The sequence below is a fragment of the Saccopteryx bilineata genome, chromosome 6, assembly GCF_036850765.1.
Source record: "Saccopteryx bilineata isolate mSacBil1 chromosome 6, mSacBil1_pri_phased_curated, whole genome shotgun sequence".
Classification (NCBI taxonomy): Eukaryota; Metazoa; Chordata; class Mammalia; order Chiroptera; family Emballonuridae; genus Saccopteryx; species Saccopteryx bilineata.
In genome coordinates this window covers 204,106,122-204,158,982 of record NC_089495.1, presented here as the reverse complement: position 1 = coordinate 204,158,982, position 52,861 = coordinate 204,106,122, and the positions used below count along the sequence as shown (strand labels likewise).

The following is a 52,861-nucleotide window of genomic DNA, read 5'->3' as shown; positions in this document are numbered from 1 at the left end:
TGGCCCCCAAGTAGCGGTAAGCTGAGGATGGCCCTGTTCATAGGGAGCCTGTAGAAGCCCGGAGCGGACCCAGGAGTCCTGCTCACGTCACATTCTTTCACCCTCACAACAGGTGAGAGGGAGGAGGATGTCCTCACTTCACAGATGCAGAGACTAAGGCTCAGAGAAGTGGAACAACTAGCCCAGGGCCACTTGGCAAGTCAGGGGACAGAGCTTAGATTAGAATTCTGGCGCCAGTCTGCCTCGGTCCAAATCCTAGCTCTGCCTCCTCGCTACTGTGTGCCGTGTGCAAGTCACTTCCACTCTCTGAGCCTCAGTTTTCTCACCTGTAAAATGGGAATAGTGACAGTACCGACCTCAGCAGGGTTGTCATGAGGATTAAATGAATTAAATCATGGAAAAGTGCTTCGCACAGGGCCGGGCACAAAGTGAGGGCTCGGTAAATGGGAGCCACAGGGAAGTTTTGGAGGCTGAGAGAGATGTGAGCCGGCGTGTCTCTGCAGGTGTGGGGCGAGGGGGGCGGTAACTGTGCGGGACCATGGGCCAGCGTTTGCCTCTCTGAGCAGGTGACAGCATAAATGGCTCATGGATCGAGCAGCCTGGCCCGTCTGCAGATGCAGGGGTCCGATTGTGGGAGTTCGTGTGTGAGAAGACCTCTGGTGTCTGTCCAGGTCTGCGTGTGGCTGTGTGTCCCGTGTTCACTCGTACGTCAACTGTACTGAGGGTGTTTCCACGTCTCACAGACGACACTCACGTGAGGCTCATCCCCAGTATTTGTCACACGTGCCCCTCTCCTCTCTGGGATTGACCCTGGTACTGTTCTTTAAATCGACTCTTTGTACAAGTAAATGTTTGTTCACACATAATGCAGTTAAAAATACATTTTAAAATAAATGTGTTTTACATGGACCCTAAAAATCAGTGTCATTTGCTAGGACGTAAAAAAATAAAAATAAATACAATCCAAAACTTGGGTGCTTCAGTGCTGGAAACTGGGGCGGTGGGCATGCATCGGGGTGGATGTCTGTGCGCACCTGTCAGAATGCCTCCACGGGGGTGAGTCTTCGTAGGCGGGGAGTCTGGCCAGGCCTGGGAAGGGCAGGGGTCCACGTCCGGACACGCCCCGGTGTCCGGGGTGTGTGGCCAGCGGCCGGGTCTGGAGGCCCGTGCTCCTGGCGCTGACGGGACCCTGGCAGGCGGGCTCTGCCGCGGCCTGGCCCGGGGCCCATGCCACAGAGGAAGGCGGGCCCTCCCGCGCCTCTCTCCGGATGCCAGGGCCATCCCCTTGTCCCTCACCCTCAGCCCTAATCCCACCACCTGTCGTTTCCCTGATTCTGAGACAATGGCAGCCTTGAGGCAGATCCGACGCCTGGGTAACCCACGGTGGCTGCTGCCCAACCTGGGCACGTCAGGGGCACCCTCGCCACGCACCCATCCCAGCCTTGGGTGTTCACACAGCACACTCGGGGCCACCCAAAGCCTCCCCACCACCCTCCCCAGGCACAAAGCCGTGGGATTCAGGAACACACTGTGGCCTTGGGCAAACCGCAGTGCCTCTCTGAACCTCAGTTTTCCCATCCGTAAAGTGGGAGAGGAGTTCGATGCTCTGGCCTCTAATCTGATTTCAACATTCTCTGAGTGTCAGTTACCCTAGATTTACCCTGGGCAGAGCATGGGGCGAGGCTGGCAAGAGGAACCCTGCACTGTGGCGCCCCCGCTGGGGAGGCAAGGCTGGAAGTTCTGTGCCTGTGGGCACTGCTCACCTTCCAGGACTCCCCCAATGTTAGACGATAAAGTGGCAGTTTTGGGAAGTGAAATGACCGGTCCCCCCCGGGCACACACACGTGCGGAGCTGGGACTTGAACCGGTCTCCTCCCGGCCCTGCCATACCACACTCAGCAGTGGAATCCAACATCTCCTTTCAAAGAAACCAAGGTCCAGGCAGGGTGCGAGACTGACTGAGGTGTTTGACCTTGGGCCCCCAGCTATCGCCACCCAGGGGCCTGCCAGGCGGCCCATACGAGGGAAGACAAAGGCAGCACGAGGTTCCCGGCATCTGCATCCACACCGGTCCCGTCCCCTGCGCAGCCCATGTCCACACCGGTCCCGTCCCCTGCCCAGCCCGTGTCCACACCGGTCCCCTCCCCTGCCCAGCCCGTGTCCACACCGGTCCCCTCCCCTGCCCAGCCCGTGTCCACACCGGTCCCTTCCCCTGCCCAGCCCGTGTCCACACCGGTCCCCTCCCCTGCCCAGCCCGTGTCCACACCGGTCCCCTCCCCAGCCCAGCCCGTGTCCACACCGGGCCCCTCCCCTGCCCAGCCCGTGTCCACACCGGTCCCCTCCCCTGCCCAGCCCGTGTCCACACCGGTCCCCTCCCCTGCCCAGCCCGTGTCCACACCGGTCCCCTCCCCTGCCCAGCCCGTGTCCACACCGGTCCCCTCCCCTGCCCAGCCCGTGTCCACACCGGTCCCCTCCCCTGCCCAGCCCGTGTCCACACCGGTCCCTTCCCCTGCCCAGCCCGTGTCCACACCGGTCCCCTCCCCTGCCCAGCCCACGCTCAGCTCAGGTACCCAGGACGGCCTCCCAGGGCTCACTGGCGTCTCAGTGTCTCGGCACCCGCCCTCAGCACCCGCCCTCGGCGCTCTAAAGTCCATTTCCAGGATGCCTGCTCCCACAGCCAGGCCACCAGGTCAGGGTGGGCACCTTTACTGTCAGCCCATTTCGCAGACGGGGAAACTCCGGCTCTGTGAGGTTAGTCACTCTATAGTGAGAGACAGAGTCAGGATTCGAACCCCAGGGATTTTGTCTCCAGAGCCGTCACTCTAAGAGCTAATGCCCTGGAGTATTTCTCCGCATCGAGTCCTTCTCCTGCTCTAATCCCTTCCGTGGCTCCCCAGCACCCTCACTAGGACTCTGAGAAGGTCTGCACATCCGATTGCTCAAGAGGCTTGTTAAACACGTAGAGCCGTTCCCGGGCCCTCGAACCATGGCCTGTCGAGTCAGGGTTGCCAAGATGTGTACTTTATGAACTCCTTCCTATGGGCAGGCCCGCTCGCTGACTCGGCTTGGGTGCCGGGGTGGGGGTGGGGGGACTTGCAGGTGTCTGGGGAGCTGGCCGGGGCCAGAGCATCCTCCGGGGTGGGGTCCGGAAGGAACTGGGAGGACCAGGCACACCAGAAACTAAATAGCATCTCCCACCCTCCCAAGAGGCTGGGCTGCTGAGCGTGAGAGTCAGACGGCCTGGCCGGACTCCTGTGTGACCCGGGTGGGACCAGTGGCTTCCCCTGGCGGAGTATCAGCTCCCTAAGTGTGAGACAGGGACATAATGACTGTGCTGACTTCACAGGCCGCTGTGGAGACCACACGAATTCACACGTGTCAGCGCCTTGTAGACAGGAAGTGCTCCGTAAATGCTAGGCGCTAACTTTCCCTCCTCCTTAAAAATACTCAAGGTCCCCAGGGCTGGTGGGAGGTGGCGCGGGGCAGTGACTCCCGGGCTGCCAGTCCGGTCCGGGGGGGGGGGGGCAGAGACACTTTGGGGAGCCCGGGTAGTGCCTGGGAAAGCCGAACCTGTGCACACACGACTACCACCAAGCACCCTGCTCCTGGCTGGTTACCCCAGAGAAGAAAGAGAAAAAGAAAGATGCATGCTCACAGAGAGACTTGACAAGAACGCTCACAGCCGCCTCCTTCATCGAGGCCAACAACCGGAGAGCCTCCAGACGGGAGAGAGGCTAACACGCCGTGGAGAACTCACGCGGTGGAGGGGCGGACACGGCGAAGAACAGACCCTGGCCCCACACACGTGAGTGAAGTTCATAGACACCGCGTGTGAGGGAAGCCGTCCACGGAAGGGCACAGAATGCGTTATCCCGTTTCTGTGATGCTCCAGGGCATCCTGGGCTCAGCCCCTGTGTGAGCGGTCAGGACCGTGGTGGCCCTGGGTGGGCAGTGACTTGGGGGGAGACCAGGGGCCTCCTGGGGTACCAGGTTTGTGAGAGTGCATGGAACTGTGTATACACTTGTGATCAGGGCCCTGCTCTGTATGTGCTTTATCTTTTAATTCGAGGTGTATTATCTGGTAAGTATGGTGTGGATATTTATGGCTCGGTTTCTGAAGTCACTAGGACGAACATGGTGTGGTCAGGGGTTCCGAGGTTATGAGATGGACCGGGCCAATACCGCCGCTCCTCCCCGCCCCACCAGGCGGGAGACAGACCCACAAACACCCGGAAACACGGTTACCACCTGGCATGTCACAGACTCCGGAGAGAGAGAGGAAATCCCAGAGGGCTGTGGGATCGTAGCCAGCTTGGGGATCAGGAGGGCTTCCTGGAGGAGGGGAATACCTGAGCCAATAGCTGCAAACAAAAGCTGAAGTCTCTAAGTCTGTACAAGAACCTGCAGGGCCTGTCACTTCTTTGGCCCCGTGTCCCCCACGCCCCTCCACCACAGAGGGTCTCTCTGTGGTTCCCGGACACACCGCCGCCTCAGGGCCTTTGCACCTGCCCTTCCCTCTGCCTGTCTGGCTCTTCCCCAGTTATATGCCTGGCCCACTCCCTTTCCTCCTGCTCCAATCTGAGACACCCCCCCCCCAACACCATTTGAAAACTGCACCCCTCCCCTCCCCTTTCCCTGTCCCCAGCCTCTGATGCACTGTATCGTGTACCTGTCTGGTCCCTCTGGAGCTGTGTTGCCCAACACGATGGCCAATACCCACATGAGGGGCCTCAGTGCTTGAAATGGGGCAAGTCCAAGTTTGCTGTCCTGTCAGTAGATGTCACCGCCTTGGCATGAGAAAAAAAAATGTAGAGCACCTCATTAATAATTTTACATTGATCACATATCAAATATTAGTATTTTGGATATATGGGGTTCAAGAAACTACACCATTAAAATGAATTTCCTTCTTCTTTTTTTACCTTTTTAAAAAATGCAGCTGCCAGAAAAAATTTTATTTTCACTGTATTTTATGGTCATCTCCTTCCAGGCAAGGGATTTGTCTCTTGTTTACAAGTGTATCCCTAGCCTCTAGCACACAGTAGGCGCTCTACAAATGCTTGCAGAAGAATGAATGCATTTCTCTCCACCATCTGCCCCAGGCTCAGGAAGGGAACAAAACAGCAGGCTCTGGAACTTGGGGGACACTGGGCCTTGGGGTGGCGGGGGTTGGAGCAGAGCTCCTCTCTCCAGGCCCCCCAGGGCCACGTCCTTGCCAGGTGTGGGACCCGGGGGAAGAGGGTCAGAGAACCCAGCAGCCTTAAGCTCTTCCCTTCCCTCCCTGGTCCTTAGCTGGGAGGTGGGGAGGCCTGGCAGATTCTGTGCCATGAGGGTGGCCCTTGGGGAACCCTGGTGGGAGACCCTACAATGGGCTGGATGTTCAAGACCATCCCCCAGCTCCTGGGGGAGGAGGCTGCCTCCGCAGCCCCTGGGCACTGACCCCGGCTCCCCACTCCCCTTCCTCTCTCCTTCAGAAGGAAGGCTTAGCCAGGCCCGCAGGGAAAACCGCAATTTGCTTCTGACATGACACATTGACGGGTTCCTGGCGGCTGTGCCCCCTTTGTGTCCCCAGAGCCCTTGTGGGCATATAAGGGCCTCCCCGAGTCCTGAGAGAGTGGAGGACCCGACAAGAGGCTGGGAAGCTCCACCCACCCAGCGTGGAGCTGCAGGAGAGGGTAAGACAGCCCTGGCCTTAGCCAGGTCCCCAACCACTGACCCTGTGACCAGCCTGCTGGCCCATCTGAATAATAGGCACAGAAAAACCTCACCCTAGGAGGGCACTGGGGGTCCCTAGAGGGTGATAGGAGAGAAAACCCATTTTACAGATGTGAAAACTGGGGCTTAGGGAGGAACAAAGGCAAGGATGGGTGGGCTGGAGACAGAATTGTCCCATGGCCAGCGCCAGAGGGGTACCCATTCTTCTCTAAGCCAGCTGGTTTCCCATTGTGGGAATCTTTCCTTGTATGAGAGACGCTGAGGTTACGGGGACCCTCTCTGATACTAGCAGACACTGCTAAGACTGCTGCCGGTTCATGCGCAACCCTACGTACTGTAGTGAAAAATGCTCTCTGGGCAGAAACAGCCAGTGCCAGGGCAGACTGTGGGCAGGGGAGGGCTTTCACCCCCTCCTGCCCCTCAACAGGCACTCTCTCCAGCACACAACCTCGCGTGGAGACCCTAGACACAGTCCCTGCCCCCTAGGAGCTTTCAAGGCAAACAAGGACGTAAGCAACAAAGCCTAATTGAGAGCTGTGGTGAATGTCTAAAAAGAAAAATTCAGGGCGAGGTTCAGTGACAGACGGGCTTCTTTAGATAAGGCTAAGGAGGGATGGCTTTTTAAGGATTTGGACCTCGAAGGGTAAGGAGTCAATCATGAAAAGAACCAGAGGAAGAGCCTTCCTAACAGAAGGAACAGCCTGTGCAAAGGCCCTGAGGTGGAAAGGAGCTTGCCATGCTTAAGACCGAGAAGTTCAAAGAGGCAGGCAGAGTGGGTACTAGTAAGGAGCCTATGTTCTACCCCGAGAGCAGCCGGGGGTGGGGTTTAAGAAGGAGTGACGTGAGGGGATAGAAGGCGATGGGATTGAGCGGGCAAATATGGAACTCCATAAAGAAAAGTCATATTCTCTGACATTAGTAAGTTAGCCATGACCTCACCTCCCATCCTATTCCTTTCTTTAACATCATTTGGGATGGAGGTGGGAGCCCAGGAGAGAAATGAGACATTTTAAGTCAGACGGACTTGGGCTCAAATTCTGGCCCTGTCGCTGATTAGCCCTGTGACTCCGGTCAAGTCCGTTTCCCTCTCTTTGCCTCAGTTTTCCTGTCTCTGAAATGAGGTCCCCTGAGGGAGAGGATGGGAAAGTGCCCCGGAGACTGCAGAGTGAGCACAGAGCGGCTGTGCCCTGCGGGTCACCAGGTGGCTGCTGTTCGCATTTGGTGGAGAGGGCTTTTCTGGGAGTGGAGCTGAACTGGAACTGTGCCAGGCCAGCGGGAGCGCCACAGGCTGGCGATGGGGCGCAGGGAGAGGAAGGCCCCGGGCAGAGGAGGGGCTCAGAGCCTCAGAGGTCCTGCTTCCGCCCCGACAGGTGTGCCGCCGCCGCCAATCATGTTGGGCATGTGGACCCTGCTTCTCCTCTGGGGCCTGGCAACTCCGTGCCAGGGGCTGCTTGAGACGGTGGGCACACTCGCTCGGATCGACAAGGATGAACTCGGCAAAGGTGAGCCCGTGGGGGACAGTTAAGTGAGGGGTCCAGCTGCAGTGTGTGTGACGCATTGCCTCGCTTAGAGCCTCTGCTTTCGGTACCAGGTGAGAACAGGCTGCGATTCTCAACTGCTTCAAGAGCTCAGTTAACGGTGTGCTCGCAGACGCCAGTGAGCGAGTAGTAGTTCGCCTCCTTCTGAGATGTGGGGTGCGTGAGGGGCTGAGGCAAGGCGGGGCTGTGCTGCCTCAGGGGTGGGGGTGAGTATGGTTGAGGAGGTCAAGAGACGAGTGCTGGCCATCTCCTATTTCTGGGATGCGGGAACTCTACCAGGCATTTTGTGCTCCAGGGTCCAACCACACGGGGTAACGGTCTCACGGATAGTAGAGCAGTCATGAACATAAACCATTGACCCTGTGACCAGCCTGCTGGCCCATCCGGGAGGCTGTCCCCATCCGTCCCAACCTCCACAAGGTTGTCCGTCTGTCTGTCCTGCCCTTCTCACAATCTGCACACAGGTTAGGGGTGCCTAGGAGGAGCAGAGCTTGCCTACTCCCCCCCCTGGTGGCTGTGTGTTCCCGCCTTTGCTACTGTCCTCCTACTGGGTGGCCCAGAGCCAGGAGCCCTAGTTATACAATTGGCCTCAGTGGTTTGCTATGTGACTCTGGGCAAGTCTCTGCTCCTCTCTGGGCCTTAGTTTCCTCATCTGTAAAATAAACCTCTCTCTCCCCATCCTCTCCGCAGCCATCCAGAACTCGCTGGTCGGGGGGGCCGTTCTGCAGAACGTGCTGGGGACAGTCGCATCAGTGAACCAGGGCCTCTTGGGTTCCGGGGGGCTGCTGGGAGGCGGAGGCCTGCTGGGCCACGGCGGGGTTTTTGGTGTTGTCCAGAAGATCTCTGGGTAAGTCCCTGAAGTATGGTCTCTTGACCTACCGTGTGCCCTGCAGGAAGGCTGAGCGTTCCTTTAGTTCAGGGTATAGAGTGGAGGTAATTTCCTTTTAGTTTGTTGTCAGGCGGTAGGGGTGATGTGGGAAACCCTGAATAGGGAATCCTAGGACCCAAGTGAGAAACTAATGAGTCCGCTGCATGTCAGGCAAGATGGGAATGGCCTCAAGCCCCTCAAGTCAAGTGTTCCACTCCGGGGTCGATTCCAGATACTCACGGTGTGACCTGGGCCAGCTGCTCGGTCTCTCCGGGCTGATCCCGGTATCCCATGGTCCCCCCCCCTCCTCTTCTTCAGGGGTCTGCCCCACAGAGCCCTGCCCTGCCCAGCCCTTTGTGTCCCCTGCTTTCCGTCACGTTCTCCAGGGGCCATATCACTCCCCTGCCCCCCAGCTCCCCCGCTAGATTAGAAACCCCAGGAAGAGTGGAACTTCTGTCTGACTTGTTCACTGCTATGTCCCCTGTACCACAAATAGTGCTTCACGCATAAGAAAGGCTCAAAAAATATTTTTGAATGAATGAATGAAACCATCCAGTAACTCATACTTAGGACTTTATACCATCTAGCCAGGGTTTTCCGTGGACCTGTCACGGTGCTAAGCATTGTAACTGAATTATCCCGCTGGATCCAGGGGTAGGGCTGTTATCAGTCGCATTTAACAGGCGAGGAGACTGAGGCCCTGGGCAGTGAAAGGACGAGTCCGAGCTCACGCAGCTAGGGAGTGACGGCAGCGGGGGTTTAACCACAGGCTATATATACGGCCCGTCCCAAGCAGGTGGGAACCAGTGCACGGCCGGTGGTGAATCAGGGGACGGTCAAATGGCAGGTTCCGGACTGAAGGCAGAAGGCCAGGAGCCAGGGTATGGGGAAGAGTCACCGCACAGGAGGAAACGGGGGGGCTGGGAGGAGAAGAAGGAATGGATGTCCCCCTCCCAAAACAGCAAACTGGAAAGGGAGCTGGTAAGGGCTGGGACTGATGTTGCTCGAGGATCAGTGTGTGTCGCTGTGGCTGCTATTGTCGCTATCCCTGTTTTACAACGGGGGAAACGAGGCACACAACAGCAATGTGATTTGCCCGAGGTCGTGCAGTTTGTTAGGAGAGCTAGGATTTGAACTGCCGTCTTTTATTGGCTGTACTCTGAGCAGCTTTGCATTGGGGTTGCTGCCGGGAATGTGAATTAATCTGTGTCAAGCAGCTAAACTGGAAGGCTGCATACACTAAATGATCAATAAATATTAACTCTTGTTATTATTCATAAATCCAGTCCCCCTCCCCCTGCAGAATCCCCCTTGCTTCAGAGAGCCCCCAGTAGAAGGCAGATCCCAACAGTGACAATCCTGTCAGCTCAGGGTGGTGATGGAGGCGGCCCAGGCAGCAGGTGGAAGCTGGCTCAGAGGAGGGCAATTAATTACCTGAGTCAGAGATGCAGGGAGGAGGGCTTCCTGGAGGAGGGGATGCCCTAGCTAAAGTCAGGAGAGTTGAGAGGTGTCAGCTAGCTGAAGGCGGAGGCAGAATGGAAGGAGAGTCAAGAGAAGAATGTTTTAGACAGAGGGAATGGCCAGGAGGGAGACGTACAGGACAGAGAAAATAATGAACCTGGGAGTTTGGGAATCCATTTGGGTTGCCTGTTTATATAAGAGCCAGAGTTTGGGAGTAGAGGGACCATGATCCTGGCCAGAGACCAAACCAGGGCTGAGGCCCTGGAGAAAGGGTGCAGAGAAGGCTCTAACTCACTGAGCCTCCAATGAGGATGCTGCTGCTGCATTTACCGAGCACCTGCGTTATCTCGCTTGTCGTTGGGACAAGTAGTATTGCCCCACTCTATAGATGAAGAAACTGAAGCCCAGGTAAGCGAAATAACTGGGTCCACATCGGAACTTACAGCTTCGAGGTGGGAATGGGAGACAGACCCGAGAGAACAGAGAGGCTCGGCCGCTCTGGGACGTCCCAGGCACTAAGGGCCTGGCGCTGGGGGCTCTCCCCTTGACTTCCATCCCAGGGTGAAAATTGAGGAACTCACGTTGCCAAAGGTGTCGCTGAAGCTGCTGCCGGGGTTTGGGGTGCAGCTGAACCTGCACACCAAGGTGGGCCTGCATGGCTCCGGGTGAGTGCGCCCCGGGGACCTCTACCCTATTACTCCCCGCCCCACGCCGCTGCTCACTGGGGGTCCCTGCCCTATTATCCCTGACATCCACCCCGTGCCCCCCCCCCATTTCCTCCCACTCTAGTTCCTTTCCAAAGGACTTCCACACCACTGTTCCCTTCCTGGATTCCAACCCATTACCCCTTCCCAGGGGCCTCCATCCCACTGACCCCCAGGGACTTCCATTTCATGCCCCTGGAGACCCTCACCCCATTGTTCGGAGCTCAGTGAAGAGGGGAAGGAAAAAGGTTCAGGGATGTGTAAGATGGGGGACGTGCAGGGAGGCAGAGGGTGAGAGGAGGACATGGAGGCTAAACCACTCAAAGGGCCCCCCATCCGGGTCCAAGCGCCGAGTGGGCGTGGCTAAGCGGGCCTGGTGGGTGGGGCCTGGTAGCCCAACCACGCCCCAGCCTCTGGTCTCGCAGGCCCCTCGGGGGCCTCCTGCAGCTGGCAGCCGAGGTGAACGTGTCGTCGAGGGTGGCTCTGGGCATGAGCTCGCGGGGTTCGCCCATCCTTGTCCTCAAGCGCTGCAGCACGCTCCTGGGCCACATCAGCCTGCTCTCGGGGTGAGTCCGCGGGTTCGAGCCCGCGCGCATTGGCATCTCCGGGGTCTCTCGGGAGCCGGAACTCACTCCACCACCAGCCGGTCCCGTTCCTCACCCTACAATGAGACCCACCAGGGACAGGGACTCTGGCTTAGCCCGCAGCTTGTACCACCCACGCCTGGTGTCCCCCTTCTCACGCCCCTGAGATCCTGCGGTCCCCTGTCCCAGAGAGAGCAGGGCACCCCGTGCCAGCATCTCAGTCCCTGCTCTCAACATATCAGAGACCCAGCTCTGCCCCTGCCTTGTTGTGTGACCCCCAGGGAACCCCCCTGCCCTGTCTGGGCCTCAGTGTCCCCATTTGCGTAATGAGGACTTATATTTGATGATCTAAAGGGCTCTCACATTTGTCCCTTCCCCCAACTGTTCAGGACACAGTGGCCCCCTCTACACTTGTGTTGAATCATCACTCCCAGGGGACAACTGAAGACAAGGGATGTGTCTTGTGTGTGACGCAGGTCACACACGCAGATTGAGGCAGGGATGGAGGGGGGTGGTCTCTGGACTCGGGCCTCTGCACCTAGCCTCAGTGGCACCTGCCCCCTCCCTGCCTCGCACTTTGTGTCTCCCCTGTTAGTGTCCACATTCCAGGCCTAATCGCACACCTGCCCCGACTTTGTCAGGTGGCCCTGAGCAGCGACAGGTAATCAGACAGCTCTGTTTTAGCTCCCAGGAGTAGGGTGAATCCAGAAGGGGGTTCTAGACAGGGTCTTTGGGGCTCTTAAAGCCCATTGGCTCCCTCCTGCTCCTCCGGGAGATAGTTGGCTTTGGAGGGAATGGAGCCCAGGATGGCGTTGGTGTCCTGTGGTTGATGGTTCTGTGGTTGTCACCCCTCCCTCTGTCCCCCTGTCATCTTTGAACAGACCTGTGCCCATCTACCTGCACTTCTCATCCGCATGCCATCCTCTCATCCATCCATCCATCTATCCATTCATTCCTTTAACAAATATTCATTCATTTAACAAATACTTATTGCACGCTCACTCTAAGTCAGGTGCTGTTCTGGGTTCAAATGTCACTTATCTACAAATGTTGGAGGAGACAAAGGAAACATTTATTTGAGCAGAGGTTGTGTCCCTGATACCTACATACTCCCGTTTAATCTTGGCTGCAACAACTCTGTAAGGCGGGTACTATACAAATGGGGGAACTGAAATTCTCCCCTGGGCCTCATGTTGTGTCAGAGCCAAGATTTTAAACCCAGTCTCCAACGCCCCAGTCGACCCCAACAAGAATGGACAGGAGAGGTATCCAGAGCCCCCAGGGCCCACCCGGCCTGTGACCCAGGTTGGCGCTGTCCCCTGTGATGGCCACACCCCTGCACTTCTCGCTTTTCCCAGGCTGCTGCCCCCACCGCTCCTTGGGGTTGTGCAGCAGACGCTCTTCAAGGTGCTGCCGGGACTGGTGAGTGTGGGGGCCTCGGGCCTGGCACTCCCCTCCATTGGGGCTGTGCCTCTCCTCCCCTGGGCGTGCCTGGCAGGATTAAGCTGTGCTTCCCTTCCACGCCCACCGGTAATCCCATCCTGGCCTGCCCACGGCCTCCCAGCTGCCGCCCGCGAGTCTGTAAGGGGTGGGGTTGGCACAGTCCATCCTCAGACCTCTGAATCCTCAACTTGCAGCTTCACGTGAGCTGACTCTCCTGCTCCCAGTTCTCTCTCCCCCTCCCCCTGCCCGGTCTGTACCACCTGTATTCTTACTGACTTTAAACTTCGCTTTAAACTAGCTTTATTTATTTATTTTTTTGTATTTTTCTGAAGCTAGAAACAGGGAGAGACAGTCAGACAGACTCCCACATGCACCCGACCGGGATCCACCCGGCATGCCCACCAGGGGGAGACGCTCTGCCCACCAGGGGGCATCGCTCTGCCGAGACCAGAGCCACTCTAGCGCCTGGGGCAGAGGCCAAGGAGCCATCCCCAGCGCCCGGGCCATCTTTGCTCCAATGGAGCCTCGGCTGCGGGAGGGGAAGAGAGAAACAGAGAGGAAGGAGAGGGGGAGGGGTGGAGAAGCAGATGGGCACTTCTCCTGTGTGCCCTGGCTGGAAATCGAACCCGGGACTTCTGCATGCCAGGCCAATGCTCTACCACTGAGCCAACCGGCCAGGGCCTAAACTAGCTTTAAATTAAACCTGGTCACTCGGTGGTTTTCAGCTGAGCCCTCCCTGGGCTTGGCAGACCTGTTCAGAAAATCACATACATGAATATTCATTCTTTATGAGAGCAGCAGGTTATGATTACACTGCTGTGTGCTTGGCTTGGGGGTGGGGGTGAGCAGACTGCAGCGTAAAGGATGTGTTGTAGAGCTAGGAACACAAAACTGGCCTGAGATCAGGTCAACTAGTGTCACCCTAAAAATTAAATAAAAGTAAATATGTGAACCAACAACAACGATGACAACAGAACTGCTCCGGGGTGTTTGTGGCCACCCAGCCGTCCAGGGGACACGAGCCACAGTGGAGGAAAGCTGGTCTGGCCAAAGGCTTATTTCGCTGAGGACACAGTAGGGAGGGGTTTGCCTCCTGACCCCCAGTCCTGGCAGGACCTCTCCTGTGAGTCCTTGTGAAGGCCACCTGTAGGGGTAGCATGGACGTGGGTGCCTGAGGCTGGATAAAGTGCCCTGGACTTGAAGAAACCAGTCGGGAAGGAGCTCAGGGGGAGAAGGGAAGCTCCCGGCAGCACGGACCCCGAGCAGGCCCCGTCTCAGGTGGATTTCAGCAAGAGGGAGGTGCGCTGGAAACGTGGCCCCTAACTGGGGTCTCCGGGACAATTAGCTGCGAGACGGGATTTGCGTGTCTCAAAGAGGTTATGAGAACAAGAGCTAATTCCTAGCATTTAGGGATTGGAGATTTCTCTGAACGATCTTATTTCTGGCTTCTCTTGTGCAATCAGCTGCCCCGGCCACACGGGAAATTCCTTCCCGCAGGTCACAGGGTTGGCGCCGAGGCGGTGGCTCTCCCACAGGTCCAAGCCCCTTCGATGTCCTCTCAGTTCTGTGACCTGCCCGGCTCCAGAGGCTGTGGGGTTTGAGGTCCCAGAGTTTAAACAGAAACACAGCCCTCTCTTGGCTCTTCGAGAACAGCTGTGACCGTGGGCGGGTTGCCTGTCTTCTCCGGCCCCCGGTGTAGAAGGAAGGGGCTGGTCTGGGTCCGCTCTGAGGCTCCTGCTCAGTGGGCTCAGACCCTGTGATGCGCGGTCCCAGGGTTCTGGAAGCCGCCTCCTCGGTCCCAGTTCGCACAGCGCAGGGTTCTCGGTCAGCCCGTGGTGGTGCGTGTGGGGAACGCCCCAGCTGGGCCTGATACTGGGTGCAGGGGCCGGAAGGGGGGAGACACACTTCTTTGGGGTCTGGGTGCTAGGTCTCCCGGTGTCCACCTGTGTGGCAGGAGGGGCCTGTGACCCTGAGACCTCAGCAGGAATAGCTATCTTTGTCCCGCAGGGGAAGGCCTTGTCCACACAACCTAACTGGCCTCTAGCCTGTCTCCCAGCATCCTTAGAGGTTTCTGACAGGGCCCATGTAACTGGCCCTCCGCCTCCCCCACTCCGCCCTCCCAACACATCAAGCCCCAGCCCCTCCCCTGCTCTGCGTGCCCTCCCCCCATCCTTCTCTACATTCGGCCTTGCCTTGGTCCCCGGGACCACAAGGCAAAATATTTATAGAAAATGCAGCTGTGCCCTGTGCCAGGCTGGGGCCCACCCTTATTTTCCTGTGACACCTCTCTCCTCTGGACACAGCTGTGCCCTGTGGTGGACTGTGTGCTGGACGTGGTGAACGAGCTCCTGGGGGATGTGCTGAGTAAGTTGGGGCCCGGCCCCCTCCTCTTTGCCCGTCTCCTACCCCCTTCCCATCACCCCAGTGGGTGGGGGTGACATGGGAAGAGGAAGGGGCGGGATTCCGGGATCCTTCACGTCCTCCCCAGACTGACGGGCCGCCACTTTGAGGAGGCCTGGCGGGGAGGTCTGGGCTGAGGCTGGGTCAGCAGGGTGTGGGAACTCACAGCAGGGTGAGGGGACTCACAGCAGGGTGTGGGGACTCACAGCCATCTAGGTCTCCATCTGCTGGGGACTTCAAGCCACTTCCTGAGCACCTGTGGTGTGTCCGGCATGCTCAGAAACGTGAGGCAGATACCGTTACTATTATTTGGACAAACAAGATGACTGAGGCCCAGAGAGGTTAAGTAAGGATCCCAAGGCCCCACAGCCCCAGCGGCCACCCGTGTCTCTGAGTCTTATGGAGACACGGACGTCTTTTGTGTTCAGAGACGAGCTTTGAAAAGTATAAAAAGGTGTAAACGGGATAAGGATAGGAAAGTTGGGGCAGACACATCTCAATATGTGGCGTTCTGTCCCTAAAGAGTCAGGGCAGCAGTGCGGCTAGTGACGCCAGCTCTGGACAACGGGGACCCTGGCTAATGCAGCCGTGGGCTGGTGACAGCCTCTGTCTCAGTCTCCGTTGTTTTCTCTGTGAAGTGAGGGTGTTCGTGGCCCCCAAGTGAGTGCTGTACTCAGGAGAACGCAGGGCCCTCAGTAAACGGAAGGGGGGCCAGTTACCACTGGGAACTGGGTCCACGGGGTCTTCCCCCTCCTCTCCCCGAGCAGGCCTCGTGCCCTTGCGGGCTCTCGGGTCTGTGGAATTCTCTCTGGCCACACTGCCTCTCATCTCTAACCAGTACATAGAGCTGGACATCAATGTGAGTGCCCTCCGAGGCCTTGCCCACTGCTGGGGGTGGGGTGGGGCCGGGGGAGGCTGGGTAGGAGATGCTGGGTCAAAGCCACATGAGTGAACTGCCCCAAGACCCTCCCGTGCCCTGTCTCCTGCCCCCTGCAGCCCATTGTGAAGGGTGTAGCCGGTGACGTCATCGACTTCCCCATCACCCCCAAGCCTATCAAGGTGCCTCCCAAGAAGGACCACTGGTCCCAGGTGACTGTGCCTCTGTACCTCTTCAACACCATATTTGGGCTCCTGCAGACCAATGGTGCCCTCAACACAGACATCACCCCTGAGCTGGTGAGTGTGGAACCCTACCTTGTGTGTCCGGGAAATGCTAATGATGACCCGGTCACCTCATCACTGACCGGCTGCGATGAGCCCTTTTCTCTGCAATTGGACTGAGTTAGACGAGTTTCTAGCATGCATATGCCCGTTCTGGTCGCTGTGGCAAACACTGCTAATTGATAACGGCCCTCTGATTGGTTAAATCTGCATGGGACTCCTGAATCCTTCTCAGCATGGCACTCCGGGAAGTGGCTTCCCATTAGTCCGAGCTGGCATGCGAAATGTAGCCAACTTTTCCTTCTTACACTGGTCGAGCCCTTTCAAAGCTGAAAGCCCAATTCTACACTAAAAATGTGCACGATGAACATTTCGACGGCTTTCTCAAGAGCAGATTTGAGTTTGGAGAGAGGAAAACTGGGCTGGGCTATTGCAAAGGTCACTTGGACATTCGTTCTGAAGCCTCTGAGATCTTTCCGCTTCCACTCCGGCCCCTCACCCCTCACAGATGTCTGGGAGGCTCAGCCCCTGAGGCATTTTCTTGGTCTCAGCCCTCTTCAAAGAAAGTGAGCTCTAAGCCACCTGTTCCCCCACACTATCTGCCTCTCAGGCCCAAAGGAGCAGGGGGTGATCGCTCATTTTCTGCATGTAGGGTCTGGAGCACACTGGGACAGGCTCCTGAGCTGGGGAGCGGGTGTCCTCCTAGCTGGAGGGAGGGGCAGTCATGGCCAGGCCGAGACTCTGGGTGTGGGAGTGCATGGCTCTGAGCAGCTGTGCGTGCATTAGGGGAGAGAGGGGGGTCTCAGAGGCCAGGTGGGCCCCTCAGGCTCTGTCCATCCCCACGGGGTGGTGGACTGGTGTGGACTGAGTCTGGGAATCCTCTGACCAGGACCGGGTGTGTCTGTAAACTTATTCCATGTGAACAGGTCTGTTCTGAGAAGTGGACATGTGTAGTCCAGAGGTCTCAAACGTCAGGGCCCCGGGAACCTGGGCCATTATCAATTAGCAGAATGAGGGGAGCAGGTGTGATAGCACTGTAGTGACCTGGGGACCCTGGGCCCCGTCTCTCAGGTGAATAGATGCCCCTCAGCGTCCCCAGGGAAAGAGGGTACGGACCCAGTACGGTCATATTTTTCCATTTTTCAGCCAGAAACCGGCAAATGTCTATGAAATTTCCTGTTATAAATACTGGAAACAAATTCATAGTTTTTGAAAATACTGTTTGGATAAAAAAAAAAAAGTGTGTGTGTGTGTGTGTGTGTGTGTGTGTGTGTGTATATATATATATATATATATATATATATATATATATATATATATATATCTCAGAGGTTAGTTCCCTGAGCCTTCTGACTGTGAGTCTGGCAGAGTGCTGTGAAGGTTCTGGAATCAGCCCGCCCTGGTCAGATCCTGGTGTCATCACTTACCAGCTTTGAGTCTGGAGAGGAGCCTCAAGTTCCCCAATCGTAAAATGGGGGCAATTGGAACACCTACGTCTTTGAGCTGTTGTAAATGTGAAATGAGCAAAGACATGCAAAACCCTCAGCATGTGCTTGGTGTTCAGGGAGCACTCGGCTATCATTGGCCGACAGGAGGAGCATGAGTGTTTGCAGAGATGTGTATGTGCTTGGTGGGGGTGGGATGTGGGAAAAACTACTTTGTGTGTGTGCGTGCTGAGGGCTCCCTGCCCTGTCTCTGTGTTCACCACTCCCTCTCATTTGGTCTTGGGCCCAGGTTACCAGCAATGTCTCATTGACAACTACAGACCTGGCAGCTTTGGTCCCTGAGGTGAGTGCCCCCTTTTCACTGTAGCTCTTTCCTGATGAGCTTGGATGGATCCCAGAATATTTCTCAAGATTCTCCAGTTGGCCCTGGCCGGCTGGCTCAGTGGTAGAGTGTAGGCCTGGTGTGCAGGAGTCCTGGGTTCGATTCCCGGCCAGGGCACACAGGAGAAGCGCCCATCTGCTTCTCCACCCCTCCCCCTCTCCTTCCTCTCTGTCTCTCTTTTCCCCTCCCGCAGCCAAGGCTCCATTGGAGCAAAGTTGAGCCAGGCGCTGAGGATGGCTCTGTGGCCTCTGCCTCAGGCACTAAAATGGCTCTGGTTGCAACAGAGCAACACCCAGATGGGTGGAGCATTGCTTCCTGGTGGGCATGCTGGGTGGAACCCGGTCGGACGCATGCGGGAGTCTGTCTGACTGCCTCCCCATTTCCAACTTCAGAAAAAAAAAAAAAAAAGAAAAAAAAAGAAAAAAAGAAGAATAAAAAGATTCTCCAGTTGGCTGCAATTGAATGTTGAATCTAAATTCACACTAACGTGTGAATGACTAACACGTCTCCTTTTCTGATAGTGGAGTGGAAAGGACCAGGTTTTAACTGCCCCAGGAGTCAATGGGCCTTTGTCCTAGGGCTGTTCCTTTTCAATCAAGGAGAGGACAGAAGACTCTTTCCAGGTTACTGAGTCCTCTCCCTCCAATTGCCTTACTTGATCTTAGTCTTGGTTTTTCTTGTCCCAAAAGAGAAGACTCGGGTCACTGGCCTTGAGGAGAGAAGAGAAAGAAGAAGATTCAGGGAGGTTTGACTAGCGGACATCAGTACAAGGGATGAGGTTGAGGCTAGACATTCAGAAGCACCTCCTTTTTTTTTTTTTGTATTTTTCTGAAGCTGGAAACGGGGAGAGACAGTCAGACAGACTCCCGCATGCGCCTGACTGGGATCCACCCGGCACGCCCACCAGGGGCGACGCTCTGCCCACCAAGGGGCGATGCTCTGCCCCTCCAGGGCGTTGCTCTGCCGCGACCAGAGCCACTCTAGCGCCTGGGGCAGAGGCCAAGGAGTCATCCCCAGTGCCCGGGCCATCCTTGCTCCAATGGAGCCTTGGCTGCAGGAGGGGAACAGAGAGACAGAGAGGAAGGAGGAGTGGGGGTGGAGAAGCAAATGGGCGATTCTTCTATGTGCCCTGGCTGGGAATCGAACCCGGGTCCCCCGCACACCAGGCCGACACTCTACCGCTGAGCCAACCGGCCAGGGCCCAGAAGCACCTCTTGAGGGCAGGAGTTGTATGTGGTGGAGAGGGACTTGGGGGAGTCACGGGTGGCAGGAGCAGGAACCCATGGGTGTAGCAAGCTGGACCATGATCCTCAGCTCAGGGAGCCAGCGCCTGTGTGGAGGCTGAAGCCTTGGTTCTCCAGTTGCTGGCCTTGCTGTGTCAGAGCCCCGTAGCTCCAGCCCCAGGTCTGGTTCTGTGGCTTTAGAATCTGAGGACGCACGAGGGTGGTTCCCTGTCTGTCTGACCCTGCAACTCTGGGAGTCTGGGTTTGCAGAATCGGTCCCCAGATTCCGGCATTCGGGTGACTCCAAGTTTCTGTGGCTCCGGTTTCCAGCACTTCTACAATTTCATGATGTCATGATTAAGAGACTCAGAATTTCCTGATGTGTGATTCATTCAGTCAGTCAACTGATATTTACTGAGCACCTACTATGCACCAGGCCCTGTGTTGGGTGCGCTGGGCACCTAGAAGGGGCCAAAAGCAAAAAGTAGACAAAAGTCTCTGCGCTCCAGGAGCTGCATGCTGATTGGGGTTACGGACATTAAACAAATAAATAAGTAGAAGAGACACAGTGTCAGAAGGTGGAAGAGAATGGAATGGTAAAAGCAGGTCAGGAGTGCAGGGACAGGCTTTTAAACAGGGTGCACTGCAAAGCCTTGCAGAGGAGGCGACCTTTGAGCAGAAGGCTGACAGAGGTGAGGGAGGGAGCCATGCAGGTACTGGGGGAAGACATTGCCAGGCAGAGTGAACAGCAAGTGCAAAGGCCCTGAGGTGGGGATGTGCCTGGCAGGTTAGAGAAACTATAGGAGCTGGTGAGTCTGGAGAGGAGAGAATACGGGGACCAGCGATGGAGGTGTGATGGAGAGGTGGGTGGAGGATGGATCCTACAGGGGCATTTTGGGTCTGAGAGAGACAAGAGTTTGATTCGGTTGTTCCGTGGGTTGGTGGTGTCTCCCACCTGTTGGTCAGCCTCGTGGGGGTTGAGACCAGGCCTGCCTGGTTCAGGTTGTAACCTCAGCTCCCAGCATGGTGCCCTCGTGCCCAGTAGGGGCTCAATGAGTGTTTGCTGGCTTGCTGACTGGTCCTATTAATGGGGCATCCAAGCAGCCCCCTTGCTCCTGCTGCGCCTCTGCCTCTCTCCAGGCCCTGGGCAAGTTGCCCCCAGGTCAGCAGCTCCTGCTCTCCCTGTGGGTGAAGGAAGTGCCCGCGGTCACACTCCAGAACAAGAAGGCCACAGTCTCCATCCCAGTTAACATCCACATGCTGTCCTACCTCCCTGCTGGGACTCCTGAAGACCTCTTTGAACTGAATGGGGTGAGCAGCCACCGGGTGGGACCCGGTGCTGGGGTTCGGAGGGGGGCTGACCCTTTCCAGGCTGCTGGGGGCTGCCCTGCCCGCGATTTCAGGGTGGCACGACACAAGAAACCCCTCCCCCTCATTGTCATCATGTGAGCTGGGACCCAAGGGCCCACCTGGACTCCTGGCTGGTAGTACATCTGACCAGACCCAGGCCCTGTCCAGTCTCCTTCCTCAGGATTTCAGGAAGGACTCCCCACACCCCCAGCCTCTCTGCACAGATATCTCTTGGATGACTCTCCCCCCCCCCCCCAGTCTGCTCCTCTCCCTCCCACCCACCTCTACTTGTTGTCCCAGACACACATCTGGGCAGAGACAGGTCCCTCCCTGCTCCCTCTGCCCCTGCTGCCGGGGCCTAGCACTGCTCAATGTTCCCTGCCTGGTCCTCTGCCTTTCCTGCCCTGGTGACCTCAGCCTAAGGGTTCTGGGCATGGCCCACACCCTGCCATGCGGCTCCCTCTGCCCCTGGCTAACTCCTCACCTTTCAAGACTCAGCTCCAGTGTCCCCCTTGCTCGCCCCGCCCCAGTGCGGGCTGATGGAGGGTCTCCCCAGGCGTCCGCCACCTCAAAGCTTCCCCTCGGAGAGCGTGGACCACCCCCAGTTCTAATACTCTGGTTCTCGGACACCAGAACCTTCAAGTGACCTCCTCACAGCCCAGCCCGGACCCTAACACACAGTAGGGCCGCAGCAAGGGCTAGTGGAAGGAGGGGACGGTGGAGACTCGCCTGCTGTGGGCCTGCCCTCAAGCTCCTTCCGCCACCTTCAGAGTCACCTCTGCCTGCTTTCCCCCCCGCAGGTCATGACTTTAAATGCCCAGTTGGCTCCTTCGGCTACCAAGCTGCACCTCTCTCTGTCCCTGGAACGGTAACGCGGGGATCCTGGGTCTTGTCTTTAGGAACAAGCATTAGGGGCCGACAGGAAGCTCCGTCCGTTTATCGGGCCCCAGCGAAGTTGCAGGACCCGCTGGGGAGGGGACGGTGTCGGCCCGTTTTACAGAGGACGCCACCGGGGCCCCGAGAAGCGGGACCCAGGCAGGCTTCCTCCACGGCTCCGCTCAGAACCCGGCCCTGGAGACAGACCGACTGTCAGGACAGAGTCCGGAGCCCTGAGTGACCAGCGCCAGAGGCTAGCCACAGACAGGACCGCGCCTGCGTGTGGCGGAGGGCCTCATTATTCAGGCGGAAGAGCTGTTTCTCCAGTCCTGGCCCCTGGGTGGGAACGAGGCTCCACGGCTACCCCGGTAGCCATGATGCTGATGTGGATGCCAGTCCTTCCTCACACAGGAACGGCGCTCCGCCGTTTGCCAAGCCTGGGCTGCCACAGTGGGTTGTCCCTGGTCGTAGATCCGGCCCTCCACTCTGCAGGCTCAGTGTTCTCACGGTGGCCTGCGGCCTGCTGCCTGTCTGTCCCTCCCCTGGATTGGAGGGGGGCCTTCCCACTGGTCTCTGAGACCTGCCCATCCCGAGCCACAGGCACCCAGTGCTCAGCTGACCCCGTTTTAGGGTCCCCTGCAGGTCCCGGGGGCTGACTACAGCTGCGGCCCTGCCAGGCTGCCCCGCTGCCCCATTCCAGCCCCGCCTGCTACCTGAGGTCGTCCCCTCTTCCTGGTGGCACTTCCTGTCTCAGCCCTGCAGGAGGCGGAGGGCTGGGTCCTGTGTCTGGGCCATCGGAGGCTCACTAGGGGCTTGCTGCCATTACTGTGCGTCTGCCGGGTACAGAGCCCCTGTGTCCACTGCACAGTGTGTGTGTGTGTGTGTGTGTGTGTGTGTGTGTGTGGTGCTCCTTAAAGAGGCCCCCCCACCAGCTCAGAGTCAAACAATTGGGAGTCACACTGAGGTTCCAGGACCCCGAGGTCGGAGGTGGTGGTAACGCTGTCTCAGAAGGAGGTGAGATCCCTCCAGGCCCATCTTACAGATAGAACACCCGAGCCTCTGAGTCAAGGACGGACAGGGACAGCGCTGGGCCTGTAACCCTGTTTCCCCGACCCTGGAGAACTCGGGGTGGGGCGGGGCAGAGCGCTGCTCAGCGGGGGGCGGGGTGAAGGCCAGCCTCCCCACCTCTCTCTTTTCTCCACCAGGCTCAGTGTCACGCTGGCCTCTTCCTTTGCCCACTCCTTTGATGTAAGTCCTGGGAGGGTGGGCAGCGTGGCAGGGGGGAGGGTCTTCAGATGGGGCCGGGAAGGAGCCCAGTCTTGGCAGGCGGGGACCCTGCGGCCTAGCTAGCCTCAGTCTGGGCTCTGCCCCGACAAGCCTGAGTGCACACTCATCGGGGCAGGTGTGCGCGCGCGTGTGTGTGCGTGTGTAAGACAGTCATCACCTTAGGAGAGGGAATCTGACTCTCACAGCCGATCAAAGACTTGGAACCTCACAAAGCTGTAAGCTTCTAGAATCTCGCAAAAGTTCAAAATTCTGGCACTTCACACAAGGAATGAGGCTCCTGAACTCCGAAAGTTCTGCTGGTATTTCCGAGCCCCACAGGGCCCTTGGTGTCCTGCTTCTCTCAGGAGTCCTGCGGTTCTGGAACCTCGTGCTGCTCTCAGGTTCCAGAACATTCTGAGGGTTCTGAAGTCGGTAGGAATCTCAGATCAGACCACGCAGAGTTCTATAGGAGCCGGGTACATTTTCCTCCCTCTTTCTCAGGCACGGTCCCCCCCCCTCCAGGCCCCACGGACCCTTCCTCTAGGATTGCAGTTCTTCTAAGCTCATGAGTCCCGGGGTGAAGCTGTCCTAAGTCACAGAGCCCCCCTTTGGGGTCACTGATGGATAGCCCACCCCAGTGGAGCCTGTGCCCACCGGAAGCTGTGTCCTCCGGCATGGGGGAGGCTGGGGCAGCTGGAGCTTGGGTCTCCCTCCCTGGGAGGGAGTGCACTGGACTCAGCAAAGCCACACCTGCCCCCCCGTTCCTGTGTTCTGTCGCAGGCGTCCCGTTTAGAAGAATGGCTCAGTGATGTGGTCCGGGTGGCATACGTGCCGAAACTCAATGGTATGGTGGCTTTTGCTGTCTGTCTTGTTGGATCCGTGGAGTGTCTGAACTCGGGACCGTCAAATCTATCAGCCTTTTCTCTGCTCTGATAGACACTGAGGTTGGGGAGGGGTTGATGCCCATTTCTAAGATACAGAAGTTGAGGCACCAGTGGTTCCCCTGAAACAACACTGATGATTATTTATATCATGCCAGACGCTGGGCCCCGAGGGCCAGCTGACCTGGGTCCTGTCCTCAAGCTCACAGCCCAGAGAGACGGGGTCATATAGACAAATGATGAGCATATGTGGCCCAGAGTGTGTAAGGGACCGCCAGAACCTTGAGGAGGCTCTGCTGAGGGGAGTCACTGAGGACAAGTCAGAAAATGGGCATTTTTGTTTGAGTTTAGGAGGATGTGTAGGAGTCTGCCAACAAGGGAAACTGAGTTCCCAAGAAGGGAAATGGCTGGCTCAAGGAAACTGATGGACTAGGGTCAGCAGGTCCCACCCCGGCCCTCCACATGTTTGCTTTTAACTATTCCCTCTTCACAGTGGATCTGGATGTTGGAATTCCCCTGCCTAAGGTTCTCAATGTCAATTTTGCCAGTGCGGGCCTGGAGATCATAGAGGTGAGTTTCCCAGGCAGGAGTGGTCTAGATGGGCCTCAAGCTCGTCTCTATGGAGAACTCTGCTTGAAACTCAGGAGGGGTGTGCTCGGCCTCATCATCTGTTCTGCGCCTGCACCATTTTCTAAACTGCGCAGGGAATTACCAATGACTAGACTTGGAAATAGCAAACCAGTGACATAGGTGCCTCACTAGCCCATGGCAGACATCGTCAATCAATCCCAGAGTTCTTTCCTGAAGAATGCAGACGGATGTCTGACCTATAGGGTGGAATCTCAGATCCACTCACAGAATGGCAGTTCTCCCGGTCCAGGGGTGGCCAATACATGTGCCGTCTCTCCTCCTTATCCCGTCCTGCAGCAGGCGTGGCTAATAGAGCGCCACTGTTTTTACTGTTGAATATCCACCTGGCCCCACAATCCTTTCCAGTTCAGCACAACTTGGAGTTTGGGAAAAATCCTGGGAGATAGAGCAGAGAGCTCTGGACCCATTTCTCAGAGGAAGACCAAGGCTGACGGAGGGCATGGTTCTGCCCCCAAGTCCACACAGTACATTAGTGGGATAAATGGCCCTTGAACTTGGGTCTCTTAAAGACCTAGAGTCAGTAAGTCAGTGGCCTCCTCCACATGGGCTGTCACTTACTCATCATTCATTTCTTTGTTTATTCGCTCATTTAATGAGTGCCTGCTGTGTCCTTGATACAGTGCTAAACACAGGGCGGGGGGAGGGGGAGGCAGAGATGGAAGCTGGAATGGGGGCACGGCAGGGTTGTTGGGGGGGGCAGAGATGGAAGCTGGAATGGGCACGGCAGGGTTGTTGGGGGGGCAGAGATGGAAGCTGGAATGGGGGCACGGCAGGGTTGTTGGGGGGGCAGAGATGGAAGCTGGAATGGGGGCACGGCAGGGTTGTTGGGGGGGCAGAGATGGAAGCTGGAATGGGGGCCTGGCAGGGTTGTTGGGGGGGCAGGGATGGAAGCTGGAATGGGGGCCCGGCAGGGTTGTTGCGGGGGCAGAGATGGAAGCTGGAATGGGGGCACGGCAGGGTTGTTGGGGGGGCAGAGATGGAAGCTGGAATGGGGGCCCGGCAGGGTTGTTGGGGGGGCAGAGATGGAAGCTGGAATGGGGGCACGGCAGGGTTGTTGGGGAGGCAGAGATGGAAGCTGGAATGGGGGCACGGCAGGGTTGCTGGGGGGGCAGAGATGGAAGCTGGAATGGGGGCACGGCAGGGTTGCTGGGGGGGCAGAGATGGAAGCTGGAATGGGGGCCCGGCAGGGTTGTTGGGCGCAGGGCGCAGAGAGCTTAACCAAGAACCGTTGCCCCTTGCAGAATGCCGTTGTGCTGACCGTGGCCTCCTGAGGCTGAGAGACGGCTGCTGCCTCTCCCGGTTGACGGCCGAAGTCCTGGCCAATTGCCTCCTCTGCCTCCCTCTCCCTCCTAATCTCTCGCCTGTGTTGGTGACAACATAAATGTCCCTTATCCACCCAGGCCCGCCCAGGGGCTCTGGCCCTGCTGCTTTGCCTGCCCCGGCCTGGGTGGGGGACGGCAGGCCCAGTCGCAGGACTCTGCTTCGGAGAGAGTTCTGGGGCCTCCGTGGCCGGTCCTGCGCTCCAATAAACTGCTCCTACGTGTCAGCGTCTCCTGGCTCGTCTGTACCCCCGTCCCACCGGGGCCACCTTGGCCGGTGCCTCCGGTGCCCTTCCCCAATCCGGGCAGTGGCCCCTGGGAGCTGAGGGAGCTGGGGGCCTGGTCACTGCAGCATTGTGTCCCCAGCTGCCCTGGCGGGCCCCGGGCAGCCTCTGCGCCTTGGTCTGCCCCCCTCCGCCTCTGCCTTGAGCTCCCTGGGTCCCCTTCTCCTTCTCTCCCCTCCCCTCGCTCCATTTCTCGAAACACCTCCATCTTTCATGCTGTCTCTCTGAGCCTGTCTTGAGTCTCTGCTGTCCTTGTCTCTTTGACTTTGGGACATTTCTCAGAAGGGCCATCTGAGCTGAATTTGGAAAGACAAACAGGAGTCTCCCGGGGAGAAAAGGAGGCCAGCGCTCCGGGAAACAATGGCCGGTCGGTGGGCATTCACGGCGGCCACGACCCGGCTCCAGTCAGCCTCCCCCGGAGCACACAGGGAGAGCAGAGTGGTCTCTGTGCTCAGGCTCCTCATCTGTAAAATGGGAGCACTACAGGACTCAGTCCTAGGCCGTCCGGGGATCGAAGGAGACAATCAGAAAGTACTAAGAAGAGTGCCTGTCACCTAGTGAATGTGCACGATGGGTCATCAGGCCCGGGAACGGCCCTTTCCTCTTCCTGGAGCGTCCCTGTCCCCAAGTGTGCCTGGCAAACTCCTGTTATTCCTCCGTACACAGGGCACACGCCGCTTCCAGCCTCCCTGTGCCCTAGGCCGAGCCACACTGGACTGTTGCTACCCCGGTGCCATTCTGCCACCTACCCAGGGGTGGTATCTGCCTCATCGTGGTGAGTCTGGTGGCTGCACAGAGGAGCAAGGAGAGCAGATGTTCCATTGAGCACCTGTTGTATCCTGGACACTGTGTGGGATGCGTACCACCCCCTTTCAGACAGCTCCTAAGTGGTGGAGCCAGCATTCAAACCAGACCCTCTGACCCTCATTCCAAAGCCTGGGCTTTTCCCTGCTACGCTCTATAAGTAACACTTGTTGCATTTGTTGTATGCTTACTAAGTGCCAGACACTGTTCTAAGCGCTTTAGATACATCTTGTCATTGACTCCTTGGATCAATCCCCCCAACCCCTTCTAGGACCTATTTCTACCTTCATTCTATAGTTAAGGAAACTGAAGCGCAGAGAGGTTCAGTGACTTGCCCAAGGCCACACAGTTAGGAGGTGACAAGGTTAGGATTTGAACCCAGACCCCTGAGTCCAAAGCCCAGGCTCTGAACTGCCATGTTTAGGGTGGTGGTGGTGGTGGGTGAAACACGGGCTGACAGTTCGTGAGGGTGACAGGGCTGAGTGGACTGACTGCTCTCTGCTCCCTGTGCTCCCTGCATGACCCTCCCACGTGGCCCATGTGTGGCCAGGTCACCTCTGGGTGAGTCACCTCCCAGGGCCAGATCCTCCAGCTGCAGACAAAGGTGCCCTTTGGACGCTAAGCCTAGGTGATCTCCCTGGGCGCCAGAGTTACACTAATCCTCTTGCAGCCCCAGGGGGTGGCCCTGCCTTCCTTGTGGCCATCACGGCCCAGCTGGCTCAGGACTGAGGATGGGCACAATAACCACTTTGCGTGTGCACTGCCCTCTACAGTTTACACTGTGCATTGGTCCCCTGGGGAAGGGGGTGGAGGAGGCACACTGCCCTCTTTGAATTGTATTTCAGGTTAAAAAAGAATATATATATAACAAGCACTTACTGTATATCACACTAAGTGTGAGGCAATGGGGAGCTGAAAGGCAGCTCCATGAGGCTTCAGGCACATTCTGGAAAGTTCCTATCTACAGCAATCCTCGAAACCCTACTGAGAAAGTGCAATTGTGCCCACTTCTCAGATGGGCAGACTGAAGTCCCAGAGGAGAAGTGACCATCTGGGTCACATAGGGCAGAGGAGGGGGAAACAGGTGTGCATGACTCTGGGGGTCCCTGTCCCCCAAGCCCGTCCAGCCCCCCCAGATGGTGGAGCGTGAGGTGGTGCAGGTCCCGGGCTGAGGTGCCTCCTCATGGACCAGGAGGGACCCGGACGATGAGGGTAAAAACGCCACCTGCTGAGCACGACCGTGTGTCAGGCCCTATTCCCAGCACTTTGCACGACCGACTCACTCACCCCTCACCCTCACCTTGAGGCTAGGCTGTTCCAGCCACTCCTTCGAAACCAAAGACGCAGAGGCTCTGAGAGATCTGGCAGCAGAACTCACACCCAGCACCCGGCCCCAGAGCCTGGTCCCTCAGTGTGCCCGTGGCAGTCGGGGAAACAGCTGATCGGAGAGTGTGAAACTTTGTGAGATCAGGGAAGGCTTCCTGGAGGTGGTCATTCACATTGTGCTACAACCAGGAGCCAGTGGTGACATCGGCAAGCTGGACACCAACCGAGCCTGCCTTCAGAACCCCCACCGCCTCCTGGGAAGGAGGAGGAGGGGCCTCCTGGCAGAGTTCAGGGAGACACATCTATTCCCAGCCTGACCTGGGCAGGCCTTGGTAGAGACAGAGAACTGCCCCTCACTCCAGCAGTGTTCAGGTGGACCTCGTGGGGACAGGGAGAAGGTGGCAGCAACTAAATGCGGAGGAAGGACCTCAGCTGGGGCTGGGGGATGAGAAACAAGGAGTGGGGCCCAGGCCAGCTTTGCTTGGGGTGCCCAGAGCAATACCATCTCAGGATGGGCTGCAGAGGACCCTGTGTGGTCAAGAGGAAGGGCAGAGGTTGGGGGTCGTCACAGAAAGCCTTCCAAGAGCAGCGGACATTTCTGCGTGAGTCTGACCAGTGGAGCCTGGAGAAGGATGTTCTAGATTGCAGGGATTGCATGTGCAAAGGCCCAGAGGCAGGAAGCTGGGGCAGATACAGGACTGAGCGTGGAAGGCAGATTCATCTTGAATGCCAAGGAAGAGGTCTGGGCTGTGTCCCAGTGGTCTTGGAGGGGGCTGCGGTGGCCTCTGAAGGGTGGGAACAAGTATTGACTGGGAAGGGGCAGGGGGGATCGTCCTGGGTGATGGAGATGCTCTCTGTTGAGTTAGGGTGCGGGTTACATGGCTGTAGAAAATTGTCAAAACTCAACAAGTAGACATTGAAGATTTGTGAAGTTCACTGTATGTAAAACTTACATGTAAAGAAAAGAATCGTAATGGCATACGTGCTGAAGTGTTTAGAGGGACGTGTACCGCTCCCTGCAACTTACTCTGAAATACATTAAAAAAGACAGATTCATGGGTAGAGCTGTAGCTACGTGATAAAGGAATTATAATGCAAGAAGTCGCTGGTGGTGTCAGGTGACCATGCACGGGTGTTCACCGAACAGTCGTTTCAGTTTTGCTGTCTGTGTGAACCTTCCCTGATGAGTCACTGGGAGAAAACCTGCAGGTCAAAATAAAGCCCAGCTGCTGTTCCCTTCCCCCCAGCCCCAGATCTGAAGAGTCGGATGTGTACACATCTCACTGAATTCTCAGGCCAGTCCTGTGAGGCAGGGATCGTACCCATTTAACAGATGGACATAACAAGAGGGGTAGAGAAAGGGAGTGGCTGGCTCGAAACCGTGCAGTGAGTTGGGCGCTGAGTAGGCTTTGAACCTGGGTCAGCCCGATGCTGAGTCCCGTCTGGGCACGTCCTGCCTTCCCAGGCCGTCTGGGGTGGGCAGGGCCTGCCTTGGAGCTGGAAATTCGAATGATGCATTTGGAGGGACTTCCAGTTTGCCCATCTGGGGGGCCTCGCTGGGGTCCCCAGGAATATGCCTAGACCAGGGGCTGATAAACCCCAGCTCATGTGACACCATCCGGGGCTAAACACGGCTCTGGGAATTAGCCACAAACCGCAAACCCTTGTGGTTTTGGGGCTCAGTGCCCAATTTGCCAAGCAAATCTGGATTCCGGTCTCATAATTATACGGTATTTCCCTCTCTGGGTTTTGGACTCAGACTCCCACTGCAATATAAGGGCCTGTGACCAGACTCAGCCCAAAGCAGAGGGTCGACTGTACGAGGCTTCCGAGTCTGAGCTGCAGGGACCTCCCAGGGGTAAGAAGGAGCCTCTTCCATTGTCAGTGTCTGGACTGACCGGGGGAGGCTGAGGTCTGCCACTTGCTGATGCCAGATTTCCCTTCACTGGTGCCCATCTTTTTAACCGAAGGTGGTGATACCTCTTTGAACAGAGAACTGTGGGTAGTGGGATTAAAATGAGATGAGGACCAGAAAAAAAAATTCGTACACATATTAGTCCTTCATATTCTAGTATAAATGAGTGCCTCTGATACTGTCCTGGGCACAGAGGGGAGTCAGGAGTAAAACTTGGGGGCTCAGTGAAGTTTACGAGAAATGGGGGCAGGAAAGAGGGAAGAGGGTGAATAAGAGGAAGGGGCCGAAGCCAATAATTTCAGTTTGGCTCAGGTGAGAGGTGGCGATTTCTGAGGCTGGTGAATGGGTGAACTGGGACGATGACACGAGAGAAGTGGGCGAGGGCAGGAAGGCAGCAGAATAAAGTTTCCTAAAGGCTGACCAGCTCGTTCAAACGCGTGGCTCTTCCTCTCCAATCTCAGCCCCTTGTCTCATAACTCACGACCCACTTCTTGGAGATCTGAGATAACGGTCCCGAGACAATAACAATAGAGGCTGTTTATTGAGTGCCTACTACATGCCACCTGATGGAGTGGGTTATGATTAGGAAGCAGAGGTTCAAAAAGGTCAAGTCTCTTGCTTATGGATTACAACCCAGGAAGCTCTGAGCCAGAGCCCTTTATCTGAAACAAATGGTGCAGGATTGTCAAAGAGGTGGGAGAGGGTGCTTGCAGGCAGGACGGATGGAAGCGTGTGAGGGTGGCTATACGAATGTGTTAACAAGCGGGTGAACTGATGGAAGAATGGAGGGAAGGATGGATGGATGGAAGAATGGATGAATGGATGGATAGATGGTTCATTGGCTTGTTGGATCATGGTAGATAGATGGATAATGATGGATGAAGAGGGGGGTGATGGATGGTTGGGTGAGTAGATGGATGAGTGGATGAATGAATGATAGGATGGCCAGAAGGACAGATGAAAGGATGGATGGATGGACGAACAAGAGGGAGAGAACTGATGGTTGGAGGAAAATGAGTAAGTGGATAAATGGATGGGTGGATGGATAAATGAATAAAGTGGAAGCTGGAGAGATCTCTCAGAACCTGCCTGCAACCAGTTCACTGTTTTGGTTGGAATCCCCATGACCCTCTCCCTGAGGCTTCGTTTAAAAAAATTCATCTTGGGAAATAATCAATCATCCATGTTCTGGGTCAGGTTAGCTAATGGGTCTGCTTTGTGTCTCTGGACTAATTTCAGCCTGAAAAACTGAGACGGAGATATCACAAATTCTGGACTCTGCCCATTGTGTGACCTGGGGTCCTTTTTCCCCGTCTCCGGGCCTCAGCGTCTGGATATGGCTCTTGGAAGGAGGTGTCTAGCTCCAGCTGCTGACCAGGGTGGGGATGGCCAGCTACGGTCACCTGACAACTGTCTCCTCAGCAGGAAAGCAGCGCCAGCATGTGGACAGCTTGGTGTGTGGCTGCTCTGTCCGTGGCAGCCGTGTGTGGCATTCATCAAGAGACAAACACGGTCCTCAGGGTTACCAAAGATGTGCTGAGCAATGGTGAGTCCAGCACCGCAGAGGGTAGAGGTGGCATTGGGGCGGGTGGGGCAGTCCTGCCAACTCTGAAGCTCCCAAGGACCCTCTACGTCACCGGTAGATCCTTTATCAGGTAGATAGGTGACTTCTCTCTGGACCTTAGTTCTCCTCTTTCCTTTTAGCTGCTATTTCCTGAGCACCTACTATGCGCCAAACACTATGTTGGGGACTTTACAATGAGGCAGTAGAAAGCAGTGATTATGAGCTGGGGTCCTGGAGTCAGTCTTCCTAAGGTTCAAATATTGACTGTGTGACCTTAAGTCTATGATTTGAGTTCTCTGAGCCTCAGTTTACTCATCTGCAAAACAGGCGTGATTACAGTCCCCACCTCAGAAGGCTGATATGAGAACTAAACAAGTGGGTCTTTTGAAAACTTGGCACAACTCTTGGTACATAGAGAGCTCTCGAAAGCGGGAGCTATAATTGCTCCTGCCTCTAATCTTCCTGCTCCAATTCCCATCCAGGGTTATTATGAGCATCAAAAATGAGATAATTTACTGTCTGAGTGTCACAGGTTCCAATTTCTTTATCCATCAAATGGGGATAATAATTCTAGCCTTGACTACAGTATTTCCCAGGAATCAGTTGGGAGAAGGCACGAGGAAGTAAGTTTTTTAAGCTGTAAAGTGTGGAACACCTGAAAGGGAAGGTGAGGAAGAACATGTATCAAGGCTTGGCTGACTGCTGTTGAAATCCAGTTGAAATGCGAGCAGGTCAAAGCCAGCAGCTAACGATGTCCGGCCGGAGAGGTCTGGAGGAGTCTGCTGCTTTGACCTGGGCATCTTACCTGGGGGAAAGCAGGACAGCAGGGCCCGAAGAGCTGAGCAGGGCTCCTAGGGGGTTCCTGGGAGCAGGAGGAGGAGGAAGAGAGGGAGGAACCCTTGACCCACCTCCGCTTCTCCGCAGCCATTTCTGGCACCCTGCAGCAGAGCGATGCGCTCCACTCCGCCCTGAGAGAGGTGCCCGCGGGTAAAGCCGGCGGTGACGGCGGCGGGCCCCTCCTGGGGAGCCTGCTGGGAGGGGGTGGAGGTGGAGGCGGCGGAGGTGGCCTTCTGGGGGGCCTGCTCGGTGGTGGGGGTGGAGGGGGTGGCGGTGACCTGTTGGGTGGAGTTGGGGGAGGCTTATTGGGTGGTGGCAGCAGTGGTGGGGGGCTGCTCGGTGGCAGTGGTGGGGGGCTGCTGGGAGGCAGTGGTGGGGGGCTGCTGGGAGGCAGTGGTGGGGGGTTGCTGGGTGGCGGTGGCGGTGGGGATGGTGGCGGTGGCGGCTGGCACCCTTACAATGACCTCAGAAGTGTTGAAGTCCCCCGCGGCGCTGGTGGTGTTCCTTACAACGACTTCCATGTCCGAGATCCCCCCCCAAAATATCCGAATGGCAACCAGCTTGGCGGTAATTACAAGTATGGTCACGTCAAGACTAATGACAACACCGCTCAGCTGGGGGGCAAATACCGGTATGGGGAGGTCCTCGAGTCTGACGGGAGCACCAGGGTCCTCCGACGCGGCGACTACCGCAGGGCGGTGAACGCAGGCGGCGGCCAGAGGGACCTCAGAGAGCGTGCGGGGACTGGCCGAAGGCTTCACCGGCGCGAGCTGCGGCCGGGGGCGATCTCACCCGGTGTGGCCACGGGGGCCCTGGGCCCAGGCGGCTTGCTGGGCGCTGGCGGCATGCTGGCAGCGGATGGCATCCTGTCGGGCCAAGGTGGCCTGCTTGGCGGAGGCGGTCTCCTTGGCGACGGAGGACTTCTCGGAGGAGGGGGAGTCTTGGGCGTGCTTGGCGAAGGCGGCATCCTGGACACGGTGCAGGGCATCACGGGGTAAGGAGGTGCTGGGATCTCCCTATCAAGCCCCCCAGTGATGGGCTCCAAGCCGGGCTGGCCGCCCCCAGAGGCCTGGAGTTGGAGGAGGGTTGGTCCTCAGAGCTTTGCGCACTTCAGGGTTTGCCCTCGGCCTCGCACTGGATGTTTTGAGAGTCTCCAGTTGTATGGTTTTGGGTCTTGTCATTAGTCCTGAATTTGTGTCCCAGCTCAACCTTCTATATTTGCGTGTGACTTTGGACCATTCTTTTACTCTGTTTCAGTCTCAGTCTCCCCACCTGTGGAATGGTCATAGTAATAGAGTTTATGCGGGAAAAGCCCAAGGACTTAAAATCATATATAGCATATACTAGTATAATTTCAACTCTGCCCAGCCTGTCCCTCATATTCAATCTTTAACTCAACAAATACAGTGTGTCCGTAAAGTCATGGTGCACTTTTGACCTGTCACAGGAAAGCAACAAAAGACGATAGAAATGTGAAATCTGCACCAAATAAAAGGAAAACTCTCCCAGTTTCATACCTATTCAGTGCAGTTCTATGTGGCCTCGCGCACAGATTTTTTTAGGGCTCCTTAGGTAGCTATCCCATATAGCCTCTACAGACTCGTCACTGACTGATGGCCTACCAGAACAAGATTTCTCCACAAAACTGCCAGTTTCCCTCAACTACTTATCCCACCGAGTAATTTGATTCCTATGTGGTGGCACTTCATTATAAACACATTGATATTCACGTTGTACTTTGGTCACGGATTCGAATTTAGCAAGCCACAGAACACACTGAACTTTCCTCTGTACCGCCCACATCTCGACTGGCATGGCCGTGGGCTGCTCCGCTGTATGCATGGTGTTACATCATCATCTGCACATGCGCACATGCTGCCACATCATTCTACAGAAACTGGGAGGGTTTCCCTTTTATTTGGTGCAGATTTCACATTTCTATCGTCTTTTGTTGCTTTCCTGTGACCAGTCAAAAGTGCACCATGACTTTACAGACACACTGTATTTAGAATTCCTATGGTTTGGGCACCGTGTTGGCATTGGAGACACGGCCTGATGTTAGCCAAGAAAAGATGTCGTTCTTGTCTATAGAGGTTGCAGGCTGGCGCGTGTATGGGCATCGATAAAGAAACATGGATACAATCATACAACTACCAAGGTGGCCGAGAGTTCGTGGAGAAATAAAGATGTGTATCATAGGCAAATTTAACGGTGGGCGCGCTCTGCGCCCTGACTTCTGAAGGGCCCCACAAAACCCCAACTTTACACTTTTTTCTAATGTAAGGGGCCCAACATTTTCTTCTGTGCTGGAGGCCTCAACTGACCTTAATCTGCCTCTGATGTGTATAGTGGGGGAGGTAGGGGAGGCTTCCTGGAGGAAGAGGACCTTGAGCTGAAATCTGAGAATGTGTAAGATGGAACCAGGCAAAGAGCCACAGGGACAAGCGAAAGGAATGGCATTTTTAGATTAAAAAAAAAAAAAAGCAAAGGAAATACACAGAAATGTCAAGAGTGGGTCTCTGGGCAGTGAGAGCACGGGTCATGGCCTTTTTTGCTTTTATTTTGTGTTTTTCGAGTTCTAGCCCCAAACCTCAGGCCTCTTCAGAGTCAGGGGGACTGAACGGGGCACAGAAGAAGGGGAGGTGAGGGAGGGCGCTCCCGGCTGAGCGGCAGGGCCAGCAGTGGAGGTGACCACTCTCTCTCCTTGCTCTGGGTCCCGTGCAGGCTGCGCATTGTGGAGCTGACCCTCCCGCGGGTGTCTGTTCGGCTCCTGCCTGGCGTGGGCGTCTACCTGAACTTGTACACGCGCGTGGCCATCAACGGGAAGAGGTGTGTGCCCTCATCCCTGGAGGCGACGGCAGCACCCTCTGTCCCTTCGGGGGGGGTACCCTGGGCAGGTTGTTTCCCTTCCCTACACTTCAGCCACTTTGTCCATAATTTGGGGACTAATGAGGTCTAATGTGTTACCAGCAAGTGCATGGCTTAGACCTCTGGGCTCAGGTGGGTCATCTTCAGGTCCCTGTCCGCAGTGAGGGTAGCCTGTGGAATGGTTAAGGTTTGGGAGGCTGGTGGCAGGTGACAGCCTGGATTCAAATCCTGACTCTCTTTGAAGCTGTGTGACCTTGAGCCAGTCCCCTCATGTCACCGAAGCATGGTGTCTTGAATACCTGCAATAGGCACAATGACATCTCCTTTTCCACCAGTGAGGGAAGGCAAGCAGAGGCCTCCCTGGGTAGTGTCTGCCACTTGGTGGGCGGTTACCAGCGGGCCTCAGAGGGGGGACTTCTGCACTGATTTGTCCCTATGGATTGAGGTCATGTCTCTAAAGTTAGGTCATTGGGTAGTCACCTTGGAAACCAAACTTTATACAGAGAGGTCATTTATTGACACCTGTTCCCAGTCTTGGAAGTCCTCACAAATTGAAGGGGGACATAGATTTGCTCACAGATAACTTTTAGGGACCAAGGAAGTCTTCCAGTTTGGGACCTCACCCCCCCAACACCAGAGGTGAGCAAGGTGCATAATAAATGCCTAGCGGCAAGGGGGAAGGGCAGCAGGGACAGGAGACGCCAGGCCGGCTGGGAGGCTGGGCCGCCGGGGGCTGGGGCTGACCGGCTGTCTCCCTGGCCCCACGGTCTCCTCCCTCCAGTCTCATTGGCTTCCTGGACATCGCCGTGGAGGTGAACATTACAGCCAAGGTCCGGCTGACCATGGACCGCACAGGCTACCCAAGGCTGGTCATCGAGCGCTGTGACACCCTCCTGGGGGGCATCAAAGTCAAGCTGCTGCGAGGGTGAGGACCAGCGGGGGCGGAGGGCCTGGGGGAATGTTCGGATGGCTTGTCTTTGGCAAACCGCTATGGGTAAGAGGAGAGGTTCTGGAAACATGCTGTGACTGGAACCTCAGCTCCAATGACAGCCGCATGCTATTGCATCATCTGGCTGGATGGGCCGCCCTGTATTGGCCCAGGCCCCTGTTGCTGGACGTGGTGATTTGTCTAACCCTCTGCTCTGACAATACGGTTATAACGAACAGCACTTTGCATACATCTCACACGTGCGCCCATGGGTCTACTGAGTAACTCTCAGAAGGAGAAGAAACCAGGCTGTGCCCTGAATGTATACAGATGAACTTCAGACCATTCCCCTCAATGCACACACACACACACACACACACGTGCCCAGGTACGCGCGCGCGCGCGCGCACACACACACACACGTGCCCAGGTATGCACACATGGGTAAACACACACGTGCGTTCTCACGGGCCTTGTCATCCAAGGAAAACCGGAACCAAGACAAGGCCCCTGGAGGTGTGAACCCACTTAAAAAAGGATACTGAAATGCATAGTAGGCTTGGGGGAAATATCCTAAGTAGGGTTTTTATCTCAAGAAATCCTTTGCTTTGTCAAACGGGCACAGCACTGGATGGTCAGCTACAACCTCGGTGGGGGAGCACAGGCCGGGCAGTGTCAGTGAGGTTGAGAGGGACCAATTTTTAAGGAGTCACGTTGTCAGTGACACTTTGTGCTAGGACAGCACATTTCCCGTGTCTGCTCATCACCGAGGGGCCTCGGGAAAGAGCTACGGGCATTACAAGTCTGTCTGTCTGTCTGCCCATCTATGTGTCTCAGCAATAATCTTCTTTTCAGCCCTGGCCAGTTGGCTCAGTGGTAGAGCGTCGGCCTGGCGTGCAGAAGTCCCGGGTTCGATTCCCGGCCAGGGCACACAGGAGAAATGCCCATTTGCTTCTCCACCCCTCCCCCTCTCCTTCCTCTCTGTCTCTCTCTTCCCCTCCCGCAGCCAAGGCTCCATTGGAGCAAAGTTGGCCCAGGCGCTGAGGATGGCTCTATGGCCTCTGCCTCAGGCGCTAGAATGGCTCTGGTTGCAACAGAGCAACACCCGGATGGGCAGAGCATCGCCCCCTGGTGGGCGTGCCAGGTGGATCCCAGTTGGGCACATGCGGGAGTCTGACTGCCTCCCCATTTCCAACTTCAGAAAAATACAAAAAAAAAAAAAATCTCCTTTTCCCTTAACTACCTGCTAGATGATACACTTAGAACTCACACTGGGTCCCTTCTCTGGACCTCGGTGTTCTTGTCTGTAGAATAGATCACACATCCTCATCTTCTCAGACCAGCAACTTGTTTTCTCTTGTGGACCACCTGAATACAAATTATTGGCCTCTGTTTCTCCTTCCCTCTCTTCCACAAACATTTGCTGAGCACCTACTCCTACTATGCACTAGATATGGTGTTAGGTGCTTGAATATAGAACACATTAATCATTCATTTTCCCCTTGGGAACATTACACAAAGCTGCAACAAAGAGTCCACTAGCAGAGGGGCGAGTGAGTAAGAGGGAACAACACTTGCAGTTAAAATTCAAGGCCATCTCAGCCTGGGCCTGGCTCATTGTACAACTCAAGAAGCATTTGTTTGTTGAGTGAGTAAATGAATGAATGGAAAGTCCATCAGTTTGCCTGAGTGTCCCATCGGCGAGGTCTAGGGAGAAGGTACACTGCCCTTCCAGCTTTCAGAACACTTTTCCAGCACTGGCGGGTTCTCACCATTCAGACAGAGCCCAGGCTGTGACCCTGGGTGTGGACAAGCTCGGGGGGCCCCTCCTCACCTGCTCCTCTCTCCTCAGGCTTCTCCCCAACCTCGTGGACAACTTAGTGAACCGAGTCCTGGCCAATGTCCTCCCTGACTTGGTAAGAACCTACCTACCCCGGGGCGGACAGCTAGAAACACAGACTTTCCCCAGACCCGAGGGGCCACAGTCCAACCTCTGTCCCCGTGGGCATGCAGGTGACCCAGAAGGAATGGGGGGAGCCAGGGGGCTGGGGCATGTTCTTGGGGTCCGGGAAAGACCCTGAGGAACATGGAGGAATGGATTAGTGAAGGGATCAGGAGGTGCGGCTTGAGAATCACACGGTTCCGAGTTGGGGTCCCAGCTCGGGCACTCCCAAGCTGTGCGGCAAGTCACATCACCTCTCCGAGTCTCGGTTTTCCCGTCTGTGAAATGGGGGTTAGGAGGGAGGCCCCCCTGTGGGGCGGTGGGGAAGCCAGCGCCAAGCACGGAGCATGTCAGCAAGCACCACTGTTGTGTCAATAGTTACCCACGCATGCCCCCCACCACCCTCCACACGATGACCAGAACTCCGGCTCTCTCCCTCCTACAGCTCTGCCCCGTCGTGGACGTCGTGCTGGGTCTTGTCAACGACCAGCTGGGTCTTGTGAACTGTAAGTTTCTCCTGCTTTGTTACAGAGAGGCACAGTACCTTGCCCAAGGTCACACAGCAAGGAAGAGGCAGAGTTGAAATTCGAACCCACAACTCTTGTGCTTTCCATGGTGTCTGGAGCTGGAGGCTTGCTTCCTGACCCCCTGGGGCACAGAGAAGGAAGGCATTGGGGGAGGGGAAGGGGGCTTTCCATGACCCCTCACCTTTGTTTGCAGCTCTGGTTCCTCTGGGGATACTAGGAAGTGTCCAGTATACCTTCTCCAGCCTTCCGCTTGTGACAGGGGAATTCCTGGAGCTGGACCTCAATGTGAGTACCTGGACTTCGGGGGTGGGGCAGCCCTCCCCCCACAGGCAGGGTGGGGATGAGAGCCCCCAGGGCTTCTGCTGAGTGCCTGGGAAGCAACCATGTGAACAGGACCCTTTCTGGTCAGGCAAGGCCTTTTTTTAGGAACAGTGTTTAAAAACACTTCTCAAGTGCTTACTGGGTGCCAAGCACGTTTCCAAGGGCAACCCTACAGAAGCCATATGAGGTAGGCACTCTTACTGAGGAAACGTAGGCACAGAGAGGTTAAGCCACTTGCCCAAGGTCACAGAGCTAATCAATGTGAACCTGGGATCTGAACCCAAGCAACATCTGACTTCTAACTACGAGAGCCACTGCTCGGGCTCGGAGGAATGGGTCAGGCCCTGGAGTAACGGGTCAGGCCAGCTGCGTGCTGGTGAGCGTAACAACCGGCTCTTATGATGAAAAAGTCCCGATTTGTAGCACTTGCTGACTTCCATGGTATAAATACTCCCACCATGGCCAGTTTCGAGCTGCCAACGTGACTCACTGGATGCGGAGCTGGGAAGAGAGGTGTGGAATCGGCTCTTGTGAGCTGATGTGAGCCGTTGTGAGCTGACCCCAGCACACCACTGACTCTGGCCCTAAAAGTACTTCCCTGGGCTGCACAAACACAGGTGCTTCCTCCCTTGCTCCATCAGCTATAGAGGGCAGGTGCACACCTAGCTCTCATGTACACAGCCCACCTGTGCTCGCGCTTACATGTACACCTAATATATCCATAAACGCTAGGCATTCAAGAGCTCTTTGCCGGCTACTTGCTGAGTGGCAGGCTCTGGGCGGGGCCAGCGTTGCAGAGGTACACGAGGCAAGGTTTCGGTCCTGATGGAGCTTGCAGTCAGTTGGAGGGGACAGGCCGTCCAAGAAGCACTCAGATAAATGTACGCGTATAGATCAATGCGCACCGTGAAAGAAGGTCCCAGGCTGTCTGAGCCCAAAGCAGGGGTACGATGTACCTGAGGAGGTCACGGAGGGCTTCCTGAAGGAGGTGACACTAGCTGAGACCTGCCAGATGAATGGGACGTAAAAGAGAAGAGTGTGGGGGAGGGAACAGTGTGTGGGAGGCGCCATGGTGGGGGTGCTGAGGTGGTGTCAGGGACTGACAAGGTTTTGGTGGCTGCTCTGTAGGGGGGTGGTGCAAGTGACAGAGTGGCCCAAGGCAAGGTGGAGAGGCACCTGGGTCAGACCACACAGTGCCTTGTAGGCCATGGAGAAGAGTCTGGTCTTTAGAGAATTGATACACCGGTGTGTATTGCGCAGGTGCATGAACATGCCGACCCGTTGTGGCAGGGGTGAGGCGGCACTATCTATGTCAGGGGTCCCCAAACTACGGCCCACGGGCCGCATGCGGCCCCTTGAGGCCATTTATCCGGCCCCCGCCGCAATTCCAGAAGGGGCACCTCTTTCATTGGTGGTCAGTGAGAGGAGCACATTGACCATCTCATTAGCCAAAAGCAGGCCCATAGTTCCCATTGAAATACTGGTCAGTTTGTTGATTTAAATTTACTTGTTCTTTATTTTAAATATATTTGTTCCCGTTTTGTTTTTTTACTTTAAAATAAGATATGTGCAGTGTGCATAGGAATTTGTTCATAGTTTTTTTTATAGTCCGGCCCTCCAACGGTCTGAGGGACAGTGAACTGGCCCCCTGTGTAAAAAGTTTGGGGACCTCGATCTATGTCATACATGTATTTAAGATACGTGGTGATATAGCGTAGCTCTGATTATAAGTGGTTATAACGTGGAAACTGCAAGAGATCCCACTCCATCAGAAACTGCAGAAGATCCGGGGGCCACCCAGACCCAGTGGATTTAATCAAGGAAGGCTGCCTGGAGGCAGATCCAGGGCCTCACCCCAGCTTTCAGCCTCCTTCTTCAACTCTTCACCCTTCACTCCTCTGTTGACCCCTTTCCTCTTTGCTTCCTCAGACTCTGGTGGGGGAAGTTGGAGGAGGGCTCATTGACTATCCATTGGGGCGTCCAGCCATGGCTCCCAGGCAAAAGATGCCAGAATTGCCCCCCATGGGCGACAACACCAACTCCCAGCTGGCCATCTCTGCCAACTTCCTGGGCTCGGTGCTGACACTCCTGCAGAAGCAAGGGGCACTGGATATCGACATCACCGACGGCATGGTGAGTCACAGCGCCATCTAGGGGTGAGGCAGGCTGCACAGCAAACAGCTTCATACCAATGGACCCCGTCCGCCCCACGGCCTTGGGGAAGTCGCTTTAAAATGAGAACCATAGACAGCCCACCCCTGACTCATCTCCAGCTAAGGGATGTGTACTGATTATGTCAGTGTTTACCGAAGCGTGGTGCCTAGGTGGTTCACAGACATGGCGTTAAACAGCATGAAATCATATGGTGAGGAAGTTTCTCACTATTCAAGTTTATCTAATTTTATCCCAATCTTTTTTTAAAAGCCATACTATATATTCATTTATATGTATCTCTGTATAAATGCTTAGACTCTCATCACCTGGCAAACACGCATACTAAGTAACTAAGGTACATAAGAATGAAATACTCTTAAGTGTGCTCCAGAGTCATTTCTCTCCAAACCTCTCCAAAACTTCTGAAAAATTTCAAGCCTTCAGAAAAGTCGCAAAATAGCACAGTGCCCAAATATTCTTTACCTAGATTCAATAGTTAATATTTCATCATATTTGCTTTATATCCATCCATCCACCCTCCCACCCCCATCCATCCATCCATCCATCCATCCATCCACCCATCCATCCATCCACCCACCCACCCCCATTCATCCATCCATCCATCCACCTGCCCACCCCCATCCATCCATGCATCCATCCACCCCCATCCATCCATGCATCCATCCACCCACCCACCCCCATTCATCCATGCATCCATCCACCCCCATCCATCCATCCATCCATCCACCCCCATCCATCCATCCATCCACATCCATCCATCCATCCATCCACCCATCCATCCATCCACCTGCCCACCCCCATTCATCCATCCATCCATCCACCTGCCCACCCCCATCCATCCATCCATCCATCCATCCATCCACCTATCTAATTTACCTACTAATCTATCAATCATTTATCTATCTATTGTTGAACAATTCGAGTTTGTCAGAGACATCGTGACATTTCCTTCCATACCAGCAGCATGTATCTCATAAGAAGAGGATGTCTTCTAAAAAAACCACCATGTGGGGCCGTGATATAGTTAACCCTCTCCTGCACTTCTGAGGACCTCATCTTAACTCAGAGAGAACGGGACACCCCCCCACAGCCCCCCACCGACGGCAATGCCCACGCCCAGGGCGTGGTGGCACTGTCCTGGTTTTGTTGCATTTCGTTTTACAGTCGCCATCTCTTGTCAAGTGGTACTGGCTTTCCATGTTTTAGTAGTTGAGGTTTCTCAAAGTAAGTTGATTTAAAGAAGAAGTTAAATAAACAACGGTGTAGGTGGTTCGGGATGTGGCAGGGTCGTGCACTTGGTGGGCACTGGGTTGTGCCACTTACACCCGCCTCGTTTTAATAGAAAATTACATTTTTAGACTACGAGGAGTCAGGTCCTGCCCTCTGCTCTCTATGTCATGCCTGTGGCCGGCCTTGTCCCCTTAACCGCAGAACAGCTACCGTGGTCTACACGGTGGCTGTCATTAGACAGGTAGGGCCTCCCTGGGGTCCTTAAGTGGGAGAAGATGTCCCCACTGGCTGTCCGAGGGCCTGGAGAAGTTAATCACTACATTAGCGACTCCTGTCTGTCCCCCTCACCTCAGGGACTCACACGACTCTTCTTGTCCTGCAGTTTGAGGATCTTCCTCCACTCACCACGTCCACGCTGGGAGCCCTGATTCCCAAGGTATGTGAGGCGGACGTGTCTTCATCCTCACCCTCCGCCCAGGAGCTGAGTCGGGAGGGAAGACACTCAGCACCGGGGTATGGTGCTCGGACCACCTCCCCCCCCCCCCACCTTCGGAATACAATAAAAAAGGCTTGGAGGCCAGACCTGTGGGAGAGAGGGGCATGGAGGATCGAGGCAGGAAGATCCTAAGCTGTAGCTGTGGGCCAGCCGGCACTGGTCTAATCCTGGCTTGGCGACTTCCTTGGGGCCTCGCTGTGTGTCTTCAGGCAAGCATCTCAGCCTCTCTGAGCCTTTGCTGTCAAATAAAGGATGCTCACTCCTATTCCACATCTAGGAGGGTAAAGGAGATGAAGGAGACAATGCACGCAAAGATACCAACAGCGGGCCCATGCAGGTGCATGGTGGCTACGCCGGGGGCGGGGGGACCATGTCTTTGGAGCAGACAGATATGAATTTGAGTTCCAACTCAGAACATTCCAACCACAGCACCTTAGGCAACCGACTTCTCTCTGAGCCTCAGTTTTCTAGTCTGTAACATGGTAAAGAACCAAACCAAACCCTGTGGAGTTGTGACCGTTTCACGGCATTGTGAACGTCCAGGTGAGCCCGTCCCGCTTGGGACCAGGTTTGGAACATCTCCGTGCACCGGGCACTGAGCCTGAGTCCTTGCTGGCGTCCTCACACTGAGCTCTCACAATCAGTCTGTGGAAGAGGCTCAGAGAGGGCAGCCCCTTGTGCAAACCTGGCAGCAGGCCGGAGCCCTTACGAGTGGTTCACAAGACTTAATTGAGGCTGTTGGGTCTGAAGTAGCCCCTCTGAGACCCTGCACCACTCAGGGCCTGGCTCAGTCTGGCCTGGTGTCCCTCCACAGGTATTCCAGCAGTACCCCGAGTCACGCCCGCTCACCATCAGGATCCAGGTGCCCCACCCGCCTTCGGTGACGCTGCAGCAGGACAAGGCTGTGGTGAAGGTGTTTGCCACCTCCGAGGTCATGGTGTCCCAGCCCAATGACGTCGAGACCACCATTTGCCTCATCGATGTGGTGAGTGTCTGGGGGTGTGGGCCACCAACCACATGGTCTCTTGGTGTCCACAGACTCCTTCAAATCCCCATAGTCGGCACCATAGCGACCAAAGCTTGGCTATGGGGCCAGATGTTCTGATTCAATTCTACCCCCTAGCCCTTCTAGCTGTGAGACCTTGGGCGAGCCATTCCCTGTCTCTGGGCTTGGTTTCCTCCTCCACCACAGGGGGCTGGCAGCAGGGCAGTATTAAGATGCTCAGAGCAGTGCCTGACATTTCGTAAGGGCTCCAAAGTGTTGGTTCTTATTATTCTCACCGGTTGTATACCACAGTGCATGGCAAAGTAGGTCTTGGTCATGCATGCAGCGATATTTATGGTGTACCTACTTTGTGTGATGCTTTCTACTAGAGACAGGAAGAAGGGGAAACTAAACAGATGGTACTGGCTTCCTTGTCCTTGGTGTCTAGCAGGGGATAGATACAAATATGATTTCCACAACTATTTCAGAAAAAGCATTCCCTTTACAATGATGTTGCTCCCTTTCTCAAAAGGCTGTTTATCAATCCTGAAGCATAAACCGATCCCCTCACAATGGCTCACAAAGTCCTTCTAGATCAGGGGTCGGTAACCTTTTTGGCTGAGAGAGCCATGAATACCATATATTTTAAAATGTAATTCTGTGAGAACTATACAACGACCCATGTACGTTACGCATTATCCAATAAAAATTTGGTGTTGTCCCAGAGGACAGCTGTGATTGGCTCCAGCCACCCGCAACCATGAACATGAGCGGTAGGAAATGAATAAGTTATAATACATGAGAATGTTTTATATTTTTAATACTATTATTATTTTTTATTAAAGATTTGTCTGCGAGCCAGATGCAGCCATCAAAAGAGCCACATCTGGCTCGCGAGCCATAGGTTCCTGACCCCTGTTCTAGATTGTCACTGGTCACCTTTTCAGAACCTCAATCTTTTCTCCAACATGTCAGGCATAGTCACACCCCAGGGCCTTTGCACATGCTAGTATCTCTGCCTGGAATGCTCTTCCTCCAGATAGCTGTACCACTTATACCCCGTTTTCTTTGGGTCTCTGTTCAAACATCCCCACCTTTCCCATCCTTCTCTCTCTGCTTCTTGTGCTTTATTTTGTACCCTCAACACTACAAAATGCACTTGTTTGTTAGTTTATCGCTGGGCAGAGATGCTAATTGTCTCCACTGTTGGGTCCCGGGAGCTTAGCATAGGGTCCAGCACATACTAGGTGCTTAGAACTTACTTGTCAAAGGACTATGTTGTGTGAAGTGCCATTTCCCCCTCCGTGGTCAAAGCTTTGGACTGCTCTGTCTTCCCAGTCTCTCTGCCCGGGGCTCAAGAACCAGCGAGCCGCTTCTCGCCCGGGAGGTGGGAGCACGCTGATCCCCATGGTGGGCGAGGGGCCTCTCGTCATCCGACGAGAGATTCAGAGGGCTGCTTCTCACCCAGTGAGTGGAGGTGGCCGCCCTGATTCAGTCCCTTGTTGACTAGCAGCCCCTACTGTGGGGAGATTTTCCCATCAGTAGCCCAAATGTTTGTCTGATCCGGCTTGGAATGCAGCCATGACTCCCCATCCCCCCAGGATGCAGCCCTGAGCCCTCTCTCACCCAGCTCCCACCCCCCTAGGATGCAGCCCTGAGCCCTCTCTCACCCAGCCCCCACCCCCCTAGGATGCAGCCCTGAGCCCTCTCTCACCCAGCCCCCACCCCCCCAGGATGCAGCCCTGAGCCCTCTCTCACCCAGCCCCCACCCCCCCAGGATGCAGCCCTGAGCCCTCTCTCGCCCAGCCCCCACCCCCCCAGGATGCAGCCCTGAGCCCTCTCTCACCCAGCCCCCACCCCCCCAGGATGCAGCCCTGAGCCCTCTCTCACCCAGCCCCCACCCCCCCAGGATGCAGCCCTGAGCCCTCTCTCACCCAGCCCCCACCCCCCCAGGATGCAGCCCTGAGCCCTCTCTTGCCCAGCCCCCTGCCCGGCCTGGCTCCATCCCACTCTGGCCACCTGGAACGCTGTCTGTCACCTCCTCCATCTTGGGCCTCCTCTCTGTCCTTCTAATGCCAACCCCTTTCCTGCCCCAGGGTTTTTGCACGTGAGCTTCCCACTGGCTGGACCACTCTCACACCCTCTTCTTCATCTGGCCAGGTCCTCCCTATCCACTTATTTCCTTCTGAATGGATGGAACGCTTTCTCTGCCCAGTGGGCCTCTGCCAGGCACACCCTGAGCTGCTGCTCCGTGATCCCAGCGATCATGATTATTGCTATTATTACTGATAACGTCACCTGAGTTTGCTAGGAGTTTCATTTTTTTTCCCCCACAAGATCAACTTATTTTATTTTATTTGAGGCAGGCGCAGGGCAGGGAAGCAGAGGGATTTTCCTACAACAAGGCTTCTGCTTGGAGAGAGGGGAATGAGTCTAGACCTTTTATACCCCTTCATGGAGGGGCAATTATGATTGACAGTGCTGATGCCCAATCCCGTCTGCAAGGACTCATCTGCAGCAGGTTTCCTAGGCTGCAGGCTACCCCACCGCTTCTGAGACAGCTCCAAGAAGCTTGTAAACACCCCATGCCAATCACTGTCTTTCTGGGACAGTGGTCTTTCTGAGAAGCGTTCACTGGGCCTAGCCCTGCCGTGACTTACTGATGAGCAATTTACTATCCCTAACACCCTCCCCTCCAGAGGAGAGAAATACATTCTGAGGTGAGCGTCACTGGTGATCTGGGCTTATAAAAGGAGGTGTGGCCAAAAAGCAGGAAACAGCCTGCCCTCACATGCTCCCTGTCGGAGCCCCTGGCCAGTGCCCGGCGCCCGGCACATGGCGAACCCTCCGCAGGTGGAGGTTGATCCATGACAGTGACCTTTCATGTTCCTTCCCTTTCCGCCAGGACACAGAGCTGTTGGCCATGTTTTCCGTGGAGAACGATAAGCTCATGATCGACGCCAAGCTGGACAAGTAAGGGGGTTTGTGGCCTCGGGTTCCTGCCCCTCAGAAAGGCCCCTTTGGTGCTGCTGTGTCTGGTGCCAGCCCGCGGCGAGACACGAGGGAGGGCTTAGATCGCTCGCGGGTAGATGGCCCTTGCCACGTGTCAGGCACAGTTCTAAGGGCTTTACTTGAATCACCTCGCTGAGGCCTTGCATCCACCCACTTTGCCGAGGAGGACACTGAGGCGCAGAGAGGTTAAGTACTTTGGCTAAAGACACACAGCTAGCAGGTGGCACAGCCACAGTTTGAGCCTGGTGTATGTGGCGTAAAAACCCTTGGCATCGTGTCTGGTACATGGTGGGTGGTCCATACTTGGAGCCCACCATTCTTTTTATTAACTCCCTCCCCCCCTCAGATCAAGAGAGGTCCCCATGAGGATGCTGGCAGGGGGGCTTCTGCCAGCTTAGTGCTGGGCAAGCCCCCTGTGCTTCTCGGGAACCGCTACTTCTGACGGGCCGTCTGCTTTATCCGCAGGACCAGCCTCAACCTCAGAACCTCAAATGTGGGCAATTTTGATGTAAGTACCAAGCTTAAGCCCCAGAGTGGGAACTTCTGGGAATGTCATCTCTGAGCGACTGCCTGGGGCAGGGGCGGGGGCTGGTGATTTCCAAAGCGTCGGCACTGGACCCGCCAAGCCTCCTTTCACTGATGGGGAAATTTGACATGACCTGCCCCTAACCGTAACCTTCACAGCATCCTTAAAGCAGGGCTGGCTGGCCCGCTTTTCAGATGAAAAGGAAACTGAGGGTCAGAGAGGTGAGGGAACCTTCTCAGAGGCCCATGGAGGCTGAGATGGGATGGAAACCTGGATGTTGGCCACAGGGCCCCAGGGTCTTCAGTGACATCATGGTGGTTTCAGAACGATCCACTGGAGACCCCGTGCTCTGTGTCTCCTGAGGAAGGACTGGCCCTCCTTTAGGTCCGGCCGCCCCATGAGCCTTGGACCAGAGCTCACGCTGCCTCCCCATCCGTAGAGGGAGCAGTCGGATCTGACGCTCCCTGGAGCTGTCCGGCTCTGCGGTGCTGAAGCCACAGGAGCTGACTGCCCGCTCCAACAGTGTCCCAGGGTAGCTCTGCATCTTCCTCTGGGCCGCAGGGCAAGGCCTGAAGGAACCTTTGGGATCCCACTGAACTAGGACTGAAGGTCTCATTCTTGCCCCACAGGTCAGCCTCCTGGAGATGCTGGTCGGGAAGATTTTTGACCTGGCGTTTCTGCCCGCGATGAATGGTGAGAGCCAGTGCCTGTGCCTCCCCCAGGGGCACATGGCCTGGGCACCGGGTGGCTCCTGGTTTGTCGGGCATATTTAATGCTCAGCCATTCTACCTCAAATAGCATTTCTTGAGAACTTCAATCTAAGCGGATGTATTTAAGTCTCTGGAATGCAGATGTTGCCGCAAAGATCTAGTAGCTTTGTTTATTGTGGTTTTTCCAATGGAGTCGTTCAGGGAATGTGGCCGGGGGTCCCCCGAGTTGTTGGCCTGGGGTTGGAGAAGCTTCCTCGAGGAAGGGACATTCAAACAGTGACTCAGGAAGGCTCAGAACTCGGCAGGCAGGCAAGGACGAGGGAGGGTGTGCCAGGCAGGAGGAACCATAAGGACAGAGGCTTAGGGACGTCAAAGAAATGAACCCGTCTTCTCGCAAATACTGGTGGCTTTCCACAGGCTGACGTCTCTCGGCCATACTGGCTGTTCCTGTTCATTTTTTTCTCCCACAGCTGTGCTGGGCTCTGGTGTCCCTCTCCCCAAAATCCTTAACATCGACTTCAACAATGCAGACATCGACATCTTAGAGGTAAGGGGAGATAAAGCTATCTGTTTTCCCCTCCATGCCCGGGAATGGGGAGGAGAAAGGGAAGGGTGGGGTCACAGAAACCCCTTCCTTCAAAGGAGGGGGGCTAAGAAGCCTTCAGTGAGGCTTTTCACAGGCACAAACCCCTCTAGTCCTCACTGGATATCACTGTCCCCACCTTACAGATGGGAGTACTGAGGCTCAGAGTAGTAAGGGGTTTGCCCAAAGGGGAAGTGTGATGTTGTTCATTAGAAAAACTTTGATTGAGCGCCTACCATGTGCCAGACAATATGCAAGGGGCTGGGGACACAGCAGTGAACAAAACAGGTATGATCCCGGTTCTTACGAAGCTCTCCCAGCCAGTGGGAAGACGGACCTCTGGGTAAGTATTCCTGAAGTAATTGATACTTGTAGTCGTGGCAGGTGCCTTAACATTCAAAGGGAGGGGCTCTGTTTCTATCATAAGAACCACATGTGCTCAGTATCTGAGATTTGGGAAATACAGATCGAACAAACACATGTGTGTATGTCACCCAGTAGTGACCGCTTAGAACGTTTCCCTGGGTTTTTATTCCAATCTTTCTGGAGCTTTATTGTGAAACCTGGTTTTGATCAGGGAGTCAGTAGCACCCTGAGGTGAAAGAATGAAGACCCTGGAGCCCAGTGGCCCGGGTTCAAATCCTGACTCTGCCAGTTTCCAGATGGGTGGCCCTGGGCAAGCCACTTAACTTCTCTGAGCCTCAGTTTTCTCCTCTGTACAAAGGGGCTAATCATAGTGCCTATATAATATCAGGCTGATTTTGGGATTAAATAATAAGATTCTGCATGGAAAGCGCCCGATACAGTCCCTGATACATAGGAAACTTTTTAGAAGTGTCTATCACTGTCATGTCTTCATTATAATAAAGAATGCTGCCCTAGGTCGCCCAGCTAGGGAGGGGTAGGGCTTGCACGGAAATAATTGAGGCGGCTCAAACCAGTGGTCCTTGCTGGGGCTGTATTGCAGCCCCCTCCCCAAACTGAGGGCCTTTTTGAAATAAATGGGGATGAATTTTCCTTTCCTAAATAATCATGCTTGAATATTTTATATATAAAAAAATCCCAATAACACATAATTATATTATAAGTTATTTACCTTGGATTTCTTCTCTACATTTTGCTAAGGGAGCTATACCAGTTTTTAAGATATATGTGTAAGTAGATGATATAGTCTATGCACTTTATTTCATAATAATAAACGAGGTAACACAATACCTGTAATGAAATATAAGATGGGGTGTTGGGTCTGAAAAGTGGAGAGCCAGGGGTTTAGAGGACGATTCAGAGGGCCTTGGAGGACCTCTGTCAATGGTAGCTATTCTTATTGTTATTATTTGGGCCTACTCATTTGTTTTAACTTTTTTTTTTTTTGAAATAATTTTAGACTTGCAGAAAAGTTGCCAAAATAGCACAGAAAGTTTCAGAATACTCTTCACTCACCTAGAATCTCCCATAACCAGAGCATGATGACCGAAACCAGGACATTAACACTGATAGGAAGCTATTAGCTCATCTACAGGCCTCCTTCAGGGGATCTGCTGCTGATGTCCCTTGTTCGGTCCCCTTGCATCTGGTTGCCACCCCTTCTTCGTGTCCTCCAATCTGTGACCGTTCCTCGATCTTCCTTGTGTCTTGTGACCTTTACCTTTCTGATGGGTCCGGCCCGTCTGGGGAGATGGCCCTCCGTTTGGACTTGACGGCTGTTTTCTCAGGGTGCAATGGGGGTTATGTATTTCTTGGTGGCGAGAATGCCACCAAGGGGGGACGCTGTGCCCTTCTCCGTGTGCCACGTCGGGGCACAGGACGCCAGCCTCTTATTTCTGGACATGTTGACGTTGGTCGTGTGATTACGGTGATTCCTTCTATTCCTCTGCTAAGTTACTGGCTTTTCAATTTGTTACTGATCAGTGTCTCATGGGGGGGGAGGGGAGGCAGTCCTTGGGGACGAGGCAAACATCCTGTTCTTTTTTTTTTTTTTTTTTTTTGAAGCTGGAAACGGGGAGAGACAGTCAGACAGACTCCCGCACGCGCCCGACTGGGACCCACCTGGCACGCCCACCAGGGGCGACGCTCTGCCCCCCCCCCCCCCGCGTCGCTCTGCTGCGACCAGAGCCACTCTAGCGCCTGGGGCAGAGGCCAAGGAGCCATCCCCAGCACCCGGGCCATCCTTGCTCCAATGGAGCCTCGGCTGCGGGAGGAGAAGAGAGAGACAGAGAGGAAGGGGGGGGGTGGAGAAGCAAATGGGCGCTTCTCCTATGTGCCCTGGCTGGGAATCGAACCTGGGTCCCCCGCACGCCAGGCTGATGCTCTACCGCTGAGCCAATCGGCCAGGGCCAAACACCCTGTTCTTCATAGTCCTCCCGGCCGACGTCGGCGGCCGTTCATGGTGCCCGCCTGCAACAGCAGTCGCTGTGGGCTCTGCCTCGTGGTGATTTCCTAGTTCTAGAATTCCTCGTACGTCCATTAGCTGGAGGTCTGCTGTCAGGAAGAGCTGTCCCTTCTCCGCCGTGCATTTATTGATTTACTCTGTTATTTATGTCAGTGTGAACTTACGGGGTATCTATCTATTTTGTCCTCGGGCTTACATCTGTTCCTTTTAGCAGCTATTTCGCAGTAGATATTTTTAATTATGGAAACTGGATTTTGGAGGAGTGTGGAGAGGAGCTCAGGCCGGCTTCTCTTATTCTGAGGAAGAGGAAGATGAAGGGCAGGGATGAAAGTGTTTTGCCCAAGGTCCCCCGCAAGCTAATGACACGGCCAGGGTGATCCTCAGACCCCTCGGACTCCAGTGTCCCCACTGTTCAGAGTTGCTGCGTCCCAGAATGTGACCTGCCTGGTTCAGAGGCAGGCGACTGCCTGCTGAGGCTGCGGGCAGGAGCCACCCCACCCGCTGACGGGCTCTCTGTTCTGCCCCCGCCCAGGACCTCCTGGTGCTGAGCACCTGACTGACCAGAAGCAGAGACGCGGCCGCAGCCCTGGAAGGAGGCAGATCCGGCTCTGCGAAAGGGGCTCCTCCACCCGCCACACTCCCCACCCTGAGTCCCCTCAGCCCTCCCAGCAGGTCCCTGCGCAAGGGGCTCCTCCACCCGCCACACTCCCCACCCCGAGTCCCCTCAGCCCTCCCAGCAGGTCCCTGCGCAAGGGGCTCCTCCACCCGCCACACTCCCCACCCCGAGTCCCCTCAGCCCTCCCAGCAGGTCCCTGCGCAAGGGGCTCCTCCACCCGCCACACTCCCCACCCCGAGTCCCCTCAGCCCTCCCAGCAGGTCCCTGCGCAAGGGGCTCCTCCACCCACCACACTCCCCTCCCCGAGTCCCCTCAGCCCTCCCAGCAGGTCCCTGCGCAAGGGGCTCCTCCGCCCGCCACACTCCCCTCCCCGAGTCCCCTCAGCCCTCCCAGCAGGTCCCTGCGCAAGGGGCTCCTCCGCCCGCCACACTCCCCACCCCGAGTCCCCTCAGCCCTCCCAGCAGGTCCCTGCGCAAGGGGCTCCTCCGCCCGCCACACTCCCCTCCCCGAGTCCCCTCAGCCCTCCCAGCAGGTCCCTGCGCAAGGGGCTCCTCCGCCCGCCACACTCCCCTCCCCGAGTCCCCTCAGCCCTCCCAGCAGGTCCCTGCGCAAGGGGCTCCTCCGCCCGCCACACTCCCCACCCCGAGTCCCCTCAGCCCTCCCAGCAGGTCCCTCCCCAGCCTTCCGACCCTCTTCCCACCTGCCCCCCGAGTAAGGAGCCAGCCATGGCTCCTATTAGCAAACAGATCCATCCCCAGTCCGCCCTATGGTCAGCCTCCCACAGGGGGAGGACTGTCACCTCGCCACCCAGAGGACCCCACACAGCCTTTCAGACTCCATGTTGGACTCCGTGCTGAGTACTTTGAGTTTTCAATAAAAGATTCTACTCTTCCTGCAGTTGGGGGTTGCATCTCCACAGAGGACCCTCTCTCGGGGTCTGGGTGATTTCCCCGCTATGGCCGCGCAGGGGGCGCCTGGCGGTTGTAGCTACAGCTGGACGGAGGGTGGGGTTGGTTCACCACGGACGGTGGTCAGACGCCTCCGAGGGCCCTGCGGTGGCTGGCAGGCGGGAGGGGGCCTTGGATTCAGTCCTCACTGCCTGCCTTCGGCGCTCACCTTGGCTGGTCCCTCTTGCCTCAGTTTCCCCACCATCCCTCAGCACGTGGGGACCGCTAGGATTACATAACTACAAGTTCAAAACCATCCGACTTCCCACCACCCGTGGGATTTCTTAGCCTGACTCCTGTGTGATGACGACAATGGTCTCCTCTCTCTCTCTCTCTCTCTCTTTCTCTCTTTCGGCTTTCTGCTGCTCTCCCTCCTTCCCCTACTTTACTGAGTTCACAGCCTGTGACTTGCCCAGGTCCAGAGGGTGGATGGGTACATCCTGAGTCCCAGGGGAGAGGTATAAAGGACAAAACCCGACAGCCTTAAGCCCCACCCTCCTGAGAGCTCCTGTTTGTTGAGTGGCTCTACCTGCTGAGCCCTGCCCTGAGGCTTTGGGACTTGATCTCGGTTAACCTCACGAGAGCACCACGGGGTAGGTACCAGGATGG

General features: G+C 55.8%; 2 protein-coding genes across 2 annotated transcripts; both read left to right on the top strand.

Annotated features, from left to right (window-relative positions):
- Positions 1 to 5,622: 5,622 nt before the first annotated feature.
- BPIFB3 (BPI fold containing family B member 3) lies at positions 5,623 to 27,220 on the top strand. Its single transcript, XM_066235063.1, has 16 exons — positions 5,623 to 5,675; positions 7,086 to 7,217; positions 7,944 to 8,100; positions 10,143 to 10,247; positions 10,712 to 10,852; positions 12,229 to 12,292; positions 14,617 to 14,677; positions 15,481 to 15,572; positions 15,710 to 15,889; positions 17,609 to 17,662; positions 20,065 to 20,235; positions 21,075 to 21,142; positions 22,356 to 22,398; positions 23,197 to 23,260; positions 23,791 to 23,867; positions 25,190 to 27,220. The coding sequence occupies exons 2-16, from the start codon at positions 7,106 to 7,108 to the stop codon at positions 25,217 to 25,219; spliced, it is 1,419 nt and encodes a 472-aa protein (XP_066091160.1). The 5' UTR covers positions 5,623 to 5,675; positions 7,086 to 7,105; the 3' UTR covers positions 25,220 to 27,220.
- Positions 27,221 to 29,449: 2,229 nt separating this feature from the next.
- Positions 29,450 to 52,202, top strand: BPIFB4 (BPI fold containing family B member 4). The gene is made up of 17 exons (XM_066235144.1): positions 29,450 to 29,539; positions 31,022 to 31,142; positions 32,085 to 32,159; positions 32,478 to 32,991; positions 34,722 to 34,826; positions 35,647 to 35,790; positions 37,646 to 37,709; positions 38,181 to 38,241; positions 38,456 to 38,547; positions 40,513 to 40,716; positions 42,371 to 42,424; positions 43,299 to 43,469; positions 46,375 to 46,442; positions 46,947 to 46,989; positions 47,637 to 47,700; positions 48,188 to 48,264; positions 51,222 to 52,202. Exons 2-17 carry the CDS (start codon positions 31,037 to 31,039, stop codon positions 51,243 to 51,245), a joined length of 1,866 nt encoding a protein of 621 aa, XP_066091241.1. The 5' UTR covers positions 29,450 to 29,539; positions 31,022 to 31,036; the 3' UTR covers positions 51,246 to 52,202.
- The last annotated feature ends 659 nt before the right edge of the window (positions 52,203 to 52,861 follow it).

Bases quoted from the DNA above. Each gene is read 5' to 3' on its own strand.
- BPIFB3 (XM_066235063.1), top strand. From the start codon at position 7,106: ATGTTGGGCATGTGGACCCTGCTTCTCCTCTGGGGCCTGGCAACTCCG. The intron at 7,218-7,943 runs GTGAGCCCGTGG...TCCTCTCCGCAG, and splicing joins CAAGGATGAACTCGGCAAAG to CCATCCAGAACTCGCTGGTC. The intron at 22,399-23,196 runs GTAAGTCCTGGG...GTTCTGTCGCAG, and splicing joins CCTTTGCCCACTCCTTTGAT to GCGTCCCGTTTAGAAGAATG.
- BPIFB4 (XM_066235144.1), top strand. From the start codon at position 31,037: ATGTGGACAGCTTGGTGTGTGGCTGCTCTGTCCGTGGCAGCCGTGTGT. The intron at 34,827-35,646 runs GTGTGTGCCCTC...TCCTCCCTCCAG, and splicing joins GTGGCCATCAACGGGAAGAG to TCTCATTGGCTTCCTGGACA. The intron at 47,701-48,187 runs GTGAGAGCCAGT...TTTCTCCCACAG, and splicing joins GTTTCTGCCCGCGATGAATG to CTGTGCTGGGCTCTGGTGTC.